We start from the raw sequence: 72,089 nt of genomic DNA, 5'->3' as shown, positions 1-72,089 counted from the left end.
AGGGCTTCTTGGCAGAAAAATATGGGAACTACTGTAGCAGATCAACTACAAAGACAAACCAGTTTATTGGTTCAGGCTTCAGAAGAAACACTAGATGAAACTAAAATTTGCTGTAAGAAAAATGTGATAAATCTAGTATTACTTAAAAGCTTCTAAAGCAATGGCAAATAATGATAATAATAAGTTGCATACCTCTTCCACGTGCACAACTTCTGCCCTGGGACTTCAAAGAAAGCTCTTCGAGTCCAGAGGGAGATGCACAGCTCTGCTGAGGAGATATTTATGGGGCTGTTATGGTGCCTAGGATGTTCCTATTATACTCACCATTCAGACCTCCAGATTTCCAGAAACACAGAAAACAAAAGACTTGAGGCATTTTAAGAGGGGGAGTGCTTTTTCTTACAACACAAATGATGAGAGACTATTACTGTTGTTGTCTTGTACCTTCAGGTTTTCAGAGGAGTCGGTGATTTCTAACATTACAAGAAAGAAAGAAGGCTGGAGTGGAAGTAACTACCACTGACATCCACCAGGCTGATAGACCACAGATGCAGCTATGGCTCCAGATATAGGTGGGTGATGTGGGGAAGCTGTGCATGTAAGGCGAACTTTTTCACTCTGTGACAATTTCAAGACCAAAAGCTATTTTGAAATTATCTTGTTGCAGGTTGCTTCATTTCTCCACACTTTCACACAACTAATAATAATAGGATGGTTCTTCATAGTTTTTTTTTAATTAATTTATTTATTTTGAGAGAGAGAGAGAGAGAGAGAGAGAGAAAGTGTAGGTGTGAGGAGGGGGGAGCAGAGAAAGAGAGGGAGAGAGAGAATCCCAAGCAGGCACTGCACTATTCCCACAGAGCCCAATGAGGGGCTAAATCTCACAAACTGTGAGATCACAACCCGAGCTGAAATCAAGAGTCGGACGCTTAACAGACTGAGCCACCCAGGTGTCCCTTTAGTTCTTTTCGATGACTATCTAAGTCTTAGATTCTCAAACTGTAATGACCGTGTAAGTCAGCTAGCATTCTTGGTAACATGTAGATTCTGATTCAGTAAGTCTGGGGTGGATCAGACCTCCTGCAGCTCTAACAAGCTCCCAAGTGATGTCAATACTATTGGTCTGAGAAGTACACTTTGAGTTGTGACAGTTTAAGACATCTCAAGTTACACACTACTCTATTTCGGTAGCCAGTCTGCCCTAGGTAAGCATGCCTAGTTTATATCACCAAACTTAAAAATCTGCCTTAAAGTAGATTTAGATCTACTGAGTCTGAAGACACCAAATCATTTGTGGAAGAATTCGACTACCTTTACTTCCCCTGGCCCACTTAACCTAGAGCCTGCTTTGGATTCTGTGTCTCCTTCCCTCTCTGCCCCTCCCCTGCTTACACGCTCTCTCTCTCAAAAATAAATAAACACTAAAAAAATTATTTTGTAATAAATAAATAAACTTAAAAAAATATATGGCTGTAAGATGTGTCTATATATGCATGTGTTTGTTCATTTCACGCTCTTGTGTTACATAATTATCCTTTTGTTTATTTAGTATTTTATTTTTTTAAGTTCTTATATAAATTTCAGTTAGTTAATATACAGTGTAATATTAGTTTCAGATGTACAAAATAGTGATTCAACATGTCCCTACAACACTGAGTGCTCATCACACAAAGTGCACCCCTTAATCCCCATCACCTATTTAAACTTTCGCCCAATCCACATCCCCTAGTATTTTATTTTATAGCAGTCCAAGACATTAAGTCATTTCAATTCAACATAAGCCAAAAAGCATTGGACATTTCTTATAAAATAGTGTTGCTATTATCATACATAACAAAAATTATCCTTAGCATCATCCAAAACTCAGGAAATAATTAAAATTTCCATGATTATCTCAAAAATGTCTGTGACAGGTGATTGTTTAATCCAAAGTCTATACATAATTTTGTTGTTATAAATATCAAGTATCTTTTAATACTCTTTCTTCTTAATGTGAAGAAATCATGTCAATTGTCTAGTATTCTACATTGCAGTATTTTTTTAATCTATCAGATTTAGAATAAGGGCACCTATCCACTTATCTTAAGAGAAATCCTTTGAAGCACACAGAACTTGTACTAGCCCATTCTTATTGATAGAAAAACAGGGTTACAAAGACTTTGACTGATGTGCCTAAGAAGACCTGAAACAGAATCTTCATCTCTTAATTTCTCATCTAGTAATTTTTCTACTAAACATTTTTGATTGTTTTTGTGTTAAAGGGTATGGTGGGATGTTGTAAATATATGTGGTTTCAAAAAGTCAGCTTACCTGTTTCATTTTGCAAATAATTTGTTAACAGACTTGACTATAAGTTCCAAGAGGACAAGGTCAGGTCTGTCTTATTCACCATAGTATTCCTAGGGCGTGGCTGAGCCAGGCACAGTTTAATGCCCAAAGACTGTAGAATAAAAGAATGAATGGATGAACATGTGTTGTGTTTTACCAAAGCGTGACAATGCCTTAAGTTTGAATAGTGCCTCACCCTTTATAAATCTCTTGTTTTTTAGTCTCTCATTTGATCATGAAACAACCACATAAGATCAATACTGCAGTCCCTATTTAACATGTAAAGAAATGAGATGGAAAGCATTACTCAAGCATGCATCAGGCATAAATAAAAGTGAGGCTAGATTCCAGGGTGTTTTCATTCCATCAGCTCTTTACACAACTTTTTAAAAAGTTTATTTATTTTTAGTAATCTCTACACCCAATGTGTGGCTCAACCTCACAACCCTAAGATGAAGAGTCACATGCTCTTCTGACTAAACCAGCCAGGTGCCCCTCTTCAGGCAATTTCACCCTCTCAGATAAGGCAGACATGTGTGATACTTTACAACTGGCAAAGCCTCTTAGTTCCCTTGGTCTCTTCAGCAACCATCAAAGGTAGGAGTGATTGTCTCAGATTTATAGATGAGGAAACTAAACCCAAGCCACATGATTACCAAAAGAAAACTCTAACTTGATCCCCAGATTTTCTGACTTCAAATACAGTTTGGTTTCTACAACACAACCAGTTATATTCCTTCCCTGCCCGTCCCCTGCCTTATTCCTCTGTCAGACACAAATCCTTCATCCTTCCCTCCTCCCCAAGTGCCTTTCTATTCATACTTCTTTGAATAGCCCTGGTGTCTTATGGACATGTGATACGTTATATCTGCCTCCCATTGACCTCACACTGACCAATTTCCTATCATTGCCCTATTCCCTCCCTTGATGCAGAAGCAGTGTTTTCTCCTTAATATCCCTAATTCTATCTCCTCTTACTAGATGATACTGACTGATTATGCATCTAACGGGTCAGTATTTTGGATGCCTCTTATTTCTAACAAGAATCTAGAACTGAATGAACCAGAGTTTTGCTACCATCTGGCATTAAGAATTATGCGTCTAAGATGAGAAGCTTTTGAAAGGCTGATATAAAATAATTTATATTTCCCAAACCAAATAGGAAAAAAAAAACACCCCTCAGCATTAGCAAATGGTTGGAGAAGGAGCAGACGCTTAGATGTTAACAGGATGGTGAAAATCTGGCCGTTTGGAGAATACATTCATCACTTTGGGCATATACTCACACACACACATACCCACTCCTTTTATTTTTCTTTACAATAGAACAAACTATTCACCAGCCATTTAAAACTTTTTTCCCTGGGTTTTACTTTTAAGAGATTCTTTTTAAAGGGGTTGGATACTTGTGCTTCTCCAATCTGATCTTGAACTCAGGTCTCAGTGATACGAGAATATAAGATTTGGGGTACCTACCCCCACTACGCCTTTGGAAAATTACTTTGAAACATTTGGAAGGCTTGCATTGGGAGGAGGTTTGAGGGGTGGGAGCAGTTTTATTATGCACGTTCGTTTATGGGTTGTGGCCAGATATTTTCAATGTGCTATTATTCTAGTTTTATGGAGTTCTTGGACCCTGTGGATATAAACATCTGGGAGTAAATGGTTGAGTGAGAGCTATATGCTATTCTGCGTGGGAAGAAATACATTTGTGTTGCATTTAAAATTTAATGAATTATTCACAAGGGAAGTGATAACTTAATAAGTAGACTATACATAAGTGAAATAAGAGAGACTTTTTTTGAAAAGCCTTCCTACTGGCTGTATACAAATGTTTTATTTGCATTTTATCTACATGCACATGATCAAATTGTACAGATTCTTGTCTTCATGACCGGCTGTGTCTATCTAGCACTGGAGCGTTGGTGAAGGAGACTGATATGGGAATGAAGGAAAGATTCTGCCACTAAGTCTCTGCCACTAGGTTTGGGCTGAGAGAAGACATGAAATTGGATTTCATGGTATTCACTTTATGTGGGGAGAAAATCAATAGGTCTATGACGCATTTCTGTTTTGAAAGTCCTTTTCATCCTATTCTTTCTCAGACATTAGTACTATAATCAAAGACCTCTAAAAATGTTCTTTTAGCATTAAGTCCTTTTCGTTCTCTACCCATACTTTCTCCATTTCCTTCTCTATCTTCTTTCCTTCTTTTTCCACACTCTCTGTGGGAAAGTGACACATCTCAGCATGTAGGGACCCCAAGGACAGTGTCCCGTGACACTGCTGAGCTCCACATATTCCACCAGTGTGAGTTCCAGCTCTGACAGCCTGTCTCATTTCTGTGACAATTCTGAGTTGAATATGGGCAATGATCCCTTTTCTGCAGGTGGGACAATTCCTCTGGTCACAACATTACCAGCTTCCCGAGGACCAGTATTCTTTGTGTTTGTACTTTCCTTGGGACAGGCTTTTTAGGAGCCCGTGAGGATGGGGCTGGAAGAAAGAGTTCTCTCTCTCGGGACTGCAGCTCTACCAGGGAGCTATCATCATCTAATAGATCCCAGGACAACAGCAGCTCAGATACTTATGGGAGAATTGAGACTGGGTTATAACCAGCTTTGGTATTTCTCTTTACATTAAAATTGATCCAAGTGGAGGAAAGCAAGGGATAGAAAAGGAAAACAAACAAACAAAAACAAAAAATGCAGGAGCAAAGGGGAGAAAGAAAAGGATGTTGAGAACATGTGTGCGTGTTCAAAACCCTAATGGGATTGGGTGAGAGCCATTGAATACCTGGTCCACTGCAGTTGTAAAGTCTGCTTTCACCATCAGGAGTGGGGTTTGGCATCTGGAAGTGATTTTGTTCTGTGATTACCTTTGGACTACAATGCTTGTTGGTTCTTTACTAACAAGCAAGCACAAACCCAGAGCAAGCCTTTCATGCTAACAAGCAAACAAGCCATCAGGCTGCAGATTTCAAAACCAGAGGCAGGAGGCGGATATGAAGTGGGTCGAAATTCTGTGGCTTCTCAGGGAAAAAAAAAAAGTTGAGAGAGAAAGGGGGAAAAAGTGCCTTTGTCCTCCTTAGCCCCTTCTCAAAACACATGGAAAAATCAACAATTATTTCATAGATCATATGTCCACTCATATATTTTAAACTTTTGGAATGCAACTAACACTGCCTGAGGCAAGCAGTAAAAGACACTCAACTCTGCTCCACTACGGAATATAACATTGGTGAGCAAAGTGTCTGTGGGTCACCTTCCCTCTGAAACACTTGTGGCCTCCAGCCCCAGGGAGAGGATCTGAGACCATATTCTCCTTCCCTACACAGATGCCCTCAGAGCACACCCATTCAAAACACGGGCAAAGACTGAAGAGGTGAAATGTGAAAGATCAACTTCACTTCTCCCAATCTCTAACATTTCATTCCCCACCAACTTCTGTAATAACCTGTTCTGAGATGACTTATTTTGATGGAAGCCAACTACCCACATCAGTTCTCCAAAGATTATGATTATAATTTCCAAACATTGCCGTAAAAAAACTGTCCATGAGTTTTTAGCATTGACCAGTTTCTATGGATCCTAAGGGGAAATAAGCCAGGCTGTAGGAGCAGGTTTGAAAGAAAATACATTAGATTTTCATTAATGGAACAATAATGGTAATGATAAGCACCAAAATGTCTTTAGTACTTGTAATGTGCCAGGCACAGTGCTAGATCTTTATATATGTAACCTTCTTAATTTAATCCCACCCAAAACTCAGTGGCATGAATAATTCTATTATTACCCCCAGTTTATGGAGGAAGATGAGGAAATGGAGTGTTAGGGAAGGTGTTTGCCCAAAATCACACAGCCAATGAAAGGTAGAACCAGAACTCAAACCCAAGGACCACAGGAGAATGTTGGGAAAATATGCTGGATTTATGGTTTAGGCTCACTCTCCTCAGCAAACCACAGTATAAGTCAACTTTCCTCAGAAGCAGCATATGGTGTTCGCTCATGGTGCATGTGTGTAACTTACATCAGTATTCAACTTTTGTATGAAGGTGGTTGATAGGGGACAATTATGTGTATGCCTCAGCTTATTAAGTGAGCCAGAGTTACGTCCAGAGGGATATGACCATTGCATCACTGTCCTGAATTTCAAGCCTGGATTAAAACTTCCAAGGATTTCCACCTCCTAGCATTCAAGCCCTATGGATTGCCTTCTCCTTGAGTGTGGGATGGACCTAGTGACTTACTTCTAATAAATAAACTAAGGCATAAGTGATGGGATGTCACTACTGAGATTAGGTTGCAAAAAGACTCACTCTCACCAGGGTGCTCTGAAGGAAGCCAGCTGCCATGTTGTGAGCTGCCCTTTGGAGAGACACACTTGGCAAAGAAGTGATGTTTATGGCCAACAGCCAGCAAGGACTTGAGGCCTGCCAACAGCCAGGAAAATCCGCTTGGAAGTGGATCCTCCCCCAGTCAAGCCTTGAGATGACAGCAGCCTTATGAGAGACCTAAAATTGGGGGCGCCCAGCTAAGCTGTGCCCAGATTCCTGACAATCAGAGATGAAGATAAACACTGTTCATTGTTTCAGATCACTAAGTTTTAGCATAGATTTTGTACACAGAATCGATAAGTACTATGCTTACTAAGGGTGAAGAGAGGAGAGCATGGCTTGTCCTCTATGAGAAACTGTCGGGGGCGCTTACAGAAAGCCTGGTTCAAAGAGTGGGGGAAAATGTTTTCTTCAGGCTGTTTCTTGTCACTGGAATGCCAGCCTAGTTGAAGCCAGGTTGCAGTGCCAGGAGCAGTCCACTCTATCCTTGCTTACCAGTGCATTTCTCTGCTCTTTCCCAGTCTGCTTGTTATGTTGTGATTGATTATGTTGATTGGCCCAGAGGAAAGTCAAAGTGAATTTGTTTAAGTTTATTTATTTATTTTGAGAGAGACAGAGAGAGAAAGGAAATGAGAATGAGTGGGGGAGGGGCAGAGAGAGAGAGAGAGAGAGAGAGAATCCCAAGCAAGCTCCATGCTGTTATCACAGAGCCTGACTCAGGGCTTGATCTCACAAACCACGAGATCATGACCTGAGCTAAAATCAGGAGTCAGATGCTTAACCGACTGAGCCACCCATGCACCCCAAAAGTGAATTTAAACTAGGTTTGTGCCTCTTGAAAAAAGAACCAAGACTACGGCAGAGGCATTCATTTAGCAAATAGTGAAAAGCAAAAGAGGCCTTCATCCTGCCCCATCTTGTCCTCAGGTGGTTCACCTGTCTGGTGGTGGACACAGCCCATAATATGTGAATGGGAGTCATCCATAGGGAAGGCTGGCAGCCACCTGACTGCATGACACAGTTACCTCAAAACAACAATGCAGTCTGCCAACCAAAGAATATTGAAATTATTAAAATATTTTTTAATATTTATCTATTTTATTTTATTTATTTATTTATTTATTTATTTATTTATTTTAATCTTAAGTGTACTCTTTAATCCCCATCACCTATTTAAACCATCCTCCCTCCCCACTTCCCCTCTGATAACCCTCACTTTGTTCTCTGTAGTTAGGAGTCTGTTTCTTGGTTTGTCTCTTTTTTTTCCTTTGCTCATTTGTTTTGTTTCTTCAATTCCACATGAGTGAAATTGTATGATGTTTGTCTTTCTCTGACTTATTTTGCTTAGCATTATACTAACTCCATTCATTGCAAGTTGCAAGATTTCATTCTTTTTATGGCTGAATAGTATTCCAGTGTATGTATTATATATATATATATATTACATCTTTATCCATTTATTTGTCAATGGACACTTGGGCTGCTTTGATAGTTTGGCTATTGTAAATAATGCTGCAGTAAATGTAGGGGTGCATATATCTTTTAGAATTAATGTTTTCATATTCTTTGGGTTAATATCCAGTGGAATTACTGGATCATGTGGTAATTCCATTTTTAATTTTTTGAGGAACCTCCATACTGTTTTTCAAACTGCACTGGTTTTCATTCCCACCGAACAGCGTACAAGCGTTCCTTTTTCTCCACATCCTCACCAACACCTGTTGTTTCTCATGCTGTTGAGTTTAGCCATCCTGACAGGTGTGAGGTGATATCTCATTGTAGTTTTGATTTGTATTCCCCGATGATGAGTGACATTGAGCATCTTTTTGTGTGTCTGTTGGCCATCTGGATGTCTTCTTTGGAGAATGTCTATTTGTGAAGGAATTAAAATCTTTATTCGGTCTCTCAAGGTAACATCCAAATGGGGAGTCGATTCTTACCGTATAGCAGAACATCTTTAAAATCACCTCTCTCAGTTTCAGCTGCTCTCCAAATCCTCCTCACTGCTCCTCCTAATTGCCTCTCAAATCCAATTAAGGATACTTTCAAGTGTAACATTATACTCTGCTGTCCCTTCCCCCTCTTTCCTGTTCCTTTTCAATGCACCTCATCTCACCCAGGTGTCACACACTGGCAGGCATGGACCACACCAGCCTGTAGGTTATTTGTTCTTTGATCCCACAATAATCAAGACATTTTGTACAGAAATCCCAATCTGGGGTTTGACTTGAAGAGTGGTTAGGTCAGGCCACAGGGGGCTGTATTCCAGCAACAGTTGGCTAGGCAGAGCTGAGTTCAAGACTTCACCTCCCTTTGCTTTTGTTTTTGCTTTTGCTTTATAGGCCCCAACTCTGCTGCTTCTGCACAGTCCCTTCCACCACTGCATCCCACCCTGCCCCTGCAAGTGTCCCACCTGATGACTGCTGTTCTAACTTCACACCTAGCTCCCCACACTGATCCCGAGAGGCAAAAGAAAAGAGCCTGCCAAGTGGACAACACCAAGACTGTCTTTAGGGAGGGAAAGAGGCAGAGAACCCACACAGTATAAAATTGTTTGTCGCTGTTACATGTACACTTGCACATTTTCATAAATGCCATGAAGGAAAAGTATAGATTCTTGTTCTGTTTCTGCAAACATCATGACTGTGGTGGCAAAGCCTCTGTCCTTAACCAACAGGCTACACAGCCTTAGTGGATGGTGTTCTGGTGGCCTGGGCTGAGGACAGAGGCTGAAGGACACTTAGGGTCTTCCGTGTCCAGGCCAACACTCTATGGGGCCCTGAGAGCTGCCCCAGGAGCCTGGAAGAGAGCTGTCCGAGAATATTTGCTCTGTGGAGTGTCATGGCTCTGCTCTGTTTTTAGAAGGAAACCAGGAATGAGCTGATGGGTTTGCTCTGGCAGCAAGATGGGGAGCTTGCTTAGGAAAGGAAGACTAAGGTTTATTATGATTGGGTAAAGCCCTTAATTGCCACTTTGGATGGAGCTTAGTTTTAAAATTCATATTCTGCAGCCAAAGGCCCCCTCCTTACACAGAAGTACTGCAGCTAATTAGTGGCTGGGCATCTTGTAAGAAATGGCTATTTACTTTATTTTTAGTAAAAGCGTCTTGGAATTTTCCTGACTACTGACTTCTTTCAGTCCCCTTGGCCGCCAGAGGATGTTAACAGGAATGAAACGAGTTGAACTTTACTCATGGCCAGTTAGCCTTTTTCAGGGACCTGTTTCTTCTCTTTGGGGGAAAAAGCATGGCTTCTGGCCACAAATCTTCTGGCAGGTTTCACAAACTCTTCCAGTCTACCCTACCTCGTGGCCCAGCTGCTGTGGCAAGAGCCAAATCCCAATAGTGGGCTCCTGGTTCTACTTCAGAAATGGTGAACCTCGGAGCTTTCCCTCCTAGAGAACAGATGCCGAGAAGGGCATGAAGAGATATAATTGCTCTGTTAAGAGGGGCTGGGAGTATGGGAAAGGCTCTCAGGTATGTCGCTGCTGATTGGATATCTTCTCTTTGTGCCTCCAGATTTACTCCCTACCCTCTTCCACCCTGCTCTGGACCCCCAGAACCTCACCTGTGTGGACCACATCAACATCCTTCCTGGCCCTCTGGTTTCCCTTTTGGTTCAGCCAAGGTGGAACACCAGAAGGAGACTGATGTGTATGTGGTAAGTTATTATTCCCTGGCCACCGTCCCATGGGGTTGCAGGTCTTGTCAGGAGATTGTCTTCATACAGCTTTCTCCATTTAGATTCTAGAGGTCACATTATCCCCTCTTCCCTTCAGACTTGGGGCAGTTATGGAGCCCCATTATGATTAGCTCTGCAGTGGTATCCTAATTTGAGTCCACCATCTGTTTCTTGCAATAACCTTGACCAATACAGCTATCCTTTCTTGACCAGATCTTCAAGAATAAGCAAGCTGCCTTTCCTCTGGAGTAGGGAGGGGATCAGCCAGGATTGAGACCTAGTTTGCTGTTTGCAGAGACATGCCTGAGGGAAGGTACGGACCCTTCCTGTTCATCGGTGAAGCTGAGTAGGCCCAGATTCCTTTGCTGTAGCAGGACACACCTTCTGTGGACTCAGATGAGAGCCAGTCGGGGACTGGACAGATTTGTATGCAAAGGATCCTTCCATGGTCTGAGCCCTAAGGCCTGTGCTAGTCCCTCTGGGTGAAGAGGATTTAGATATTACCCCAGGAAAGAGCTGCAGGCACATGTCCTTGTTGAATCTTCTCTGTGCTCTTCTGTCTTCGTTAAGCAAGGGTGAAAATGTACATTTGTGTAGTCATTTTCCTCTTACTGGATTCTCAGCAGGGCTGCCATGTGCTCCCCAGTAAATCTTCAAAAAGCAAATATCACCTATATGTGGCCTTCCTCCAGAAGTTGCCTCTCCACAATGGATAGGAAAGTTAGAAGGTAAAAGAGGGTAAAGTCTCAGACTTACACAAGGCCCTTTTCATCTTCTATCCTCTTCAATATCTTCCTGTCACTTGTCTAGTCTCTGGCAAGTTATGAGGCAACAGCAAAACATATGGATTCTCTAAGAACTGACCTGTGTGAGGGCGCCTGGGTGGCTCAGTCGGTTAAGTGTCTGACTTCTGCTCAAGTCATGATCTCATGGTCAGCGGGTTGGAACCCCATGTCAGGCTCTGTGCTGACAGCTCAGAGCCTGGAGCCTGCTTCAGATTCTGTGTCTCCCTTGCTCTCTGCCCCTCCCCACTCATGCTCTGTCTCTCTCTGTCTCTCTCAAAAATAAACATTAACAAAATTAAGAAAAAAAAACCTGACCTGTGTGTTTAACCCATGTTCAATGTAGATTTTTTTCCTGGCCTGAAGGGTTTGGGCTCACTGGAAGGGAGAAGGCTCTGAAGGGTAATATGAGTAGACAGAACCACACTTAGAGAGCAGAGAGAAAGGATTTGCTTTGGCATTACATGCCTTCATCTTTCTTAAAGGACTAGATTTTTATATACTGTCCTCCTCTGATAATATGTAGCCATTGTGCTTGCAAAGCTGTGACACATGGTCCTTATATTAGTTTCCTCCAAGGTTTCTCTCATGTTATACAGTAGTTCTTAGAAGCACAGAACACATACAAACACATGTACACACATACACACATGTGGCCTTTTCAAGATATTTGAACCTCTACTATGTATAGGAAATCCTTGTCTTCTCAGTTCAGCAAAGAGAACATGAAAGGACCCCAAAGAATCATGTACAGAGGACCCGAGATGAGGTTGGAGGTTCAGGACAAAATGAATAGAAACAGATGAGTTTAAAAATACAGGTTTCTCACACTCTCCCAGAAAATAGAAGAGGAAAAAATCCTCTCTAACTCATTTTGTGATACCTAAACTAGACAAGGGCATTACAAGAGCACTACTGAGCAATAATCCTCATAAACATGTATGTCAAATCTTCAAGAAGATATTGTCAAATTGAATCCAGTAATATGTAAAAATGATAATACATCGGGGCTATCAATAAAATGATATTTATTTTAAGAGAGAGAGAATGAGCAAGGCAGAGGGAGAGAGAGAGAATCCCAAGCTGGACACAGGGCTTGAACTCACGAATTATGAGATCGTGACCTGAGCCAAGGTCAGAAACTTAACTGACTGAGCCACCCAGGCACCCCACAAGTGGTGCTTCCTAAAAGAACAGCTTGAATAATTAGATATCCACATGTAGGGGGGAAAAGGAACCTTGAGTCATACACAAAAAATAATTTGAAATGGATCATAGCCCTGAATTTAAGAGCAAAAACTCTAAAGGACTTCATCAAAATTAATAACTTCATTTGAAAGACTCTATTAAGGAAAAAAAGGAAAACCACAAAGCTAGGAGAAAATGTTTTCTAAGACATATGTCTGTCTGATAAAGAACTTGTATTCTAAATACAAGAGCACTTATAAGTCAATAATAAAAAGGCAAACCACCCAAAAAAATGGAAAATAGTTTAATATAAATTTCATCAAAAGGAGATATGACTGGCAAACAAGTGTATGAAAAGGTACTCAACATCATTAGTGTTTAGAGAAATGCAAATTAAAATTATAATAAGATTGACAATAGCAATCGTGCACAAGAATGTGGTACAACTAGAAATCTCATCCCCTGCTGGTGTGAACACGAGTGGGGATAGCCATTTTGAAAAGCAGTTTGGTAGATTTTGTACAGTTAAACGTCCATTCACCATAAATCCAACAATACTATGCCTGGGTATTTTCCTAAAAATGCCTGTAGGCACATGTTTATAACACCTTTATTCATAAAAGCCACAAATCAAATGTTCAACAGCTGAGTTGTTTAAGTAGGTAAACAAATTTTGGTATATCTACAAATGTGAATTCCATCCACAATCGTATTCTACTCAGCAATAAAAAGGAATGAACTAATGGGGTACCTGGGTGGCTCAGTTGATTAGGCATCAGACTTGGACTCAGGTCATGACCTCGCAGTTCATGGGTTCCAGCCCACATCAGGCTCTGTGCTGACAGCTTGGAGCCTGGAGCCTGCTTTGGATTCTGTGTCTCCCTCTCTCTCTGCCCTTCCCCTGCTCATGCTCTGTCTCTCTCTTTCTCTCTCTCTCAAGAATAAATACACATTAAAAAAAATTTTTTTAGAAGAATGAACTGTTGATAGTTGCAACAACATAGGTAAGTTCTAAAAGCATCATGCTAAATCAAACAAGGCAGACACAAAAGAATATGTACTGTATGATTTCATTTATATGATATTCTAGAAAAGGCAATGCTATGTATTTGCTAGGGATTGGTGGGGTCAAGAAGAAGAGATTCCCTGCAAAAGAGCAGGAGGAAAACTTTTTAGGGCAATAGAAGTATTCTGCATCTTGCATGATAGTTGCTCTGGCACTATACACATTGATCAAAACTCATCCAACTCTATACTTTAAAAGGGTAACTTTTATTATATATAAATTACTCCTTAATAAACCTAACTTTTAAAAAACACTAAAATACAGGTTTCTCCTTGTTACTCAACTAAAATTTTGCCAAATTGGCCTGTCTTACAAATTAATGAAAAAAACTTCCAGTTCCTTTCACTTTCTTCAGCTCTGTGTTGGGATTCCAGTAAAATATTTTTTTAGGTCTTGTCTGCTTTCTTGTTCCACTTCTTTCTCCAGCTCTAGTCTAAGCTGTAGCTTATGTCTCTTTCAAAGAGAAGGAAAGATGGTGGAGTTCTGCTCATTCACTTAGCTAGGCAGAACAATAACCTGTTAAATGGCTGAGAGATCCCACCCTCCCTCATGTTCCCATCTCTTAGAGAAATGAACCCCTGGGGTTTCACTGGTACATGTCATTATCTCAGCTCAAACCCATAGAGTGATGACTCTTTAAAGAGTGAAAGCATAATCTCACAAGGGTGCCTGGGTGGCTCAGTCAGTTAAGCGCCTGACTTCAGCTCGGATCGTGATCTCATTCATAGTTTGTGGGTTCAAGCCCCACATTGGGCTCTGTGCTGACAGTTTGGAGCTTGGAGCCTGCTTCAGGTTCTGTCTCCCTCTCTCTCTGCCCCTCCCCTGCTCATGCTCTCTCTCTCAAGAATAAATAAACATTAAAGAAAGGGATAAAGCAAGCAAGCAAGCATAATCTCACAGAGTGGGTAAACTGGCACAGATAAAAGAAAAGGGGCTTTGGAGAATTCCAGTTTTGGGTCTCTCACCTATTAATGTTACCTTTGAGTAATGCTTCAAACCTCCGGAGCCTTGTTTTTCTTTTTTGTGAAACAGGGAAATAATACCTGCCTTAAGAGGTGGCCTTAAAAATTAAATGGGACCTACATTAATAGGTCAAGAATCTAGCACATAGAATCTCTTGACCAACAATTATTTTTGTTGTTGTTGTTACTGTCATCACCATGATTAATTATTGAATTAAGCTTGATAAAAAACGTGTTCTAAGAAGTGAAATGAAATGTATGGGTAGGCAAGGAAGAGGTAGAACTAGAGTTGAGATGGCGATTTTATTTTATTTATAACCAAGCCCTCTTCTAGGAAGAATTTAAGGCAAGTTATAAAACATATCCAAATAAAACGATTAAAAATATACAATTTAAGGAGACTATGACAAGGAAACTGGCAGAAAAATACCAAGAAATGTATGTCCAAACATCTTAATAGTTACTATGGGTAAGTCACAAATTTGGCATTGACCTTTTTTGATAATTCACTGTAAAAAAGAAATACACTAAGCTTCAAGATTCACACTTTCCACCAGCTACCAATAAGCTAGGTCATGAGGAGAAGTACCTATTTTCCTTACACTCAAGAGATGTCCTAGAGTGGAAGCACCAGTTATGGAGTAGATGGTTTCTCAACCACAGCCCCCTCCCCCAATAAATTCAAAAGTGAGTCTTTTATAAAATACCTCAGCGTAGGCCAAAGTGCAGATCCACACTTCAATGAAAAGCATGAAACTCACATGGTCTAGTATAATCCTAAGGTAAATTTTAAAAATACTTAGAGAATTGTCTGCCTGTCTTTTTAAGCCAACTCCTACAAATGCATCTTGAAACTTTTGACAAGTGCTGCAGAGCAGGGAGCTCAAAATTGTAACATCTAGCAAGAATCTGAGGGTGAATATTGTGAATTGTTATTTAAAGAAAAAGGTAATCACTAGCTAAAAGTAAAGATCCTTTGAAAATTAAGGAGTCTACCCAAAATTGTGGGAATGGAGACAAATTATGAGCAGGGTCAAAAACACTCCTAAGAAACAGTCCTGGGGCCTGCTCTGACACACAGGCATTGGGATCCAAGGTTCTAAGCTATAGCATAAGGCCATAATGATTTTTGCCTGGAAATTTTTCAAAGCAGATGTTAGCAATCACCCACCATGGGCACTGAAAAAAATCTCAATAAAATACACATAGCATTTCTAATTTTAAGCACTGTAGGTTCTGGTCAAACACTTCAAGATGAATTAGTTGCAAATCATATTCTCAGATAGTGAAATGATTTGACCAGTGGTAGAGAATTGTTGGATATAAGCCACACGAAACACAAAGCACATCTGCCAAGGATAATGAATTTGGTTTAGAGAAGTTGATCTTTCTTTCTGGTAACATTTAGATAACAGGGTCCAAAATTTTTTTTTTAAGACTGCTTCTAATATATGCTAGAAAAATCTCTGGAAGGAGCTGCTCTGGGTCATCTTGAGAGCTGCTCAATCCAAGAGGGCTACCTGGAGGAGTGAGGAGACCCCAACAGAGAAGCAGACTTAGAAACGGGGAGCTGAAAGGAAGGTTGTAAGGCAGCTTCAGCCAGAGATATCACCCAAGTCAAGATGTCCAGTGTTGATAGGTCTCCAAAAACTCAAGAAGCTCTATGCAAGAGAAAGAATTAGCATTTGGAATCTGCCACACTCAGAGGGTACTAATGTCTCATTGCAACTATACCAATTGAAATGGATGCTGTTGTATGTTCCTCAGATCCTCCTTTTAGGACCAAGACATTCATTTCCCAGCTCACAGTTGAGTCCTCCCCCAGGAATTGCTCTTGGAAGAAGATTATGTCCTCTGCCTGGAGGCAGCCTGAACCCAACTTCCTTTATTTATTTATTTTTTTAATGTTTGTTTATTTTTGAGAGTGGGGGAGGTTCAGAGAGAGACAGAGAGATGGAGGATCCAAAGTGGGCTCTGTGCTGACAGCAGAGAGGTCGATGTGGGGCTCAAACTCACAAACCACGAGATCATGACCTGAGCCAAAGTCAGATGCTTAATTGACTTAGCCACCCAGGTGCCCCAACCCAACTTCCTTGACAAGCAATGCCTGGACCCTGTGGTATACCTGAAGACCATCGCAGCTTCTGAACTCCCTGTGGGATTGCTGAGACCTCTGTGGCAACTACGTTGCAGTTTACCCGCTCTCTCTGCACAGGGACACAAAATTTGACACTGAATTTTGAAGGGTCTCTTGACCCCCTGAAGGTGAACTAAAGGTTAGGAACCTCTGTCTTACAGGATAGGATGACAAAGTCCCGTGATACAATGGCCCTAACCAATTCTACCAGCAAGTGGAAATTACTGGCAGAGTAGAAGTTACGTAAACCTCGAGAGAAGATGATCATGTTAGGGGTGTTTTTGTATATATTTACATATATATGAATTTTATCTCAATGATATATTTTATATAATATATATTTATATATATGAATTGTATCTCAAGAATATATTTTATATAATATATAAAATACAAATATACAAAATATTTGTACAAAAATACAAATATAAATGTTTATGTTTTATATATCATTGAGATAAATTCATATATATTATGAATATATTATAAATCCATACATATTATGAATGCATTATGTAGTCATATTTGTGAATATTATATATTTATATTTTATATATCATTGAGATAAAATTAATATATGTTAGACTGTATACATATATATCTTTGAGATAAAATAACATAAGTTATATAACATAACATAAAAACAACCATTTTAAAGTGTACAATTCAGTGGCAGTTAGTCATGATATTGTACAACCATCACCTTTATCTAGTGACACAAAATTTTCATTACCCCAAAAGTAAACTCTGTATCCATTAAGTAGCCATTCCCTATTCCTTCTTTCTCCTCCCTTGGTAACTACTTACTCTGTTTTCTGTCTTTAAAGATACATCTAATCTGGATATTTCCTATAAATGGAATCACACTCGCCTAGTTTATTTCGCATAGCATGTTTTTGAGGTTCATCTACACTGTATCATGTATCAGTATTTCATTCCTTTTTTTGTCTGAATAATTCTCTGTTATATGGATATACCACATTTGTTTATCCATTCATCAGTTGATGGACATTTGGGTTCCTTCCACCTCTTGGCTACTGTGAATAGTAATGCTATGAACATTTGGGTACAACTATTTGTTTTGAATACCTGTTTTAATTTCTTTGGGGTATACATCTAGTAGTGGAATTGCTGGATCATTTAGTGATTCTTTGTTTAACTTTTTGAGGAATCACTGAACTGTTTTTTCACAGTGACTGCACCATTTTACATCCTAACAGCAATGAACAAGTTTTCCAATTTCTCCACATCTTCACCAACATTGGTTATTTTCTATTTTTATTATGGTATCTCAGTGGGTTTTTATGTGAATTTTCCTAATAACAAGTGATATTGAGCACATTTGCATGTAGTTTTTGGCCATTTGTATATTGGGAAGGTTGTCTATTCATGTCCTCTGTCCAATTTTTTTAACATAAACTCCATGCCCAAGATGGGGCTTGAACTCATGTCTTCAAAACCAAGAGTCACAAGAGTCACATGTTCTACCAACTGAGCCAGCCAGGTGCCCCTCCTCTGCCCATTTTTAAATTTGGTTGTTTGTCTTTTTGTTGTTGAACCAGAGGAATTCTTTATATATTCTGGATACTAGGCCTTTATCAGATATATAGTTTACAAATATTTTCCTCCCATGCTGTGTGTTGTCTTTTCACTGTCTTGATAGTGTCTTTTGATGCACAAAATTTTGACAAGGTTCAGTTTATCTTTTTCTTTACTTTTTTTTTTTTTGCTTCTGCTTATAGTGTCATATCTAACAACCCATTACTAAATCCAAGGTCATGAAGATTTACCCTTATATTTTCTTCTAAGAGCTTTATAGTTTTAAGTCTTATATTTAGGTCTTTGATTCATTTTGAGTTAGTTTTTTTGTATATGATGTGAAGTAAGGATCTAACATCATTCTTTTGCATGTGGATAGTCAGTTCTCCCAACACCATTTGTTGAAGAGACAACAAATGAAAATATATATACATACATATATATATATATATATGTATGTATATATATATATATTTATGAATTTTTTTTTCTTTTAGAGAGAGAATCTTAAGCAGGCCCCACAGTCAGCATAGAGCCCGATACAGGGCTAAATCCCATAAACCTGGAATCATGCCCTGAGTCAAAATCAAGAGTCAGATGCTCAAGAGACTGAGCCACCCAGGCACCCCTACATTTTATCAGTTTGTGATGCCCCAATATTTCAGTAATTTGTTTTCATGGTGCTCCTAGACCAAAAAGAAATTGTTAGTAGTTTTATGTGTTATAAGTAGATAAGGTCAAACAGCTTAAGAAGTATTTATGCTCTAAAAACTTGGTGGCCATTTGGAAAAATATTACATATTAATTAAAAGAAAAGATAATATTTTCGTTTCATTCTTAAATAACCAACAATTGCTAAATGTGTGTACTTGTTTGGCACTGCACAATTTCTCAAACTCTGGATTTAGAAACGACATTGCCATTCTCATTTCCGGGTCTATACTGTTGATGACGTCAGCAATAAAAATATAATGTGATCTAACGTTGAAATTATAAATAATCTGGAGCTAGTAGTTCATATCATATCTGGTAGAGGTTGGGTATCCTTGTGTTTTCCTCAGAAGTTTAAAATAATCTGCAATGAGCTTGTGTGTTTGCTATAGGGTTCAGGTGACCCCACTACACAGTTTGGGAACCTAGATATGTGGAAAATAGATTTGAAAGCACAAGGCAAAACAGACATAGTCCCACTGCAGGAAACTCCAGGAGAGAAGGTCAGTTAAGAATGCTGAGGAGGCGCCTGACTGGCTCATTTGGTGGAGTGTCCAACTCTTGATCTCGGGGCCATGGGTTTGAACCCTGCGTTGGGTGTAAAGATTATTGAATGAATGAATGAATGAATGAACGAACAAACAAACAAACTAAAAAAAGTATGCTGAGAACTCTGACAAATGGAATTTTACACAATCCTATGTGGAAAGATAAAGGGACGTTCACAAAGAACACAAAGGGAAGTTCAAAGTTTTCCCTAATAAGCCCAGACTTAAAAACAGTATGTATTGGGGCGCCTGGTGGCTGTCGGTTGAGCGTCCGACTTCAGCTCAGGTCATGATCTCACGGTCTGTGAGTTCGAGCCCCGCGTTGGGCTCTGTGCCGACAGCTCAGAGCCTGGAGCCTGTTCAGATTCTGTGTCTCCCTCTCTCTCTGACCCTCCCCCGTTCATGCTCTGTCTCTCTGTGTCTCAAAAAACTAAATAAACATTAAAAAACAACAACAGTGGTATGTATAGATGATGGAAATGTCAGGGCAGGCAGGAAGGGAGACATAATATTAAGTATAAACATAAGAGGGTAGCACAGACATGTAATGGCAGAGCTAGAAAAGTTGATGACCCAAGTGAGGCAAGACTGGGGAAAAAGTACTAAAGACAGGTAAAAGAGAATTTAAATTTTAGAGTAAGGAAATTGTTTTTGGAGCAAGAAAGATCAAGGCAGGAGTGGACCAAATATTTAGGCTGTTGTCATAATGTAATGTTGTTGTTGAGGTCTAATGAGATCAGAGAAAAATATGAACTCTGATTGCTTCTGTCTCTCTCAGCAAGGCAAACAATATTCACACTGAAACGATTCAACTTATAGTCATAGGAAAGCCTGGGCCAGTCAGGAGAGCCTGGATATGCTGCAAAACAACTCTAAAAAAGTCAGTGGCTTAAATAACAAAGGTTTGGTTTTCATTCATGTAAAGTCCTTTATAGATTCAATCAGTTTTTTAGGCAGCTATCCTTTGTATGTTGCCTCAATATTCCAGCTTACTTTGGTCTGGTGACCCTGTGACATTAACACATGGAAGTATGAGGGGCACGGAGGGGATGAGGGCAACGGAGAATCTCACACCCTCTTAAATGTTTCCACACAGAAGTGATCATCTTAATTTCCTCTCACATTTCATTTGCCAAAGCAAGTCACAGAGTTACTTGCTTATAGGGAATGGAAGGGGCAACACTCCTGAACACATGGAAGGAGAGGGCTTGAAAGAGCAGTGAGCAGCATTAATGCCCATCATAAGCTGTCTCTACCTCCCTTCTCAATTCTGCTACAAACCTACATTTACCAACACTTGGAATACTTTTTTAGGTCATATACAGTGAACACATACAGTAAACAACAGGTTCTAATTCACCCCTTTACTTTTGAGTGGCAGAGACTATTCTGGAGCCTCTGTTGTTTGTTTACTCCTCCACTCAGTCCTCCCTAGTCATTGTGGTCTAGGCGGGGAGAATGAAGGATGCCCCCTATACCACACCAGGGGGAAGAGGGAAGGACTCTGGAGTAGGGAAGGGATTAGGAGAGCTTAAAAGCAGAACATATGGCCAGCAGTAGAGAACAGGTTCTTGGAGACTGTATTATTTACTATTCTCTGCTCTCCGGGGATTTAAGGGTGTTGTGCCATGGCTAAACAATGGAAACTGCCAATTTGCTAGGTTTCCCAGTAGCTACTTGATGGATAAGCAGAAAAGCCAAAATTGTGGGCAGTCCCTTTAGAGTTACAACAAACACTAATAATCCTTTAAGATTAAGCACTGGAAGATCTTTTTAGAACTATGAACTAGTGAAGAACATTTGAAGCTCTGAAAATCTCTCTCCAATGCTTTATCCACTCCCTGATAAACTAGTGCCTAAAAAGCCTTGTGTAGTCCTCACTGTGTCTGACTTCATATCCTGCAGGATCCTGGACCCTGGAGTGGATTAGACTTTGAACGAGGCTATAGATCAAGTAAGGAGGCGGTCTTGAGTCTCCTTTTAGCAGTAACCCTGAAGGCCATTGAATATCCTCTAGGTATCCTAGAACTGGTCTCATGGAGTATTTGAGGTTACAATAGGCCACTCCCAACACTTTAATTTCTGGCATAAATTTGGAAATATGTCACTGCTGTTCTATCAACAACAGCAGTCCTGCTCAGGGTAAAAAGTCCCAATGGAACTGGAATGCTCTTGCCTTAAATGGAGATTTTGCCAGTGTTAAGAAAGATGCAAACCAGCAAAAGGCATCGTATCCACTTTTCCCTATGCTGTCTTCTATGTACAACCTACCAGTTAATAGACTAGAGGGATCAAAGTCTGGCCCTAGTTCTGAGCAAATTCAGAGCTGAGTTATAATTCCCAATCAAGGTGGAAAATGTGGCTTCTCTGCTGACTCAGCTGGTGAACTTCTACCCAGGGGCCCCATGTTTCTTTGGCAGCTCCACAGTAGTTCTTGTGTTGTCAGTGCAGTGGAGGTTTGGTGCACACATTTCCTGGATGTGGTACAAGTAAAGAGCCTGGGATTATTTTTATAAGCGTTGGTTCCATAAATTAGAACAGATAATCCTTCCTGGTGCCACTGCACAACTTACTCAGAGAAGACACAGAGCAGAAAACCCTTTAGAAAAATTAGCTTCTTGGAGGGGGGAGCCAAGATGGCAGAACAGCATGGAAGTTTTTTCTGTGTCTTGCATCCATGAAATACAGCCAGATCAACATTAAACCATCCTATATACCTGGTAAACTGATTGGAGGATTAACACAACAATCTGCACAATCTGAACCACAGAATTCAGCAGGTACGTGGCACGGAGAAGTGAACTTGGGGCGAGAGAAGCCGGTGGCAGGCAGGGAGCCGCTTTTGCAGGCAGAGAGAGGACTGAGATGTTGGGGGGGCAGGGGGAGAATATGGGAAAAGCGCCCCTCCCCAAAAGCAGCTGGAGAGAAAGTGGAAAATTGGAAACAGCCGTAGGGACTGAACTGAAAAGGGAGAAAGGAGAAAGGAGAAAGGAGAGGGTTTAAATTCCATTAAGACTGTAAACAAGGGGAGCGCAAAGGCTGCAACTCCGCAGCTCGATACCTGGAGGTGCTCTGGTGGGAAGGGCGAATCCCCAGGAACAGAGTGGGGTCCGGGACGTTCTCGAGCCACATGGGGAAAAGTGGTTCCACTGCTGTAAGGACATTTGGTAGAGACTGTTGAAGCCACCTGGTCCCGGCAGACCCCAGAAAACGGCCACATTTGCTGGTGCTGGAACAAAGTCATTAAGGGTGAAGCCTGGTGCCACATGTGTTTTCTGATTTTCCATAATCCCTGAAACGCTGCTGCTACACTATCTCGCAAACTTTTTCTGGGGCTTGCTGGCACCTGGCTGCAGTCTCGGGGCACCAGCAGCAGCAGGGTCCAGCAAGTGTTCCTGGGTGCAGCCGACATTCGGCCATTGCTCATTGTGTCACTGTTCAGTGAGACCCTCCCGCAGAGGGGTGGACCGGGTCAAAGCCGCAGTCCTTCGGAAGTAAGGGGCCGGGGGAAACAGCCGCATCTGAGACAAAACTCAGAAGAGAGGTATTGCCTGGGGCCTGGTCACGGACAGTGAAGAAGCAGTGGACGATATCTGAAGACAGAGGACAGGTGCGCAATTGCTAATCTGGGAGAGCAGACTGGGTAGCTGGCTGCTGCCATTTTGCCCTGCCATTTTCCCCGCTCCCGCGCATGCGCACATGCATTGACAAGCACCGCAACACTCCACCCCAGTAGGCTAGCAGCGCCATCTAGTGGAGAGCGGAGCTGTTACACTGAGCCCCGCCCAAATGGGCCAACTTCGCTCTTCAAGAACACAAGTCTCACCGCCTACTTCGTTTATGGACTATAAAGCACTACATATTCTGACTTCTAGGGGAAAATGAAGTAATTTCAGTCCTATTTCAAACTGTTAGCAGGTCCATCTATTCAATTTTCTTTCTTTTTTTCTCTTTTTCACTTCTTTTCTTTTTCTTGATTACAGAAACAGAAAAATTCATTTTTATTTTCAATTTTTATTAAAAATATTTTTTTTATTCTTTACTGTATTTTTTACTTTTGTGTAAAGTTTTTCAAATTCTATCTTACTTCCATCATTTTATTTTAGTCTACTTCAGTGTATTCACCTTTTCAAATTTTCAAACGATTTCCTTTTTCTTTTCTTTTTTGTTTTTGTCATTTCTTTTCTTTCTTGAATGCAGAAAGAGAAAAACTTCATATTTACCTTCAATTTCTATTATAAATATTTTGCTTTAATTTTTTTACTATATTTTTTGCTTTTATGTAAATTTTTTCAAATTCTATTTTACTTCCATCATTTTATTTTAGTCTACCACAGTGTATTCACTTTTTCAAATTTTCAAGCGATTTCTTTTTTCTTTCTTTTTTTCCTTTTCTTTTCTTGAATACAGAAAGAGAAAAATTTCATTTTTATTTTTAATTCTTTTTTTTTTTTTAATGTTTACTTATTTTTGAGGCAGAGAGAGACAGAACATGAACGGGGAAGGGGCAGAGAGAGAGGGAGACACAGAATCGGAAGCAGGCTCCAGGCTCTGAGCCATCAGCTCAGAGCCCGACGCGGGGCTCGAACTCACGGACCGCGAGATCGTGACCTGAGCCGAGGTCGGACGCTCAACCGACTGAGCCACCCAGGCGCCCCTTTAATTCTTATTAAATATATTTTTCTTTGATTTTTTCTATGACATTCTTTACTTTTGTGTAACTTTTTTCAAATTCTATTTTACTCCCATAATCTCATTTTAGTCTACTTCTGTGTATTCTTTTTTTCAAATTCTCAAACAATTTCCCTCCCCCCCTGCTTTTTTCTCTCATCAGTCAAACCACTTTCAACACCCAGACCAAAACACAACTAGAATCTAGCGTCATTAATTCGATTTTTCTGTGTGTATTTTTAATTTTTTAATTTTAATATATTTTTTAATTTTAATTTTTTTAATTTTAATTTTTCTACCTCTTTAGTTCATTTTCTCCCTTCAAAATGACAAAATGAAGGAATTCACCCCAAAAGAAAGAGCACGAAGAAACAACAGCCAGGGATTTAACCAACACAGATACAAGCAAGATGTCTGAACCAGAATTTAGAATCATGATAATAAGAATACTAGCTGGAGCCGAAAGTAGATTAGAATCCCTTTCATCCCTTTCTGCAGAGATAAAAAAAAGTAAAAAATAGAATGAAATTAAAAATGCTATAACTGAGCTACAATCATGGATGGATGCAGCAACGGCAAGGATGGATGAGGCAGAACAGAGAATCAGCGATATAGAGGACAAACTTTAGAGAATAATGAAGCAGAAAAAAAGATGAAGATGAAGGCTAAAGAGCACGATTTAAGAATTAGAGAAATCAGTGACTTATTAAAAAGGAACAACATCAGAATCATAGGGTTCCAGAAGAGGAAGAGAGAGAAATAGGGGTAGAAGGGTTATGTGAGCAAATCATAGCAGAAAACTTTCCTAACCTGGGGAAAGACACAAATCAAAATCCAGGAGGCATAGAGGACCCCCATTAGATTCAACAAAAAACTACCATCACCAAGACATATAGTCAAATGCACAAAATACTCAGGCAAGGAGAGAATCATGAAAGCAGCAAGGGAAAAAAAGTCTGTAACCTACAAGGGAAGAAAGGTCAGGTTTGCAGCAGACCTATACACAGAAACTTGGCAGGCCAGAAAGGAGTGGTGGGATATATTCAGTGTGCTGAATCAGAAAAATATGCAGCCAAGAATTCTTCATCCAGCAAGGCTGTCTTTCAAAATAGAAGGAGAGATAAAAAGTTTCCCAAACAAACAAAAATTAAAGGAGTTTGTGACCACTAAGCCAGCCCTGCAAGAAATTTTAAGGGGGACTCTCTGAGGGGAGGAAAGATGGGGAAAAAAAAAAAAAAAAAAAAAAATATATATATATATATATATATATATTAAAAGCAACAAAGACTAGAAAGGACCAAAGAACACCACCAGAAACTCCAACTCTACAAGCATCATAATGGCAATAAATTCATATCTTTCAGTACTCACTCTAAATGTCAATGGACTCCATGCTCCAGTCAAAAGACATAGGGTAACAGAACGGATAAGAAAACAAGATCAATCTGTATGCTGTTTACAAGAGACCCACTTTAGACCTAAAGACACCTTCAGATTGAAAGTAAGGGGATGGAAAACCATCTATCATGATAATGGTCAACGAAAGAAAGCTGGAGTATCCATACTTATATCAGACAATCTAGACTTTAAAATAAAGACTGTATCAAGAGATTCAGAAGGGCATTATATCATAATCAAGGGGTCTATCCACCAAGAAGACCTAACAATTGTAAACATTTATGTGCCAAATGTGAGAGCACCCAACTATATAAATCAATTAATCACAAACATAAGGAAACTCATCAATAGTAATACCATAATAGGAGGAGACTTCAACACTCCACTCACAGCAACGGACAGATCATCTAATCAAAAAATCAACAAGGAAACAATGGCTTTGAATGACACACTGGACCAGATGGACTTAATAGATAGATTCAGAACATTTCATCCAAAAGCAGCAGAATATACATTCTTCTCCAGTGCACATGGAACTTTCTCCAGAATAGACCATATACTGGACACAAATCAGCCCTAAGTAAGTACAAAAAGATCGAGATCATACCATGCATATTTTCAGACCACAGCGCTATGAAACTCGAAATCAACCACAAGAAAAAGTTTGGAAAGGTAACAAATACTTGGAGACTGAAAAACATCCTACTAAAGAATGAATAGGCTAACCAAGCAGTTAAAGAGGAAATTAAAAAGTATATGGAAGCCAATGAAAATGATTACACCACAACCCAAAACCTCTGGGACACAGCAAAGGCAGTCATAAGAGAAAAGTATATAGCAATCCACGCCTTCCTAAAGAAGGAAGAAAGATCTCAGATACACAACCTAACCTTATGCCTTAAGGAGCTGGAAAAAGAACAGCAAATATAACCCAAACCCAGCAGAAGACAGGAAATAACAAAGATTAAAGCAGAAATTAATGTTATCGAAACCAAAAAAACAGTAGAACAGATCAATGAAACCAGAAACTGGTTCTTTGAAAGAATTAACAAAATTGATAAACCTCTAGCCAGTTTGATCAAAAAAGAAAAAGGAAAGGACCCAAATAAATAAAATCCAGAATGAAAGAGGAGAGATCACAACCAACACAGCAGAAATACAAACAATAATAAGAGAATATTATGAGCAAGTATATGCCAATAAAATGGGCAACCTGGAAGAAATGGACAAATTCCTGGAAACATATACACTACCAAAACTGAAACAGGAAGAAATAGAAAATTTGAACAGACCCATAACCAGTAAGGAAATCGAATTAGTAATCAAAAATCTGCCAAAACACAACAGTCCAGGGCCAGATGGCTTTCCAGGGGAATTCTACCAAACATTTAAGGAAGAGTTAACACGTATTCTCTTGAAGCTGTTCCAAAAAACAGAAATGGAAGGAAAACTTCCAAACTCTTTCTAGGAAGCCAGCATTACCTTGATTCCAAAACCAGACAGAGACCTCACTAAAAAGGAGAACTATAGACCAATTTCCCTGAAGAACATGGATGCAAAGACCCTCAACAAGATATTAGCCAACCGGATCCAACAATACATTGAAAAAATTACTCACCGCGACCAAGTGGGATTTATACCTGGGATGCAGGGCTGGTTCAATATCCACAAAACAATTCACATGACTCATCACATCAATAAAAGAAAGGACAAGAACCATATGATCCTCTAAATAGATGCAGAGAAAGCACTTGACAAAATATAGCATCCTTTCTTCATAAAAACCCTCAGGAAAGTAGGGATAGAAGGAGCATACCTCGAAATCATAAAAGCCATATATGAACGACCCAACGCTAATATCATCCTGAATGGGGAAAAACTGAGAGCTTTCTTCCTAAGGTCAGGAACAAGACAGGGATGTCCACTCTCACCACTGTTATGCAACATAGTATTGGAAGTCTTGGCCTCTGCAATCAGACAACAAAAAGAAATAAAAGGCATCCAAATCGGCCAGGAGGAGGTCAAACTTTCACTCTTCACGGATGACATGATACTCTATATGGAAAACCCAAAAGATTCCACCAAAAAACCTGCTAGAATTGATTCATGAATTCAGCAAAGTTGCAGAATATAATATCAACACAGATTGGTTGCATTCCTATACACCAAAAATGAAGCGACAAAAAGAGAAATCAAGGAATCGATCCCATTTACAGTTGCACCAAAACCATAAAATCTTACTAATAAATCTACCCAAAGAGGTGAAAAATCTATACACTGAAAACTATAGAAAGCTTATGAAAGAAATTGAAGAAGACACAAAAAAATGGGGAAAGTTTCCATGTTCCTGTATAGGAAGAACAAATATTGTTAAAATGTTGATATTACCCAAAGCAATCTACATACTCAATGCAATCCCTATCAAAATAATGCCAGCATTCATCACAGAGCTAGAACAAATAATCCTAAAACTTGTATGGAACCAGAAAAGACCCTGAATAGCCAAAGCAACCTTGAAAAAGAAAACCAAAACAGGAGGCATCACAATCCCAGACTTCAAGCTGTACTACAAGGCTGTAATCATCAAGACAGTATGGTACTGGCACAAGAACAGACACTCAGATCAATGGAACAGAATAGAGTCCAGAATGGGACAGAATGGATCCAGAAATGGACCCACAAACATATGGCCAACTAATCTTTGACAAAGCAGGAAAGAATATCCAATGGAATAAAGACAGTCTTTCCAGAAAGTGGTGCTGGGAAACTGGACAGCGACATGCACAAGAATGAACCTGGACCAGTTTCTTACACCATACACAAAAATAAACTCGAAATGAATGAAAGACCTCAGTGTACGACAGGAAGCCATCAAAATCCTCGAGGAGAAAGCAGGCAAAAACTTTCTCCTTGACCGCAGAAACTTTTTACTCAACACGTCTCTGGAGGCAAGGGAAACAAAAGCAAAAATGAACTACTGGGACCTCATCAAAATAAAAAGCTTCTGCACAGCGAAGGAAACCATCAGCAAAACTAAAAGGCAACCGATGGAATGGGAGATGATATTTGCAAATGACATATCAGATAAAGGGTTAGTATCCAAAATCTATAAAGAACTTATCAAACCCAACACCCAGAAAACAAATAATTCAGTGAAGAAATGGGCAAAAGACATGAATAGACACTTCTCCAAAGAAGACATCCAGATGGCCAACCGACACATGAAAAAATGCTCACTCATCATCACAAAAATACAAATCAAAACCACAATGAGCTACCACCTTACACCTGTCAGAATGGCTAACATGAACAACTCAGGCAGCAACAGATGTTGGCGAGGATGCGGAGAAAGAGGATCTCTTGCATTGTTGGTGGGAATACAAGCTGGTGCAGCCACTCTGGAAAACAGTATGGAGGTTCCTCCAAAACCTACGACCCAGCAATTTCACTACTAGGCATTTATCCACGGGATACAGGTGTGCTATTTCGAAGGGACACATGCACCCCCATGTTTATAGCAGCACTATTAACAATAGCCAAAGTATGGAAAGAGCCCAAATGTCCATCGATGGATGAATGGATGAAGAAGATGTGGTATATATATGTATACAATGACGTATTACTTGGCAATCAAAAAGAATGAAATCTTGCCATTGCAACTATGTGGATGGAACTGGAAGATATTATGCTAAGTGAAATTAGTCAGTCAGTCAAAGACAAAAATCATGTGACATCACTCATATGAGGACTTAAAAGAGATGAACATAAGGGAAGGGGAAAAAATAATATAAAAACAGGGAGAGGGACAAAACAGAAGAGACTCATAAATATGAAGAACAAACTGAGGGTTACAGGAGGGTTGTGGGAGGGGGGATGGGCTAAATGGGTAAGGGGCACTAAGGAATCTACTCCTGAAATCATTGTTGCACTATACGCTAACTAATTTGTATATAAATTTTAAAAAATAAAAAATTAAACAACTTAAAAAAAATTAGCTTCTTCCAAATAAATGATGTGGGCTTAACTTCCAACAGCCAAAAACCATAAACAGGAAGAGTTGGGAGAGAATTCTAGAATAAATGGTTGAATTGAACTGAATTGTACCAGAAGATGTGTAAGATCAAGAATGGAAAGAAAGAGTAATATGTTGCAGAAAAAATGTGCCTGAGACTGCAGGCATCTGCCAGGCTAGAGTCTCAAGCAAGCCAGCTTCTCATTTGGAGGACTTTGTATTAAATTCTTGCAGATTTCAAGCAGAGCCCTAGAGGGCAGCAAAGACGTGGTGTCTTTGATGAAGAAGGTCACATTAAGCAATACAGGTATCAATTTTCTTTTTCTTTTTCTTTTTCTTTTCTTTCTTTCTTTCTTTCTTTCTTTCTTTCTGCATATAGTGCCAATTTTTGTTTTGACTGATGTTTGGGTTAAAATAGTCTAGTTTATTATAGAAATGCAAAATTTTAGGGCTTAGAAGTCTTGTAGTGTTGTCAAGTTAGTTCAGTCCTCTGCTTTACATATAAGAAATGGCCCCGAGGGGCTAGTGATTTTAGTAAGGTCATTTGGTTAGATAGTGTCATTTAAGACCCCATCCCACCCCCTCACATTCACACAAGGACATACACACTTATTCGAGGTTCTAGAAAATTTTTTTCTATCCTGAAATCATCTGGGTATTATGGAGGCTTGAGTTCACACACTTAACTCATATCCTATGGGGGAATAAAAGGAGTGATTGGAATTCTTAAGTCTGAAGCTGGTGGTTTTTAAGTGCTGTAATTAAACTTGGACAGAGAGATTTCTCCAGAGTCAGATCAATTTAAATTTCCTCAGCCAATACTTCCAGGCTTTGGACTCTAGGTGGCAACATAGGACCTTTCGTTTGCTTTCGAGCAGCATCAGCAATCTGGACTGATCTTTCAGGAGGAAACCTGTTTATTTGGGTTCTTCTTGACCCTGGTGGACTAACAGCACTTTCTCTTAGCTAAACTAATGATCAGAACCTGGATGCTCACTTCTTAGAATTATTTTCACTATAATCCTCTGACAATAACTATTATTTAACAGGTCATACTCTGTTATGTCATATATTTGGCAGGGTCACATCTACAGAGAAGTGCATTTTTATTGATTTTTAAACTTCACAGCTTTCGTACAGCTGCTGCCCCTCTTCACTGAGTCACCCCTACCTCCTCCCCACTCTCCCCAGCCCACTCACAGTGTACAATTCTACCTACCCCCTTACTTTACCCTTGCACACTCCCCCCCCAATATTTTATTTCAGTGGAATCAGCTTTAAATGGGCATAAAGGACAATTCTGAACAAAAATAGGACTCAGAGGATGGTCTGGTAAGTTGGGAAGGGAGAGGGTGACACTTCATGTATCTGATTTCTGAATCCATAGTATTTCTAGAGTGGGGTTTCTGAAGAAATATTCTAAAAATCACGTGGGATATTTGGACCATACTTGGACCTACTGGGTCCCAGTCCCTGGGGGTGGGTCTGGGAATCTGTTAAGCTCCTAAAACTAGACAGCTGCAGATTTTCTTTTGATCGGATGGTAGTGCCATTTCAATCCCATCACAGCCTCTGGTATTCTGGCCTGGTGTCTGATTTCTACTACTGAACTCGGATCCTTCAAGTTCATGAATAAAGACAGCCATCCATCTCCCAGTGCCTGCTTGTTCCTCCTTTTTCCCTAACAGTGACCTGACCCCATAGCACCTAAGTACACATGACTGGAAGGGTGATATGGAATGGAAAGAACTTGAACTTTGGAGTCATAGAGAACCATGATCAAATCTTATCTAGTGATTTAGCTTGCAGGGGCTTCAGTTTCATCAGTTAACTACAATCACACCATTGAGAGTTGACTATATTATTATTATTATTATTATTATTATCATTATTTGTCCCTTTTCCCTATTTAAAAATTTTAAAATATGATTTTACATTACATGATAGACAAATATATTCTCATTACAGAAACTCAAATCATATAGATGAGGTTAAAGTCCCCCTTTACCTTTTTAACCCAAAGTCCGTGCCAGGTAGGATTGTGCTGAATACTGTTTTGAAATGTGCTCTGATGTCAGATTTTAGGAATCTTTCCATACTAGTACATTTAAATCCATTTCATTCTTTTGAACTGCTGTAGAACACAGTCTTTTTTCCAGAACTACAGATTCTCAAGAAATTGTACATACAGCTTTATATACTGTTTTTTTCATTTCATATATGTGAATATTTCCCCATTTTGCTATAAATTCTGATGCTATACATCAGAAAACATGATTTTAATTATTTCATAGTTATCCAGCATATAAATATACTAAAATTAATTTAATAATTTATTTAATAATTCTGACTGTTGGATATTTAGGTTGCTTTCAATGTTTGATTATTGTTCCTTTTAAATAATTAATTCAGTGCCCCCTTACACTGCCCATTTCCATGGCTCCCTTATTTAGGGAATATAGATACATATATTATAACCAAGTAATTAAAGTCTTTGTAAAGTGTGTGATGGGGTCAAGGTCAATTTGTAGTTTCTGCCTTTACCTTAGGCACAAATTACTCTATGAGAGAGAATGGGTGTTACCTTCTAACTTCTTAAACTTTTGTTGAAACTCCACTCTCCTCAGCCAAATAACTGAAGCAAAATGAAGGTATCTTTCCAGAACTGTTTACTTTGAGCAGGTGAGCATTTTCACAATTAGAAGGGAAGTTTGCAATCAGTTTCTTTAATGGAAAAAGGCACTCTTATAGAATTAATCCATGCCTGGCTCAGAGGAAGTAAGACTCTCTGAAATTGATTGGATTAAAGGGCTCCTTAAAATCAGAAATACTTGGGTACTCATCTGCTCTGCTGGGTGATTGACAGAGGTCTTCAAGCCATCATTCTTCATGGGAGGTACTTGGTGTTGAATTGTTGTGATTTCAGAGCCTCCTGGATTAGGATCAATTAAACCCATAAATAGAAATGAGTTGCCATTATTATCCATAAAATGATACCCCAACATGTTCACCTGGCCCACTCCTGCGTCATGCAGGAGTTATAAACAGACTTGTAGCACTTGGATGGGCACAGCTAAATGCAAATGCTGGGAGTAATAGTCATGGAAAGAATGTGCTGGGTTTTAAGTGAAACATGAACTTGACTATTTTGCTCCTTTAAAAATACAAAGGGAGCAGGAGACATAGCCTCTACCCTTGAGGACATGTTAATCAAATATTACTATACTACCAACAACATTAAAAGCTCCAAACTAGAAGGCTTTATAAGGGAAATAAAATGCAACAGTGACTAATGGCAGTTGCAGATTTAAAACAACACTGAGAAGGAAATGAATAACATTACTCCACAAAAGTAGTCTGGATATTCCAAATATTCAGTGTTTCTCCTAGAATTACAATGCTCTTTGACTCAGAAAAATTTAGATAATTTGGGGTTCAATTTATGTTGTACAATTTTCATTATTTAACATCTGCTATCTTTGGGAATGTGATTAGAAGGATGGTCCAATAGCTGAGAGGAAGCTGATCTCTCTCTCTCTTTCTGTTTCTTTGTCTCTCTCTCTCCCTTCCCCTCTGCCCCTTGACAGATTCATCCGGTCCAAGGAGAAAGAAAATTAGGACTCTGGATGTATACAGCACCATCTGTCATATGTGGCATCTGTGATTTCTTAACACCTTCCATAACGCTGGGAACAGGGACCGCGGTCTCCATTTTACTGAGAGAAAGTAAGGCAGGAAAGAGTGAGTGAATGGTTTACTGGCCACCCAGCAGGACTGCAGCATAGCCAGGATTAGGGCACAGGGTTTCTGAATTCCAGAGTACTCCTCTTTGCTCTTTACCACTCTTATATTTTGGACCAAATGCTTGCACGCTTGCTTCCTGGTTAAAATAATTTATTTCACTTGCTTCTACCAGAAGCAAAAAGTTACCCTTTGGCCATCCCCTGGATGGAACTTTGTTTTCGAGCACTCACTTCTAACTCCACAGGGCGATAAGCCACTGGGTCTCCAGGGAATTTGTGCTGGGAACCCAAGGGTGAAAGGTCATCCCCCCTCACCAACTCCTGTTCTTCCTTTGGTGAGTTGTCAGGCAGCCTCTCAACCATTGATCAATCAACCCCGACCACAGCCTGACTTCCATTCGGCTATCACAAATTCTGACAAAACAGGCATCTTCCTCCCCTACGCAGCTGGCCTCTCTCATCACCTCCGAGTTTTCTCTACCATTCTGTCCCTATCTTATCTTTCTCCTTTCAACTCCTTAAGTCTCGAAGCTGTATTGACTCTAACCTCAGGAATTAGTCACCACCCTTTGCTGACCTGTAGAAGTTTCCATGAATTCGCACTCAGCACCTCATCTAGTGTGGTCAGATCACCTTTAAATGTGGGGGTTTGTGCATATGAAATAAATAGTGGATGAATCAATAAATAAAGACCAGAGGCTTCGTTAGAGCTGGGAAGAAATGTGGAGGTCATCTGATTCAACCAATTCATTTTTACAAATGAAGAAACTTAAAAAGAGGTTAAGTGACTCTCTTGGGTTACACAATTACTAACATAAATAGTATTAACCAGATCTTCTGACACCCAAACTGCTTTTTCCCCCATGAAACCATCCAGCTTATACTTACTATAACTCTTATTCTATATTTGTCTAATTCCATTCATTTTTTTTAATGTTAGAGATAATGGCATTTTTTTATTTAAGAATTTACCTATTATCTCTCAGCTTTATTCATTTTTGATAATAATGTATTACATCCCATACAGTATTTTAAAAACTTAAAGTTATTTCCTAAATATCAAGGTAATACATGCTTAATGTGTAAAACTCAGAAGTAGTCTATAAAGAAAAAATTATTACCCAGTTTCGCCAATAAGACGTAATTATTGTTAATGTTTTAATATATTTCCTTCTAGTTTTCATACACTTTTCATACACTTTCCATACATCATGCTGTTGGTAGAGTTTTATATTCTAGAGTGTTTGTTTGCTTAACATATCATAAGCCTTTACTGTGTCATTACAAATTCTTTGTACATGTGATATAAATAGCTACTTATAATCCTATCATTTTATGGTAACACTGTCATCTTAACCATACCCCTAACTCTGGGTGCTTAGGTTACTTTCAACTTTCCATTTTTTAAAAAAAAATTTTTAGGGGCGCCTGGGTGGCGCAGTCGGTTAAGCGTCCGACTTCAGCCAGGTCACGATCTCGCGGTCGGTGAGTTCGAGCCCCGCGTCAGGCTCTGGGCTGATGGCTCGGAGCCTGGAGCCTGTTTCCGATTCTGTGTCTCCCTCTCTCTCTGCCCCTCCCCCGTTCATGCTCTGTCTCTCTCTGTCCCAAAAATTAAAAAAAAAAAAAAAAAAAAAACGTTGAAAAAAAATTAAAAAAAAAATTTTTTTAATGTTTATTTTATTTATTTTTGAGAGACAGAGAAAGACAGCATGAGCGGGAGAGGGCAGAGAGAGAGAGAGGGAGACCCAGAATATGAAGCAGGCTCCGGGCTCCGAGCTGTCAGCACAGAGCCAAACGCAGCCTGACGCGGGGCTCGAACCCACGACCTGCGAGCTCATGACCTGAGCCGAAGTCGGACACTCAACCGACTGAGCCACCCAGGCGCCCCTCAACTTTCCATTTTTTAAGGCGATGCTTCAATGACACTTATGCATACGTATTTCTGATCTTGGAAAAAAATCCTGGAAGTAAGTGAGTCAAAAGCTATGTATATTTTTAAGGTTGCTACCAATTGCTATCCAGGTAGATGGTGCCAACTGACACACCTACCAACAGGCTTCAGAGTTCCCCTTTTAAGTATTTTTTCCAAAAATAGTATCTCATTTTTATCATCAATTCAGGTTTGACTGGCCCATGGTTTAAAATAACTGCTGAACACCAGTTCAAAATCAAAATTGCAAACCAGACTCACAGTCCCCTCTGCAACTGTGTTTCCTTAGATTGTTCAGGATCCATTTGGGCTAGCCCCAGCCTCACGATGTCACTGCAAAGGAAAGGTGGCAGCTCTTTTTATTTGCTTTCTGACTGTGTATATTTTACTGTGCTAAATGTAGTTGAAAGCAATAGAGAGTGGACCATATGCTAGAAACCAGAGGTACAAGAGTTTCTAGCCTCAAATCGGTCTCAGTATAGACCAGGAGATACACCTCCCAAAGCCAGGAGGAAGGACAGAGGGATTGCTGCTGCTGTATTGGATGTCTGCACAAGGTGTGTGGATGCCCAGACCAGGCACACAGATGTCAGCCCCTGGAGGCAAGGGCAGCTTTTAAGGAGAAACAGCACTCAACCTTTATCTTCAGGGGCGGGGAGTGTGTCAGACAGAAGACCTGAGATGACAACAGTCTACGCAGATGGAATGTACTGAAGCAAACTGCACTGTGGCAAACACTGTAGAGGTCAGCCTCTGATCTCCAGCCCCTTTAGACACTTGTCATGTTGGGACGGTTACTTAACTTCTCTGTAGTTCAGATTCGTCAACTATAAAAATATCACTAAAATAAACAACTTCAGAGGACTGTGAGGAATAATGGAGAAAACTCAGGCAAAGTGCTTAGAAAACATCTTGGTACATTGTAAGAGCTCCCAAGATGTCAGATACCATTGTCGTCATCATCATCACTGAAGCAGTGAGTTCCTACGAGGAAGTGGTGGCAGATGTGGGATTGGCAGGAGAAGGGTCAGTGCACGAAGGCCTTCTATAACATTCTGAGAAGGCTATACCTTACCCTGATATCCATCATTCCCTTTGAGATGTTTGCAGTTTTGGAGTTAACTGTCTCCAGGCAGGAGGATGAACCGATAATCTCCTCAGATTCCTTGCAGCTCTGAGACAGGATTCCCACCTGAGAGCAAACAAAGTCAGTTTTTATTCTAAGCACACAATCTTACAGAACACAACTGCTTCCATTTAGCTTTGTGCCAATAACCAAAGGAAGATATCTTCCCTGCACTGGTTAACAGTCACCTAGTGGGAATAATTCTTTTTTTTTAAAAAATTTTTTTAACGCTTAATCATTTTTGAGAGATGGAGAGAGACAGAGCATAAGCAGGGGAAGAGGCAGAGAGAGAGGGAGACACAGGATCTGAAGCAGGCTCCAGGCTCTGAGCTGTCAGCACAGAGCCCTACATGGGGCTCAAACCCACGAACCGCAAGATCATGACCTGAGCTGAAGTCGGACACTTAACTGACTGAGCCACCCAGGTGCCCCAGGAATAATTCTTTTAATAATATCAAACTATTTAGTGACAGAATAAATTCCTAGGGATGGGAGAAGTGTATAAAGGACTCCCAGCCAAAAGAAAAAGATCTCGGGTATTATCACCTCTTGTGGGGCTTGATTTTACTGGAAGGAAATGTGAAACAGGAAGGACTGATTTTGTCCAGTGAACAGAGACTCTCTGCTCCCTTTCCCTCTTTTCCCTTGTAGCTTAAAACACTGCAGCCTGGAGGGCAGTTGGACCACAGCAGCCCTTGCCTCCCATGTTGGGTTCATTTCTTTTTCTTTTTCTTTTTCTTTTTTTTTTTAATTTTTAAGTTTATTTATTTTGAGAGAGAGAGAGCGAGAGCACAAGCAGGGGAGGGGCAGAGAGAGAGGAAGAAAGAGAGTCCTAAGTGGGCTCCAGCATGGAGGGCTCAATCTCATGAGCCATGAGATCATGACCTAAGCCTAAATCCAGAGTCCGATGCTTAACTGACTGGGCCACTCAGGCGCCCCAAGCTGGGTTCATTTTTGACTACCTGGTTGGTACATGAAGTCATCCCAGCTACTGCTCCCCTGTCCCCTCACTCCTGTCTCTCTGCCTCAATCTGCCTGTCCCCAACTTCACACAACTCAGCTCCACTCAGCTTCTATGAAGGCAAATATGTCTCTAGAGATGCATTGTTTTCTCCATGGACAGACCGGCTGGAAGAAAGGAAATAACTGTCCCTCTGAGTGTGTACAGTTGTCCTGGCACAAATATTATAGTGCTCTTTTCCCTCTCCAAAGTGTCCTGTTTGGAGAGCAAGTTATATGCAAACTCTACAGTCACATGTGTATTAAACATTTATCCTATCAAGGCCAGGGACTGGGTCATTTTTTACTAGGCAATCTCCAGCACATGCCACAAATCTCCTGTACTCTCTGTAATTTAACCTTGGATAATAGTCCTGCTTCCCATAAAGGCTCTGGGACCTGAACATCGGTTTTTACATCTGTAAAGTGGAGATAATAATACTTACCTTCTAGAACTGCAAAGAAAACAAAGGGACTACTGATTTTATATTCTGGGAAGTGTAAAACATTATATAGATGTCATGTTCCAGAACTTAACATGGCAATTGTCACATGGTAAGCATTCCATAGATGCTTGTTGGTTGAATGAATAGATGAATAAACTAGTAATGATGAATTAACAACCTTTAGTGGGGAAACAATTGATTCTCCTAAAATTGGAGCACTATACTTAGCAACCAAAACTGATTTGAAATCTTACCTTACAGCCAATCTATAGATAATATGGCAAAATGAACCTCTCCCGTAGGCTTGCTGCGAGGACTAGAAAGAAAGTAATTGAGAAATATTAGGGCAAGTGGCAAATGAAGCTGAAACACAACTAAAGGTGACATAAGGAGACAGGTCCCTATAAGTTGGCCCTTACTGTCACTTCAGGGCTGGCAGGTGACAAGAGAGGGGCAGGATGTACCCTACCTGGTTTTCTGGTAAAGCTCAAAACCTCTAGACAGTACTGAGCCAGGATGGTGATTCAAGTTGGATTTCTTGATTCTTGTTTAACTTGGGAGCATAACAAGGGAAGTGCATTGCTCATACCAGTGTGGAAACACCACTGTCGGGTGCACTTTTATGACCTGACCGGTCCCTCACTAATAGGTACCATAAAATGCTAATCCGTCTTCTTTTCTGATTGGAAAGGGAAAGTTCTATTAGAAAACAAAGCATTGAACTGAATTTGTTTTCAGCCTGAGTGTTAGAATGTATGATTCTGGAATCACAGAAGTCTGACTTCCACATCAGATTTGATTTTTCAGAGTTAGAGCTAACAAAAAGGAAATCCTGACAAAGAGGTAGGAATCTCAACTAAATACCCCTAAATACCGACTCTGCATATGTCTCCTAACACTGGAACTGGCCCTGGCCCAGTTATTTGGCATTTTGTGGCATTTGAGCCCCACAGAAATTATAAAGGCTGTGGGATTTGTATTGAGTGATAGGATGTTGGATGTATACAAAGCCTCTTCTTTTAGAAGCCAGTTTTTTAACTTTGAAAAATCAGTTTATGGGGCACCTGGGTGGCTCAGTCGGTTAAGCGGCCGACTTCGGCTCAGGTCACGATCTCACAATCCGTGAGTTCGAGCCCCGCGTCGGGCTCTATGCTGACAGCTCAGAGCCTGGAGCTCGTTTCAGATTCTGTGTCTCCCTCTCTCTCTGCCCCTCCCCCATTCATGCTCTGTCTCTCTCTGTCTCAAAAATAAATAAACGTTAAAAAAAATTAAAAAAAAAGAAAAATCAGTTTATCAATGACTGTTTCCCACTTATTTATGCTTATCAGCATGGTCCTCTCTGAATGTCAATGACTGGAGATTGGATGAGGTCTCAGAGCCCTTTGGGCACTGTTGGTACCACAAGGAGAGCAAGAGAAGAAGACCCTTTCCTCAACAAGCTTGCTGTCTAATTGGGCTGACAGGACACATCCGTGAGAAAATAAGTAGTGACATGAAGCAGAAATGACAACCATTCCACTGCTCTGAGAGCCTGAGTGAGAAGTAGAGAAGTGACATGATAAAGCTGGAGAAGCAAAACCCTACCCAAACAAGCTGAGAGAAGGTGCAGTACTTTGGGGCCACGATGGTTGTGAATTCAGGCATGGGTTTTCAGTCCTTTCCTGCTTGATAAATATCATTAGACACCCCTCGTTGTGGGACAGGCCCCTAACGTGCTGCCTCATCTCAGTTCTGACGATATCATTTGTATTTTGGTCCTGCTCACGAAAGTCTGTAACCACCTCCTGTGCCTGTGCTAGAACTCTAAGGGCTTGTTTTCTCACATCTGAATCACTGCGGTACCCTGAGTTCTCCTGCTGATCAGTTCAGGTTTCCAAGTTCTTACCCCAGCCACGTGGGCAATGCATCATCCTAGGAACTGGAAGTCACGTAGGAGAAGTGTGACAAGACTAGCAGAACTGATGCAGCATAGAGAGCATTCCTAGACAGGTCTGCAAGTATGCGACACAGCCAAGGAAGTCACAGCATGCAGCCAAGAACACTGTGATACCCTCCAAAGATATACGGCAACGATACAAACTTTAGAGGCAGGAAAATTTGGATCCAAATCCTGGTTCTGCCATGTAGTAAAATGGGAATGTCATAAAGCATAACTCGTAAAGGTATGAGGTCTGAATGAACTACCTTTTATAAAGTGTTTAGCTCTATGCTTGGCATATTGTAGCTTCTTTTCTGGAAGTGTGGGAAGAATTGCATAAAGGACACACTGACCCCTCAATTCAATGAAAAGCTGCAGAGAGAGATTTAATCCATCCAGGGAGACTCATCCACGATTAGTCTCACAGTAACAGCAATGAGGTCCTTGAAGAGAAGCATTGATATCCAGGAAAGATCATGAACTTTTGCTGGTCAAAAATAGTGGATGCACTATTAACTGGCTCATCTCATTTAGAGAGAGTTCCCATCACATTGCTTTTCACATAATGGAAACTGAATAACTGTTTCTTGAAATTACTGTATCATAATATTATATATTAAATATCACATGAATTCTCAAATTTTCAAATAATACCATATTCTGTCTATAATGTTAAAACCATGCAGAATACAAATTACCCTTGGGGGAAGCATAATCCAGATGTTTCAGGATGCTTTCGTGCTCCGAGACATTACTTTGCATACTAGTTCTCACTAAGTGTAGTAGGTTGCATTTTGTCCTCCTAAAAGATAGGTTTTAACCTCGGTACCTGTGAATGTGGCATTATTTGGAAATCAGGTCTTTGCAGATGTAATTGGTTAAGATGAAGTCATATGGGAGTAGGATAGGACCTAAATCCAATGACTAGTGTCCTTGCAAGAAGAAAAGAAGACACACAGAAAACAGACACAGAGAAAAGAAGTCCATGTGATGACAGAGACAGAGGCTGGGGTGTTGCGGCTGCAAGCCAGGGACACCAGGATTGCTGGCCACCACCAGGTGCTAGGAGGAGACAAGGAAAGATACTTTCCGAGAGCCTTCAGAGGGAGCGTGGCCCTGCTGACATCTTGATTTCAGGACTCTAGCCTCCAGATCTTTAAGAAAATACATTTCTATTGTTTTAAGCCACTGAGGTGATGGCTTATGGCAGCTCCAGAAAATGAATACATCAGGATACACCTGAGTGGAAGTTTTGATGCCCACATTTTATGTCCTCACAAAAGTAGAAGTTATATTTTAATAGGAGAGATGTTCCTTAGTACAGTTAGAAGCACACTCATGTCATAATCCTATACGTTAAAAATTAATGTTATTGAAAATTTATGTGTATATCAAATTGTAGCACCTAAAATCATATGCTAACTACCCTGAAAGTATTCACCATTAAACATTCATGTTCAGTGAAATCAGTGGTGAGGCAATTCATCATCTCTACACAGCAAATTTTCAGGAGTAAAAGTAGCGGAGTAGTGTGACTTCTTTTGTTACTTCTAAGACAGCCATGTTTACTTTAAAACTTTTGTTCTTTTCTTATTAAATTAGCAATTATGTGGACCTGCTAAAAGTAACAAAGTACCATTTTGAACAAAATGCTGTTTTTCCCTGTAAGATAAAAACTTAGTATAAAACTCTAAGCATGAGAAAGTTCAGGTTGCCTTGTATTTACAGTCTTTATCAAGCAAATAATATTCATATTTTGAATTATGCAAATAAGCATTTACATGATAAATTGTAATTGCTCTCAGACAGCTGTTTATAATTGGGTAAATGAGACACACTTTTAAATTGTCTAAATACATACTTACCCATGTTTACATATTTATACACTACACTGTAACTATTCTGAATCAGCTGTTAGCAACTATTGTGTCTTATACAGACCAAGCAAGGGAAGAGAACTTTTCGTAAAAACAGCAAAATCCCTTTTAACTTGCTAGAATGACCAAATCGTTGGCAATCCTTCTCATCTTCTCAAATAAGGGGTGACCTCTCTCAATATACCCCTTGCCCATGGTATTCCACACTGCTTCAAGCAGGGAATGATTTTATATCACTTTGGTTGGGTGAGAAATTAATCCTGATTCCTATTCTTATCTGATTAGATACACCTGTGACAAAGAAACATGTTCCTTCTAATGGAATGGTTTTATACTTCAAAGGTCCAATTATCTTATATTTGCCATTGTATTCTTTTTAAAAAAATTATTTATTTAAATTCATATTGGTTTCAGGAGTAGAACCCAGTGATTCTTCTCTAACACATAACACCCAGTGCTCATCCCAACCAGTGCCCTCCTTAATGCCCGTCACCCATTTAGCTCATCCTCCCACCCCCCTCCCCCCATTGCAACCCTCCGTTCCTTCTCTTATGAGTCTCTTATGGTTTGCCTCTCTCTCTGATTTTATCTTATTTTTCCTTCTCTTCCCCTATGTTCATTTGTTTTGTTTCTTAAATTCTACATATGAGTGAAATCATATGATATTTATCTTTCTCTAACTGACTTATTTCACTTAGCATAATACTCTCTAGTTCCTTCCTTTTACCAATGTATTCGTATGTCAATAAAAAAATATCAACAGGTTTTTTCTTTTGAAAATACAGAAGAAATATAAAGCACCAGCGCCTGTCCTGGAGAGGCAGCTAGAATTAGCATGTCTGAAATGTTCAGAAAGTAATCAAAAGGAAAAGCAGATGGTGTTGACCACAAGAGCTAAGGGAACTTAGAAAACAAAAGAAGAGGTAGGATGCACGGTCTTGGGCAAGGCGGTCTGGGTTCTGAGGACTCTGGGAATAGCTCACCTCTCCTGGTAGAGTGAGGTCTGTCAGGCTGCTGTGAGGCAGGCCTGGATGAGCAATACAGGGCCTGTGGGATTGAACACACAACCCTCTTCCCACCAAATTCACATGCACCCTGCCCCCCTCCTCCACACCTTCCCCCGGAAATCCAAGAGCCTGATGTGAGTGACACAGCCTTGCCATAACCATTCCCTCCTCTCATTGTTCCCAGTAGGCAAAGAATCCTCCTCTGATTCCCACCTTAAAAAAAAAATCTTCAAGCATTTCCCTTTAGTTTCTTAGAGCAGTCAATATTTGCCTTGTTCTGCTTTTCTCTAGGCAAATGCATTTGTTTCTAATTCGTCTGATTCTGTTCTTATACAGTATTTTATATGTGCCAGAGAGAACTTATACAAGATGCTCTGGCTGAATTGAGAGGATTCAAATGCTACTTCAGGGATTCACACACTGGGAAGAATGAATCCGAAAGCATAGCGACTGGGGGAAAAAACACCTTGAAGCGGCTATAGAGTCACCAAGAAATGAAAACATTAGGGCTTGGGAGGCCGAGCCTCTATCCTTCCATTAAGTGCAGTGAGAGCCTCCGCACTGTGAGCAGAGATTTAGAGCCATAACAGCAAATAGGCCTGAGGCCAAAGCTCTGAATCTGGAGGGTCTGGGTTTAATGCAGCGGAGTTTAAGGAAATCTCTTCTGTAGGCAACTTTTTCCTAACTGTTCAGAAAAGAAAAGCTACTTCAGGGACTAGTACTGCAGGGCACAGGGAAGTAGAAAGAGGCCTAGATTAGGAAAATCTGGTCTTGAAGCCAAAGTGTGAGATGCTGGGCAAGTCACCCAAACTCTCTCTGTGCCTCAGTTTCTTCTGTGAATTGGATGAAGTTCAATTCAGCTCTGTGACTAACGACCCTAAACTTATTATAGTACAGCCCTCAGCTGCTCTGTGAATATAAAACTCAGCCTCTCCACCTCCCCAGGATAATTATCATAGCAACAATTGTCATGATAAACACCTATTAACTGTGGGCAAACACCATGCCACGCACTTCCCATAAAATATCTCAATAATCCTCACAACATCCATATGAATGATTATTTCTGTTTTATAGGTGAGGACACTGTGGCTCCAAGAAATTACAAAAGTTGAACCAGGTCACCCAGGTTTTTCAGATAGTGAGACTTTGAACCCAGGTCTGGTTCTGTGTGTCTGCTCCCCCAAAGCTGGTGCATGTGGGATAGAAAAACCAGGTGCTCCTTCTAAACTCTGCTTTATGCTTGATCAGATCAGCCTCAATGCTAGCTGAGTGCTTGTGGTTCATGAGTTACTCATATATTTATGGATTACAATTTTCTCAAAAATTTTGCCCCTTGAGGGACTTGCATGCCACTGATAATAAGACTGGGAGGGTGAGTAGCCTTGTGGTGGCTGGTGGAGGGGGTTTTATATTTGTGTAATTCAGTTGACTCTAGTTAGTATTCAGTCGACTCTAGTTAGTATTCAGTCATCATCTTTGGCAGCCTTCTAAATCTACTAGGAGTGTGGCTACTGGCCACAGAAGCCAGAGTGCAGACCTCCCGCCATGTAGGTTATATTTGGAGGAAGAAAATTGGCTGTGGATACAAATGTGGCATGGAATAGGAATAAGACAATTCCCCCACCACCTTAGCTCCCTCCTGAGCAGGACTCTGGGTGGCTGGCCTGTCCCCGCCCCTTCTCTGGCTCCAGGTCTCTGTCTGTCTCCAGAATTGACTCAGATCACCTTGGGTGGTCGCTCCCATGGCCATTATGCACGTGCAGCTTTCTGCCTATTGACATTAGGGGATGTGCCCCCACCTTCCCTTTGTTTCATCCTCCATTTAAGACACATTTGTTCTCACTGGCTTTTAACTGGTTTTCAATCTATGTTCATTGCTAGGGTGAGTTATCTTCTTTAAAAAATGCAACTTACAACGGGTTTTCTATGCTGTCCAATTAGCATTGTTAAACTGTTTGGAAACAAATACAACTTAGAGCAGATGAAATCACACTCTGCTAGTCACTGAGATGCTGCTAAAAAGCAAATCACAAGAGGATTCCTAGAAATTAGCCTCAGTTCCCAACAAGGACTTTTAAAATGCTGTAGGCCTTCAAATCTTGGTTGGCATCTGAACAAAACCACCCCTTCTCCTCCACAATTCCTGATGTGCTGCTCCAGAGGTGATCAAGACAACTCCCTTCCACTAGCCTTCCTCTTACCAACTTCCAGCTGGTAAACCATAGCTGGATAGAGATAGGCAATCACCAAACTGAAACAGGCACTCACCCAGTTTCTCTTACCTACCTACCTCCCTTCACCCAATTGCTTTGACCTCCACTCATTGGGACACCTTGGATTCACTTAGACACACTAACAGGTTTTCTCCCCTCTGCTGCCTACCCCTTAGGGATGCTCCTCTAACCAGTCGGCTGATGCGAGAATCAAGATCCTACCAGGATTTGAATAATACGGTAACTCTAGGATATGACTTCACTAGGATTTGAATAATAGAAAAATCTCGACAATGGAAAACTGAGTGTGCATCATGAAAAGAGATTCTCTTATACTTTTCCTAATTATTCCATAAAAGAAATGATCAAGATGATAATTCATGAAAATTGGGTGGTTTTTATTTTTCTTATAGAGGAAACTAAAAGGCTAAATTTACTAGAGATGACCTGCTAATCACATTGTCTAGCCTCCTGAATTCTTACATCTGAGCTGTCACAAAGTTCATCATTTAATAATCATTTTAATATGTAAGAAATTGAATGCCTAACTTTAGGCACGCATATTATTTCTTTGATTTTCCCCCTTGAAATTCATTTCACAGCCCAATCCTTTTGCTTAAGAGAAAAAGGTGGTTTTCTTTTTTTTTTTTCTTATCAAGTAGTCAAGACCAAAGTAACTGAAATCCAATGTGTAGCCATCCATTTCTTTTCTCATGCTACCAACCATCCAAACATACACTTAATCCCAGTGCCTAAGAAAAGAACTAAGTTTCAACTATAATCCAAAATAATGTGCACATCCTGATGCCACAGCCATCTAGAAATATATCAGTCTAGTTTTTATAAACCGTCTTGATTTGAGCAGCTGGTAATGAAAATGAGCAATGGACATATGCTGTGTCAGACACAGTCTTTATAGTTGGTTCGTGGACAGAAGGCTGAAAACAGATTTGGTGGAAACTGTAGGGGAGTGACCTGGGACCGGCTATAAATTAAATGAGAACTTGACAAGCAGGTGGAATAAAACAAAAATACACTGCAAGTTTTGTGAAGCACTCTCTTAAATTTCATCAAGTTCCTGTTACTGAGAAAAATGTTATATTTTAAGGATAAGCGAACAACAGTTTAGCATAGATCTTGCTAAATAAAATAAACTTATTCGGTGGGAGAAATTTTTTTCTGTCACTTAATTAAAGGTCAAAACCAATTTAAAAATACAAACATATATTAAAGATGAATCTCTCATCTTGGGGATACTCAAACTATCATTTAAGAAGTCACCTAAAAAAATACAGCTTTATCATACATAATTGTGTTAAATACATAGCATACATATGTTAGTATCAGAATTTATTTAGATAAAGTCATTTCTTAGTTGTTTCCCAACTTGAATAAGTCTACTTTATGGGTTTTAAGACTCAGAGCAAGGCAAATAGAACAATAAATGTCTCAAGAAATTCTAAACACCCTTCTTCATATACTGTTGTTGAGATAAAACTAAACTTAAAATGCCTAGTGTTGAGCTTTGTCATTTATATATTTGTCTGATGGCTCCAGAGGTAGTTTCCATGGTAAGCTCCCTGTGCACAAGAAGCAGGGTGACTGGAATGTCTCTTTCCAATGAAGAACTTTTCACTGACAGTGATAAAGGCCAAAAACCTCCTTCACACAAATGATTGAAAAACAGAACACGAAGGACATTTTTATTTTGTTTTGTTTCTTTTGTGTGGTATGTGACTTCAGTGCAAATACCCATTTAATCAAGAATACAAAGACAGCCACCTTTGCTGGCTAAGGGATTTTCAGAGACTGCGGTAAATGTATAGCTTTTTTTACTTGTGTGTGTGTGTGTGTGTGTGTGTGTGCGTGTGTAAATTCTTGCAGGTTGTCATTTCATGCTCTTGTTATACACTTTTGTTTTCTCTTGAGAAAAAGAGTTTTTCCGAAGAAACATTTAAAAGTAAACTAAATAGAATCTAGAAAAATTTGAATGCTTTAGGTGAAGTTTACTTATTTTTTATCTTTTAATTTTCTTACTGAAAATATGATTGATATATAACATTGTATTCGCTTTTAGGCATACAACATAATGATTTGATAATTGTGTATACTGCAAAATGATTATCAGAATCAGTTTAGTCAATGTCCATCACCACACATAGGTACAGACATTTTTTCTTGTGATGGGAACTTTTAAGATCTACTCTCTTAGCATATTATATTATATGTTAACTAACTAGAATTTAAATAAAAATTTGAAACAAAAAAAAAATCTGCTCCCTTAGCAACTATTAAGTATATCGGACACTATTGTTCATGATAGTCACCACGCTGTGCATTACATCCCCGGGACTTATTTATCTTATAAATGGAAGCTATTGTAATTAATTTTTAGAAATGTAAATACTTTGGGGAAGCATACAGAAGCCACTGTTGACTGGAAATTTCTGGTTCATGCATTTTTTTTCTGAGTCAATGAGATCAAATTGAACCTGTCGCTCTAAGACAGCACAGATTTTTCTCTTTCACCTCTTATTATTTTCTAACACCTTCTATTACAACAGACTTTCTTTCTCCTTTTTACATCCTCTTCATTCCCCCACCAATTTCTTCTATTCTGGGGACATCACTGTCTATCTTCCTTCAAGTCTCTCCTTAAGCTTTGCTTCTCCTAGGTAATCCATCCTGACTCAGGATGCAACAACAAATGTGAGTATACACTGCAACATTCTCAAATGTATAAGATGTAAAGTGATATTTTGTTACTACTGCTGTCATCATCACTCTAAGAAAATGGAATATCTGATTCTTTAGACCTATCAGACTGTGGTCCTTGTCTTCAACAGATATTAACAAATACTTCTCTAGACTAATAACTGGTTTAGTGTGTAAGTTGCTGTCAAATAAGGCAGAAATAATATCTCGCTTTAATAATATAACCCTTTTAAATCTCAAAGTAAAGGTATATAAAAAAAGAGGCCTCGTTATAATGCTTGGGTACTTTAAGGAAAAATAACTAATTTGAAATGAAGTGCTGTTGTTTATAAGCAGGTACTGTAGGCAGGCCTATGTGAGGTACAGGGGCAAGTACCATAAAGTACGTTCCTAGGGTCAGTCTACCCTGTCAGTGTCTGTATGTGACACTAAATGTGACTCAGGGCCTGGATCTTTATTGTGTAAACATCAATAAGGATACTGTGCTATATAAGCTATATATTAGTCAAGCAAAGGAGTATAAAGCGACATCTTAAAAAAAAAAAAGATCAGACAAAGATGAGAAGTTCGGCTCTGAACAAATCAGATTCGTCACCCTCCCCAAGGTGTGTTATTATTTCTATTCTGACAACTTACATTCCATGCTGTCACAGCTACCCTAATTATACCATCGTTAAGTATGGAAAAGACCAGATACACCTAAGAAACTAGTTTAGATTTTTTTTTAAGTTATTTGCTGGCTCTTTAGGAAACACTAGATATTTAATTAAATACCTTTACTTTTTAATTCACTAAACCATGTAATTTCCTATATTTTTTCATTTTATACCTAAACAACTAGATAAACATAGTAGGAGAGAAAAACTTTTCTCCTAGAGATCAACAACAACAAAAATCCATACAAAACCAATATTTTAAGGAACTTAAGATGGGATCTTTCAACTCTTGTCATTTAACATTAAGCAATAAAATCCGAAGCCCATTTCAAAGATGCACTAAATCCCCAGCCTGAAAGTAATTGCCGTTCCTTGTCCCATATGTATATATCATCAATACAACTAAGAATGAGTTGCAGTGAGGCCTGGACCACCACCTAGCAATTGATTATTAGCCATCAAAAGGGAAATGTTTACTTATTCATGGCAACTAGTTTTCAGAAGGAAAGGCAAAGCCCTCTGATTTTAAATGCTGCTTTTTCTTTCTATCCTAAGTCTGATCAAGATCATTCACTTCTTCCTGGAGGCATCAAAAGCCCATTTTTATTTCTCCTTTTGCTAGTTTTTAACCAGAATACTGATAAAAAGGGGAGAGCAGTTGCTATGAGGCAAAGAAAAATGTCCTGGCAGTTGAGGGCCCTCCATCTATCAAGGGGAATTTGCAATGTTGCCTCTCTTCAATACTGTATAGATTTGCAGGATTTTGTGAAACACTTAACCAAAATGGAAGGATTTAAAAACGGAATGCAAGATATAGATGCAATCATTTTTAAAAATCAAGATACTTTAGTTTTATTTCAGAATTTTCTAGTCTTAAATTCTTAAGCACGCAGCAGTGATGATCATCTTGGATAATACTTTTGAAAGGGCGATTAGTGCAGACTGCTTAAATATATTCACCGTAGCACAGATGCCTAACGATTAAAAACTCTTACTAGGATTGAGATGCACTACATCCAGTTACAGGGAAACAAATACTTATCTAATTAAATAATAATATTCACAAGCTATGTTGAGTTGCAAAATAAGTTCAAATGTCCAGAACACCAAACAATATTTTAAAATCTAGAAAGGTTATTCAGTTAGATGTTTACTTGTGAAACTAAGAATCTCTTATGAATTGAAGGCAATTTATATAAAGATTTCTAGTGTGTGTAAAACTTAATATCTTGCCTAGTTTTTCCAACTGACCCAATATCAAAATAATTTTCTCCTCCTGTGTCTTTGAGTTCATCTGATATGAAGAGGCAATAAAGAAAGTGCTTTCACTAATAATTCTGGCTGTTTACCTCCTTTCCCCCATTACTTCAGAAGGCACAGTTTACATGGAGCAGCCTCCTGGAGTCCCCAGGCTCTGGCTGTTGGAGATAATTTAGATAAAGTGCCAGAGCCCAGTTGAGAGGATGATTGGAGTAGGCTGCAGAGGCACTTATGGAGGAGGGAGGAAACCACAATGACACAGGGAAGTTGCAATGCTTTCTAGATCCAGGAGGTACAGAGTTTTCCCAGGATATTCAGAACACAGACTAGGACACAGGAACACTGTTGCCAGGTCAGGGAAGGTAAGGTTAGAAGTAATATTTGGAGCTAATCCCAGAGCTAGATCCTTCTCAGAGCACCACTGCTAGTTGGGATTGGTTGGGGGGGGGGGGACAGTATCTCCTCTTCGGGAGCCAAATACTAAGAGTAAAAGCAAATATTTGATGCTGAAGAGCTCTTAAGAATTGAAGAGTGCCATTTACTTATTTCTACGAGTCAGTGTGGGCTTAGGATGTTAAATAGATTAAAAGGCTAAGAGAGGTCAGTCACTCCAGGAAAGACTCTTCTTTTGCATCTCCTGACTTGGTTCTCTTTCCAAAATTGTTATCTACCTCATCCCCACCCTTGTGGAAGGTCCTCTGGAAATTTGGAAGATGGCACATCCTCTCCTAGAACATTCTGGAGAATGTGGAGTCAGAGTCCTGGGGATGAATACCAGAACTGGAGGGAGGGGAGAGACCGAAGTTGCTGGTTAATACAACAAAGATGGTTTTAGAAAAATTCCAGAGGTGTGTAATAATAAAACTGGTAGAGTCCTTAAAGTTACCCTATCTATTCTCTTCTGTTTCAGAAAAGAGGGGAAAAAATTAAAAGAGGTTCAGTGTGATGAGGCGATTAGAGCTAGTTAGGGGCCAGGATGGGCTGCCAACTGACCCTGAGGCTAGAGTTCCTTCTCCCTGATACAGCCATGAAGTTCAGACCCCAGAATAGGAGTCTATCCTAATGCTTTCCCAGGACAGTCTGTCAGTGCCCTCTTTCCACCTGTCTCAGGAAATGGGCTAGCAGAGGTTGCCAGGAATCAGGCTCTGGGTGGAGAGAAGCCAGGAAGCCCAGGCCAGTCTGTGACCTGCTCAATCTCTGGGCCGCTGGGGCTTAGGTGCTGGGGAGTGGTGGGCACCGAGTTTCCGGCTTCTGCCGCCCCCTGTCTACTCTTGGCTCCCTCTGCCGCCCATCTCAAAGAGCACGGCCAAGTCATTCCAATTTAATCTTATTTAAAAAGACATAACTAATAAACCTATTGCCGGGGCGGCAGAGAGACGGCCAGCAGAGTCGATCGTGCTCCCAATCCCATTGAACCCCATTGAAAACCATGACAACACAGGACAAGCTCCGATTTATCCCGGCGTGCTAAAGAGCTTTGTGAGCAGGCGTCAATCACGCATTATTTCGGACTGAACAAATGCAAAATCTTGACTGGAACAAATGCTTCCAACAGGTCCGGGGCGTCGAGCTCCATTTCCCCTTTGTCCGCGGCCTAGCAGTTGGCCTGTATTGGGGTTGCCTCCGCCCGACCACCCAGCGCGTTGGACAGCCCGGGGCGCCTTGGGCACGCTTGACAGGGAGGCTGATGGGGAGGGTGCACCGGGTCAGCGAGCCTGGGCCACTGCACAGGAGCCAGGTCCGAGTTAAGCTCAGGTGGAGCTAGGATATCGGGTGCAGCCACCCAAGCGCCGCGCCCCTCACTAAAATTTAGCAACCAAACATCCAAACCACTGTTTCGGGGAAAAGAAGCCTCTAAAAGTGTCCTCACTGAGCCCTAGACCGAAGCGGGGCCATGCGGGAGCCTTGGGCCAACAAAATGCGTCTACACCGGCAGGCTCCCAGCGCCTTCTAGCTTGATCATTTGCTTGGGTAGGTCTGTGGTAACTAGATCTCAGAGAAACCCCGAGCAGCGTGTCCTTTCTGCCCACAAGCCCAGTCCTAATTCTCCCGATCCGTCCTTCATCGGACCAGGCCGGCCAGCTACCTTGGAGAGGAAAGCCCAGGTCGGAAGTCTGCCCTGGGGCAGAGGCCACCGTCCCCGGTACTGGGCCTGACGTTGGGGCCGAACAGCAGAGGCTCACAAGTGGCACCTGGGGGTCTGGAGACGCCAAGGAGGCCTCATAGCCTTCGTGGGCCTCCCCGTGAAACCCCGCTGCCCGGGGTTCCTAGAGCGGGCCTGGACTGGGCTCTGAGGAGCGCAGCCACTGGGCCTGGGCCCACGACCGGTAGCGGCCGTCGGGCCGGGCCAAGGAGGGTGGCACTTGGGACCAGAACAGCTTGATCGGATTCCGCCTCCGTTCTGCGGGTCTGGGGAAATCCGCGCGGAGCCGGAGCTCCTGCCAGCCCTTCCCCAGCACACCTTGAGGTGGGGAACGTTTGGGGTGTGGTTCCTAGAGGCCTTCAAAATCCTCAACCCAGGTGCAGACCGTACCAGGCCACTCGTTCTGTGCCCGCCTGAAATTTCTCGCCTCTGAATCCTTAGAGGGACCCAAACCAAAAAGAGAGCGCGCCCTGGTTTAACGCCGCCTTGTAAATCACTTCCCGGATAATTGCGGGAAACGAACACTCTAGCAAACAAGCTCGAGGAATAAAGCAAACAGGGAATAAATTCCTGGGTACTCATAAACCCACCCATGCCTCCCCCACCCTAGCCGTTGCTCCTGCGGGGCCAGGCCCCGTGTCAGCCAGAAGGAGGAGGAAGCCAGGGCTGGGACAGGCGGGTGGTGACCACCGCTCGCCACCCAAGATGTTATTCATTGGTAACAATCCCCATTATCTGTCCCCACTTTGGGCTAATCAGACAGAATCGCTAATGCCGAGAGCTGCTTCCTGCCGCCTCTGGGAGGTAATGGGGCGCCAAGGGGCGGGGGATGGGGCGGGGCGGGGGGCGGAGGTGGCACCTTCCGGGCTCGCGGGGTCTTTGGTCCAGCACTCATTCAGGTACTTAACACCCTGGAGACCCGGACCTCGGCTTTCAAAGCATCCCGGGTGGGAAGAGCTGTTTATATAAACAGGGATTCGGCTGTAAGCGCGCTAATATCCCAGCAGCCAGCGCATGGCGTGCACCTCTGGCGCCCACCCGTAGCAGCTACGTCCCGGCCGCCCCTAGTTTCCCAGCCTGCCCCGCCCCCCGCCTCCTTCCCCTCCTTGGCCATGGCCACCTCTGGACGCCTGAGCTTCACCGTGCGCAGCCTTCTGGATTTACCCGAACAGGACGCGCAGCACCTGCGGAGGCACGAGCCGGAGCTATGCGCTCCCCAACCCGGCCCCTGCGCCACCTGGTTGGAATCCGAGCGCGGCCACTACCCCTGTGAGTAAGCGGAGGACCACCGCGGGAGTGGGGAGAGGGGAGCAGAACCACGCTCCCGGCCCATGCGCCACTGGGAAGTCGAAACCAGTCTTGGAACCGGAGGCTCTGTCCTCCTCCAACCCCTATTCCATTCGTGCTCTAGTCAGCACATTTTGGGAGCAGATCCTTGCGCCTGACACTAACGCCCAAGATTTGGATTTCTGTTTCTAGAGGTCACAATATTTAAGAAACCGCCCTTAAATGTCTAAGAACACGGCTACGTTCTCCAGGCCTCGGTCTGAGATGAGCAGCACTGGAGAACTTAGCTTTACAAGGTTCTGCAAACCTCAGTAAACTGTCGTGCAGTAGACCCGGCGGTGGCCTGGGTTGGTGCTCCAGCTTGCGGTAAATTCGTCCACTAGCGCAGCTACCGGTATGAACTTGTTTTAAGAGGTCCCTGAGGTGAGTTCCTTAGGGGGCGCGGTCTCAGGTTGTGGAATAAATGAGGTCACTGAATTCGGAGAGGTGGGTGTCCAGATGTGGGCCCAGGGAAGAAATGGTCTCACCCCTAAAGCCGCTGGCGAGTGGGGGCGCCCTCCGGCCAGTGGCTCGGCGCGCGCGAGAAGCAGCCGGCGTGCGGAGGGGCCGGCGCCTCATCAGGCCGTGTCTCCTTTGCCGCCCCTAGCCTCGGACGAGAGCAGCCCAGAGACCAGCCCGCCCGACTCGTCGCAGCGGCCGTCCGCTCGGCCGGTGTCTCCTGGCTCAGACGCTGAAAAGAGAAAGAAGCGTCGGGTGCTGTTCTCCAAGGCGCAAACGCTGGAGTTGGAGCGGCGCTTCCGGCAGCAGCGCTACCTGTCGGCGCCAGAGCGCGAGCAGCTGGCGCGCCTGCTTCGCCTCACGCCCACACAGGTCAAAATCTGGTTCCAGAACCATCGCTACAAGCTGAAGCGCGCGCGCGCACCGGGCGCGCCGGGGGCGGCGGAGTCGCCTGACCTGGCAGCAGCTGCAGAGCTGCGCGCCGCACCCGGCCTGCTGCGCCGCGTGGTGGTCCCCGTGCTGGTGCGCGACGGTCAGCCGTGTGGCGGCAGCGGCGAGATGGGCACGGCCTCCGCCCAGGACAAGAGCGGCGCGTCCCCAGCCGCTGCCTGCCCTCTACCGGGCTACGCCGCCTTCGGGCCCTGCTCGGCTCTTGGCCTCTTCCCCGCCTACCAGCACTTAGCGCCCCCAGCCCTGGTCTCCTGGAACTGGTGAGACCGTTGCGGGGGGGCGGGCACTTGGGGCTACCCCGGACTTTGGAGTGGCTCTGCGGCCAAAGCGGGGCTGGAGGCCGAGATCCGCAAAGTACGCGCCCCACCCAGGGCCCATCTCTCTGCAGGTTCCACGTCCTACAGTGCAGGGGTCCCCTGCCCCGCCCTCCCCAGCCAATGCGCGGGGAACTTTCGCCAAGATTTCCCCCTCGCCTCTTGCCTCGACCGCCAGCCCCAGAGCTAGATTTTATTGCTTAAACCTTATTTGTATATTTTTAAATAGATATTTGTATGGGAAGCAACTTATTTTGAAAGAAATAGAATATTTTTCCTCTTTGTGGTTCGAGAGTGAAATGTGTGTGGTTGGGTCCCTTGAGCGCTGGCCGGGAACATAAGTGGAAGCTATGCTTCCAGACCCGAGTGCAGGGCGCCAGTACATTCCCCCTGTCCCAGGTTGGGTGGGAGGGCAGCTGCCAACGTCGACACAACTTTAGGAAGATCATTAGGGAGAAGGGTGGAAGGAGAGTGGAGGGGGGGGGGGGGAGGAGCAGAGGAAACAGCTGGGATCCCTGTCAGTGGGAGGTTGCTCTGGGCCCGAAGTGACTTGGAGGCCCCTCTGGGCTCCCGAAGCTGCTGGCGTTTCGGACACCAAAAGCCCAACCCGGTTGGTTGGCCACGATAGGGCATACTGAGCTTCTCCATAAGGATTCTCTGGAGACGCGCCATCTGGGCTGGGGGCAGAGTGTACTGCTTTGGAGCAGCGCCGGCCTGGTTGCAAGATGTCCCTTTCTGGAGTGCGGCATCCCAAGACAGGGGCCCGAAGAGCACCCGAGCACCCGGAGACTTTATACACCCCAACTAAGCCTGCGAATGCCTCGCTTGGCATCTGTGACTTCCTGCCTCTTCTTAGCTCCACACCTGGCAGGAGTGGAATGGGGAGGAGGTGGGGCAATGAGGAAATCAAAGGGTGTGGGGAATGACCCTCCTCAGGGCTGCCAGTTGAGGGAAGATCGCTTTGGAGAGCCCTGGTGGGCCAACGTAGATGTGTGATCTGCTGGTGAGTCTCGCTTCACCCGCACTCCCAATGCACACTAGGCTAGGAGATCTAGTGTTCCACCCTTCGGGTTTGCAACTGCCCTTCACCTCGGTATCCGGTATCCGGAGCGGAGCGGCAGGGCCTCCCGTGCAAGTGGTTACTCTCAGGAAAGTGACGACCTGTCTCCCTGGCGCCCACTGCCGGGAGATGCGGTTGAGGAGAGCAGGTTCAGGCAGCAGATCCAGGGAAGGGAGCAAGGGCTCAATGAGGCCTGTGAGGAGTAGGCATTGGGCCCGTCCGAGACCCTGGTTCCCCGCCCCCCGCCCCCAGGAGGAGGTAGGGTGACTGAGGCAGCGGTATCACCTGGGATTTTGGGGGGTGGGGAGAGAGTGAGAGAGGACTGAGGGGGAAGGGAGTGGGGTGTTTGGGTCTCAGCTGCTGGCCACCTTGCCTTCCATATGGATGCGGTTATCTCCGAAGAATCTCGATCCTTAAACCTCCTTTTGTCTTGGGAACTGAAAAGGGCATTGTCAGGCCTGAAAAGGACCTAGACAAAATCCGCACTGTTTCGATTCAGGACTCTGTTTAATCAGTCCCTGGTGACAATGTCGTGGGTGTTAGAGAGGACAATAGTATCTTTTTAAACCTTTTTAAACCTTGTGGCCTTCAGGAAGACAAAGGGCTTGAATTTTATGGGCTTACAACTTCAATTAGAACAGTGCCAGTGTGCATGGGAGATTATCAAATTTGTATCATAAAACCTCTTTCTAATAAATGATTGCTGGGGAGGGAGCCTGGACATTGTAAGACATATATTGGAAACCACCCTGGGGGCTTCCCAGTTAGCTCTGGCAGAGCAGATGGGAAAGAAAAGGAGGAAAGGATTTCTGAAGACGGCCTGGGTTGGGACTTGCCTTGTGGTCAGCTGGCTGAGTGCTTGGCTCTTCCATGCCCTTCCTCCAGAAAGGGATGTTTTCTCCAAGAATAGAGGTAAAGATTTGTAGCTTTGTTTTCTGCTATTGGTGATAGCAAAAACCTGAATATTCTTCGAGAGAAAGTGCAAAATTATCACCATTTGCCTTTTCTTTTCCTGGAGTTCCAGAGAAAGTAGGTCTTGGGGTGTGCAAAGTGGAGAGAGCCTGTTAAACATGAGATCTATACTGAGGGATCTGAATTATGGAGAGACCCTCTTCCCAGGAGGCTCTTTGGAAGAGCATGTCCTCAGCCAAATTCATCCAGAGGTCTAACCACTAAGAAAGAACTGCTTCCTAGTGAGGTGGTCAAAGCCGTAGCCAGATGCCCACCAGCTAGCCAACTGGTGTCCTGGGCAGGAGGAGGACAGAAATTTCATGTGACCTTAGCATCAGGAGCCTTCGTGTATAAACTCTTACCTGCTTCCTCTTGCTCCTTTTCCTTGAGGCCCTTTCCTTTAGAGAGGAAAAGCTGTAGGGGAGTTTAAAATGTATTCCTATCACTACTGACCCATTTTAGAGATTCAGGCTGTCACGTGTCTTCTGTTCACACCTGAGATAAGCTGAGAAAGGTAAATGTCAATTTTTTGTGTGACCTAAAAGATCAGTTCTTCCAAGCTCTGATGAGAGAAGCTAAACCCAAGGCCTCTCTACAAGCAGCTGTGAGAACAGTTTTGATCTTCCTCCCTAGATGAGAGTGTTTCAAACCTGTCGTCCATCACCAACATCACAAGGCAGATTCACACTCTGTGTTGAAACTTACTGTCTTCCAAGCATTGTTCTAGGCACTTTCACCGTTGATCTCACAGAAACCTTATGTATTGTATATATAATACCCCCATTTTACAGATAGAAACTGAGGCTCAATGGTTGGGGGTAAGTGACTTGTCTAAAGCAGTTGTAAACTTCCTAAAATGTTACCATCATCCTTAGTTTAATTCCCATTTAGCCACCATGCAAACTGCCTTTAAGGAGGACAATTGTGATCTTGATGTGACAATATATAAAGTACCCAACTATCTCAAACTAGTCTTTTTTTTTTAATGTTTATTTATTTATTTGTGAAAGAGAGAGTGTGGGCAGGGGAGGGGCAGAGAGAAAGGGAGACAGAATCCCAAGGAGGCTCTGCTCAGACTCAGGACTCTAACTCAAGAACGGTGAAATCATGACCTGAAGCTGAAATCAAGAGTCAGATACTTAACCAACCGAGCCACCCAGGCGCCCTCATCATAAATTAGTCTTATGGATACCACGGGCTGTGCACAGAAGCTGTTGACATGACATCACGGTAGTTGCTAATGTTATTGATGTTTCCCGGACACCAGGCAATATTTTAAGTTCTTTTACTCAGTAAACTCATTCAGTTTTCACAACAACCCCATGAGATGGTACTGCTATTCCTACTTTACAGATGAGGAAACTAAAGGCCAAAAAGGTTATAAGTAACCTGTCCAGGGTTACACAACTAGTGAGTGACAAGAGAGGGTCTGAACGAGAGCATTCTAGTTTCAGATCCCACATGTTTCACTACGTGGCAGACCCATTTCCCATTCTTTATATTTTATTTCTCCCAGTGGGTAGTCCTCATTACCTTACAGATGCTTCTCTAAGAGACGTGTTCTTCAGCATCTTTCCGTGTCTGTTTTTGCCTTCCTCCCTCCCTCTCTCCTCATCTGCCAAACCTCCGGCTTTTGCACACAGCCTCTGTGTTTCCCCTGTGTTCGTTTGTATGCATTCTCGCCCAGCTGTCAGTGAAACACAGCTCTTGTTGCAGGTCACAATATTTTCCTGTGACTATCATTCCACCATTCTTCTTCCAGAAAAACATCTGCTGCTGCTGCTGCTGCTTCCTTGAAACCAATTGTCCACTCAGGGTTTGGCAGAGTCACTGCTGACTCTGATAAGCTCCTCTAAGCTCTCCCAACCCCCAGGCCAAGACCCCTTTGCAGCTTTATGACTTTGGCTTTGCTAGCCCTTTCCCCAATCATCTTTCTCCCTTCTGGGTCTCCAGTGTTATCTTTATTATTAAATATCATCCTCTTCACATTTTCTCTCTTTTCTTCCACTGTAAACACTTTTCATCTCACTTAAGTGTCTTGTGGGTGGAGATTGCAATTTTCACTTCAATTTTCTTTTCTCATTGTTCAGAGGATCTTACATCTTAGCAAGTCTCTTATCTGACCAATTTAGCACTTTAGAATCTTAGATAATGTGCTACTGATGGGTAGAAGGAAGTTGTTTGAGCCTGGGTTAACCTATACCTTCCTTTCTAACAATGGTGTTTAGATGTTTGTTATTCTCTCGCCTCTTACACACACAATTAACTTGTCTCTTACACACACACACACACACACACACACACACACACACACACTTTACTACTTTAAAGCATTTTAGACTTAGGAATAAAATGTTCAGGCAAGATAATTATTGGCTTAGCATGGTTAAATAGTTTGTTAACCATGTTTATCTGTTCTGCATGTTTCAGTTAACCAGCCTAAGCAGGTTATCTGTGAACAGGAACAATAGTCAGAGGACTTTTTGAAATGCTGAGAAAGTACTCTCCCTCCCTCAGGGCATGATCATTTCTATGGATGTGATTGCATTGTTTACTCTTCAAAATCTGCATGAGAAATTTTATTGTTCTAGGTCACTCATCATTTTCCCAAATCACGATGTAGAAAAGGATTTACTAAATGGTTCCTTAATTATTTTTAGAATTCCAATTCTGCATCTGTTAACTCACCTTTAATCCCGCACTCCAGATTAATAACTAAAGGTATATGACATTCCCCTTTCTTCTTTGTACCCACCATTCATGCTCAATAACAAAACAAACAGCATTCTCTTCAATGCTGATCCATAGAGTGGTGATTTAACCAGGAAGAATCAATTAGACTATTAAATAGTCACACATGTACCCCCCAATTTCAAAAACACAGGGATTCTTATTTTTTCTAACCATGTCCAGTGGAAAATTTTTATTGTTTTTCCAGAAAGGTAACATCGTATTTAGAGGTAAAAGCACATTTTCTTTTCAATACCCTGCCCTATGGACCAATAAAAATCTCTAGGTCTTATTGAGGTCATGTAATTTCAAAAGATCCTGTAGTTTCAATATAGCTTCTGTGAGTAGTGTTATGGGAAGAACATTTGAGGGGACCTTGGTCATGCTTAATTTCCTTCTGCATTCTGACTGGGTGGTCTTTTATGAGTCAACAGGTTTTCAAATGGGTTTCCTAGCTAAAAGCTCTGAATTGGATGGTCCCTTTTCTCTCCTTCCAATACCAACTGCCCCCCACCCATTCCTTCTTTCCTAGGGGCTGGATAGCATACTTGGCAGAATTTACTAGGAGGGTAATGGAGGCTGTTTGCAAATTAAACTGGAGACAAAAGTGCGAAATAATCCATTAAAAGGGTCTTTGAATCTCTCACCTGAGATGTCTGTTACACCTTCCTCCTCCAGCTTTTTTGAAGGATAATGTGTTTAGCAATCAGCTCTTCCTCCTAAGGAAGTTATCGGCTTACATTTATATTATATCTTGGGAGGCAAATTCTCAACTAGAGGCAACCTGAATCGTCATATGTCAGGGTCAGAATCTGTCAGAAAAGCATTAGTGCAATGACAAGAGCTTTTTTTTTTACAATAAAATTGAAATACAGAGCAAGAAACACAGCATATCAGGAAATGACAAAAGAAACCTGGTGTGGGGAGTAAAGAAGTAACTGCCTTGCTGGGAAACTCTTTTTACTGCCTAATCACACTGATGGACTCAGTCAATGGTGCTCCTGATTCACTACAGGAAATGCTACATTTTTGAACCAAAATGTAGAGATAGGGTAGGATTTTCTTATTTTCTATATTTGTAGATGAAACATTATCTTAAGGTAATCATTTTATCCATTTTGGTATATGGGGGCCAGAGGGGACTAACTGAATAAAATAGAGCTCCCAGAATTTTGTTGTCCTGGAAACATGACAAGAATGTTCTCTTTCTTCACCTAACTTGTCACTGATTGAGAGGAACGTGAACATGCCCTCAAATACGTTAGGTATGCCGACCAACTGAACAACCTAATTCCACGACTGTCCTGCTAACCTTAAAATTTTAAGTTTGTCAATATTTTATACATGCATGTGATACATATGTAAGTGGAGATGAAGCAGATGTGGGGAATGTTCAGTTCTTTTAATGAGAAAGAAAAACTCTAATTTATAACCTCACTTGTCAGACCTACTTAGGATGAATACTGGTTTTCTCACTCCAGAACTAACGTATTTTCTTTGTAAGATAATATGAAAAATACAGAAATGTATAAATAAGCTATGATTTTAAATGTAGCTATTTTCATATGACACTTGAGTTCTTGTTAATACAATAGTGTAATGAGTAGGAGACTCAAGTAAGCTATTAAAAGTACAGGGGGGAAAATCTCATTTGTGTCACCGCAGATTATAACCACAAAGAGAAATGATAGAGATGATATATGTTTGGAAAGAAAAATTCCCCTTTATCCTTCAGTTCCTTCTTCTCTGCAGCCTCAGATTGTTCCCCCTATCAAGAGTCATGCATTGGGAATCACAGCCATTTCTGCCATTAGCAAGGTAAAAACCAGACTATGAAGCAGGACAAAAGGACTTGGACAGAAGAATCTGGCTGTTTGTTTCAAACTTGGCATGAGTTCAGACAGGGCAATAAGGTTTCCAGGGAAGCTGTAATTCACCAGCTTCCAGTCAGTCAAAGGCTTCAGAAAGCTCACTACCCAAAACCCATGTCTGTGAAGCCTTAGAAGGCAAAGGAATGATTTATTCTAAATTGATGTTAGAATGTTTAGTTGCCTTCAGGCCCTCTGAAAAGGCACCTTTGCAGACTATTTAACATGAGCTTTCTCCCATCATTGCCACTATGTGATGCCTCCACCAGCTAATCTGTAGACAGCAGAGGGAGGCTAAGAAACTTGTCTAAGCATAGGAATATAAGTGTGGGGATTTGGGATCCAAAGAAGGTTGATTACTCTAACTTCCTAGCAGCTAATACCTCCATAGTTCTGCACAAATGTGGTAATAGATCATCATTGCATGTAAGAAAGACCAGGGCCAAAATACTTACCCCCAAGATCCAAATTAATTCTCTTTAAGTTGACCCTTAATCCTATGAACATAGCTATCTATGGTCACTTTAACAAGGTTCTACCATCCCATAACCCCATGACTCTTCAGGACTTCCCTTCATTCTATTTCTAGGGGGTCTTCAGCAAGACTGCCTCACCTGCCACAACTCTCACACGCTAAAGCTTGGAATCTGCAGACCATCTCAAAGTCTACTGTGCTTCATCATCCAGCCATCATATTCCTGCCTTGGAACTTGGTTTTAGCCTGTGTTTTGCTGAGAAATGCCCTACACTACAAGTCTAGCTCTTTTTCTTTCTGCACATGGCTCCAATTGTAGAACTCCTACCTTGTCTACAAATTTTTCCCACACTAGTTGGGATACAAGTAAAGAATTCACCTAGGTCCATACTATCTAAAGCTGCAACTAAACTCAGAATTCCTTTACTCAGAAGGCAGTATGAAAGAGTGCAAAGAATGTGGACTTGGGAATTGATTGAGCTTTGATTTGGAAAGAAACAATTGAATGTTGGCTGTCATACTAACTGTGTGAAATTACTACTAGCTTTGTTCCCTTCAATCTTCATCTAGAGATAACACCATGTATCACATATGGTTAATATGAGTATTGAATGCATGGATAGTGTATGATAGTTGGCACTGAATAAATGTAGTCCTTACTCCGTTCTGCAGAATGCACTTAAGGCTTTTACATACATCCAGTGTAATGTTCGGTTTGTTTAGTTTATCATAGATGTCAGCTTGGACTAAGTTTTATGAACATATAACCCCAACACCTCAGTAGCTTAATTACAAACTATTGTTTCTTATTTATGTTACATGTCCCTACAGCTCTTCACTGTTTTGTTTTCATTCAGACTTAGGCAAAAGGAATAATCCCCCATATAGGACATTTCAGAGGAGAAAGAGAACATGGCAGAATCATACAATGGCTGTTAAAGCTTCTGATGGAAAAGGGCATATATCATCTCTCACATTTAAATAACTAAAGCAGTCACATGGTCAGGCTTAATATCAACAGGGAGAGAGGGACAATGGATATTTTTTAATAGTGAAACAATCTACCACATTTGTGATTCACACATGTCTAATTTATGACCAAACATTATATATGCTTACAATTATTGTCATTATTCCTTTACATTTCCAGAAGAAGAAATATCACAGTGTGACATTTCATACTATAAAATATATGCTATACATACTATATGTTCTTTGCTATAGACTCCAGAAGAGGAGCTAGGTATTTTCCTGTTTGTTTGAAAACCCCAAACCGTAGGCTCTCGGTGACCTTCGGGAGAGTGGTCAACACCCAACTTTACAGTCAAGTAGGAGGGCACCAGAATGCACCATGAGCAATGAACATCAGGACTGAGAAAGGACACTGTGTTTACCTGCTCAATTTGAGGGCTATTTCCATGGAGGCCACTCTTCTATGACTAATCTGTAGGTGATAAAAACCATTGCGAGGACTAATTGCATTCTCATTTACTTTATTCCTTATTATTCTAGAAAGTCTGGTTATAAAATAATATGGGTATTAGAGCAATAGAAGGACAAGCAACAGTAATTTGGAATGCCAGGAAATAAATTCATTGATCCAGCTTCCAGCTAAATCCACAGCATAGCCTTGTATATTACCTGACAGATAATCACACAACCACACAAAACCTGCTTTTAATTTAGGACCAAGATTTATTCAATCAGCTCTCAACTGATAAATACTTGTATAATTGTATTATATAATACAATTTTTACTGTTACATGCTGAAATGAACATTCTTATAGATATGGTGCATCTGTATCAATATTTGCTAAGGATAAGTTCCTAAATATGGATTGCTGACTCAAGTGGTATGTACATCTTTAAGGCTTCTGATTCCAATCCATTGGTTCTCCCACCCTTCAGTATCCCCCAATCCTTTGATGCCCTCATTTTCCTCCTTACCCAACTCAAATTCCTCAACAAGCGTTATCATTTGAACATATCCTCAACCTTCTGACCCCTCTCACTTCATTGTACTCAAGGCAAAATCTGTAACTCCTGTAGAATCCAACTTTCTATCTACTCTGCACCTGTGGTCATCACAATATGGCCAGAGAAAAACACAGAATCATATCGACTGGTCTCACTTTAAATTTATGGCCAATCAAAAAGAATGAAATCTTGCCATTTGAAGCAATGTGGATGGAACTAGAGTGTATTATGCTAAGAGAAATAAGTCAGGCAGAGAAATACATGATTTCACTCATGTGGAATTTAAGAAACACAACAGATGAACATAGGGGAAGGGAAGGAAAATAAGATAAAAAAGAGAGAGGCAGGCAAACCATAAGAGACTCTTAAATACAGAGAACAAACTGAGGGTTGATGGAGGTGTGTTGGGTGAGGGGATGGGCTAAATGGGTGATGGGCATTAAAGAGGTCGCTTGTTAAGATGAGCACTGGGTGTTGTATGGAAGTGATGAATCACTGGGTTCTACTCCTGAAACCACTGTATGTTAACTTGAAATTTAAAAAATTAATTTAAAACAAAACAAAACAAAAATAATAAATTTATGGCCACCAACTTCAAATGAGTCCTTAATGTTTCCAGGCCATCATGCTAGATATCTCTAGACCAGTCATCCTCCCATTATCCTCCTTGCCTGTTTCATACTATTTTGTTTCTCATCAACTTCCCACCTCTCCCCCGCTTCCCCTGCTCCCCAGTCTTAAACTCAGGTTCCTATTTCACCAAAACTGAAGTAACCAGAAGGGAGAGAATCCATAGAGTTCTACCACCACAACACTGTCTTAACTGCTCTTATATTCTGTCTTCCCAACTGTTACCATAGATGAATGGTCTACCTCAAGGATATTACTCCAGCAATTTGCTCTCTTGCTTCTACATTATCATTTTCTCTCTACTGCATCATTCCCATCAGCATACAAACATACTGCTGTCTCTCCATTTTAAAAATAAAAGTATTTTCTCTTGACCCTTCCCTTGCCAACAAGTATCCCCTTTTAGCAAAACTCTTTAAGTACTTGTCTGTATTCACAGTTGTCAATTATTCTCCTTCCATTCTCTCTTGTTATTATCTTCATTGAGGTATAATTTACATACAATAAAATTCACCAATTTGTTGGGTTTTGAAAAATGTAAACATCATATAACAACCACCACAATAAGTTATAGAACATTTCCATCATCTGCAAAATGTTTCCACACACCTTTTATCCTGCCTTTTTTTTAATGATTCCATTTTATCTCCACTATTGGTTTACGAATTATACTTGTTTTGGTTTTTTCAATTAATGGTTGTTCTAGGGAGTCCAGTATACATCTTTAATATATCACAGTTTACTTTTGAAAAATATTATACCATATCACATATAATTTAAGAACCTTACAATGGTATATTTCCAAATTCCCCTCTTCCTTTGTGCTGTTGTTCTCATATACTTTGCTTCTATGTATGCCTGTAATACATTGTTGGTAGATTTGCTTTAAATAATTATATTTTAAAGAATTTTTTTAATAAGAAAACACTTCTGTATTTATGCACATATTTACCATTTCTGGCATTCTTCTTTCTCTGTGTACATCCAAGAATCCTTTATTATATCTTTCTGCATAGGGCTACTGGCAATAAACAATCTTAGCTTTTGTTGGCCTTAAATTTTTTTTTCAAACAGAAGATCTCACATAGTTATTACTGAACCAATCTAACAGTAAAGAAGCATAGAAACACAGAGAAAAATCATTTTCCCAATAAAATACATCTGACTGTTCAGATAGTTGTGATGTTTTCAGCTTGATATGATAAGACACTACTGACTATAATACAGATACAATATGTATGCCATCTCATGTGCTATTCCTCAGAGACCCAGCTTGGTTCTTCTCCAGTGTTTCCTCTTGGAGTTGTACCTGATTTTGTTACCAGTTTTCATCCAAATCCATCCAAATTAGGGAATGGGATGATTCTGCTTTTGTTTCTTGGCCAAGAATTGCTTGATCCTGAAAGTCTTGTGAGAAAACTGCTGAGGAACATAGTGAACTGCATTCATCACAGTGGTAGAGTCAGGAAGTAAGAGCAGTCTTAGAATGTTTTTATTTTGCTTTTATTTTTGAAAAATATTTTCACTGGGCATAGGATTCTGGATTGACGTGATTTTGTTTCTTATAGCACTTCAAAGATACTGTGCTATTGTCTTCTGGTGTGAAGTCGGCTGTCGTTCTTGTCTTGTTTCCCTGGGCTGCTTTAAAGATTTTTCCTGTTATCACTGGATTTCAACAATTGATCATGATATACCTTAAAGCAGTTTAATTTATGTTTATTCTGTTTGGGGTTTCTTGATCTTTTTATGTCTATGGGTTTGTCACTTTCAAGAAATTTGGATTTTTTTCTGGTCATTATTTCTTCAGTTATATTTTATGTCCTCTTCTCTTCCCCAAGTCTCCTCTTCACTGGGACTCCAATTATACATATATTAGACACTTTTATTAGCCCCACAATTCATTGAGGTTGTGGGGTTTTTTCCCTCTGTGCTTCAAGTTTACTTTCTTTTACAGTGTCTTAAAATTCACTTATCTTTCCAGTACTGTATTTTTTTTATTTCTAGAAATTATATTTGGTTTTTAAAAAAATATATATATCTTGCATATCTCTCCTAATTAAGTTTACATTTCTCTTGACATCCTTGATCATGTTTATAAGATTTATATTACTTGTTTTAAGGTCCTTGTTTATGAATTCCATGATCCCTGTCATTTTGGTTCTGTTTCTATTGATTGTTTTTTAATCTGATTGTACATCAAATTTTACTGATTCTTTGAAGGGCTGGTACTTTTTAAAAAGTTTACTTATTTATTTTGAGAGAGAGAGAGAGAGCAGCGGAGGGGCAAAGAGAGGGAGAGAGAACCACAAGCGGGCTCTGCACTAGAAGTGCAACAGGTCTCAATTCCTCAAACTGTGAGATCATGACCTGAGCTGAAATCCAGAGTCAGACACTTAACTGACTGAGCCACCAGGTGCCTCTGAAGGCCTGGTAATTTTTAATTGGATGAAGAGTTGTGAATTTTGCTTTACTTATTACTGTACTGTATTGTATTCCATTAAAGATTGTTGAATTTTTTCTGGCATCCAATTAAGGTACTTGTGGATAATTTTGATCCTTTTGATAAAGGTTTGATTTTAAGCTTTCTTAGAGTGGGTCCAGAACAGGCTTTATTCTGGACTAATTTAGTTCTATCACTAAGCCAAGACCCTTCTGAGGACTCCAACCAATGTATTATGGGATCTCCTCATTTTGATTGGTGGGAACATGAATGCCTTCCAACACTATGCAATCTCCAGAAATTGTTCTGGCTCTTTTCCCTGGCCTTGGGGAGTTTCTCTCATTTAAGTGCAGATCAATATTAGCCAAAGACTCTAGAGGGTTCCTGTGGATATCTTCAGGGATTTTCTCTGTAAAGCACCTCCTTTTCAGTATGTTGCCTTAAAAATCCTAGCTATCTTGATATCCCTGAATTTTGATCTTAATCTCTTCAATTCAGTCGGACTGTTAGGCTCTTTGGGCTCCCCCTCCCTAGAGTATGACCTGAAAACTGGCTGGAAACAATAAGCTGGGAGATCATAAAGCTCATCTCATCTCCCTTCTCTCAGTGACCAGAGTCCTGTGCTATCTTTTGTCCAATGTCTGAAAACCATTGTTTCATCTATTTTATCATGCATTTAGTTATTTGTAGTTGAAGGGTAATTCCTATTGCTGCTAATTCTTTCATAGTCAAAGGATATACTCTCCTTTAAACTTATTCTAATCAGCATTTGCTCCAGCATTCTGCTGACACTCTTTGCATCAAGGCCACTAATGATCTCCAAATTGTTAAATCTCATACTACCTATATGTAAGATGCACAAGGGCACCTGGGTGGCTCAGTCGGTTAAGCATCTGACATCAGCTCAGGTCATGATGTCCTGGTCTGTGAGTTTGAGCCCGCGTTGGGCTTTGTGCTGACAGCTCAAAGCCTGGAGCCTGTTTCTGATTCTGTGTCTACCACTCTCTCTGCCCCTCCCCCACTCATGCTCTGTCTCTCTCACTCTCAAAAATGAATAAATGTTAAAAAAAAATTTAAGATGCACAAAAGACCACTAAGTCCCCTCCAGAACTGATAAAACTATGATAGATGATGTAAGTAGGGTGGCATGTCAAGAGCACTGAATAAAACTATAGCACTTTAGGTCTAAGGAAAACTAGTCATGGATTCTCAAGACTTTCTTAGACAGCATGAAGCTCATCTAGGTGAAATACAACTTGTTTTAAAACATACCCAGGATTTGATTTTTATTCAGGAATGGTGAAGACAACAGAACAGGAGACAATTGCCATTGAAAGGGTGGTTTGGTACTCACTGTTTGAAGAGGAGAGAGACATTCCACACCACACAGGGCAACGTGGGGAAGCACAGGGTCAGATAGGAGGCAGAAGGAGTGAGGGGAAATATGGGCAAAAGCCTTTATTTATGGTTTGTGTGGGAAGGAATGAGTAAGGCAGGGTAAACAGCTGATCAGGCATAGGGCTGCATAGTTTGAATTGTTTCAGTGGGCCCTAGTCTATAGGGGTGGTCCCTAGGTGTCCAGTACCTAGCCCTGGGGTAGCTAGGGCAAAGGAATATTGCCTCCTGGAATATAAAAGTGAGAAAGATGGGGTGGTTTTTGAGTACAGTCTCTGGATTTGTTAGTTTGCATACAATAGGTATGCATATGAAAGGCAAGTTGCTATCTCTAGGAATTAGCTAAACCTGGGAAGGGCAGTCCCTCCCCTGTCCACAAGGACCCAACATGTCAAAACATCATAAAATACATATCATAAGAAACATTAATACACAACAATAACAAATTGATCCACCCTACAAAGACTTATCTTCTTCAGGGAATGAGAGAGGGAAGACATAATGATTTCTCGAGACCCTGGTTCAGTCATAGGCCCAGAGGCAGGGCACCAGATTCATTGCAGTATAGGGGCCACTGTCTTCTCTCAGCTGGGTTATTGCAGTCTCCTCCTTGCTTCTATTTTTACTTTTCTTCTCGCTATACTCGCTATACTTTACTTTTCTTCACGCTATACTCCACTGATGTTTAATTGATACATGTCTGATCACATTGCTTATCTGCTTAACACCCTATAGTGGCTACTCGCTACATAGAATCACTCTCAAACTTCCTTACATGGAATATAATTTAGTCTCATTTTTTGCCATAAACCACTCTTCCCCCTCAATGCCCTACACTCACCAAATCTCCCCTCTCCACACATGGTATAGTCATTTATACTGAACCTCCCCTAGTTCCTTAAAGACATCATACTCTTTTGGGGCACCTGGGTGGCTCAGTCAGTTGAGTGTCTGACTTTGACCTAGGTCATGATCTCACAGTTCCCAAGCTTAAGCCCTGTGCCGGGCTCTGTGTTGACAGCTCAGAGCCTGGAGCCTGTTTCAGATTCTGTGTCTTCTTCTCTGTCTCTCTCTCTGCCCCTCCCCAACTCATGCTCTGTCTCTATCTCTCAAAAATAATAAATAACCATTAAAACATTTTTTAAAAAAAGACATCAAACTCTTTCTAGTTCTTCATGAGTATTCCCTCTTCAAAGGATCTTTCAGACCTTGATTCAACCATATCCTCCTCAGAGAGGTTTTTCCTGACTGTCCCCCAATCCAACTCAGCTTCAGGGGACCTCCTCAATCTTTGCACAGCACTCACTGCTTCCCCACCATGGCACAGTCTAACAACATTTCTATAATCGCCTATTTACTTCTCCCATCTTCCTTGAAGACAGGCACCACGTAAATTGTTCACCTCTGTATTATCAGCACCTAGTACAGTGGTTGGCACATGAGTCTTTTGAGAAATGTATGTACAATGTGTCTGAATGCACAAAGCAGCAGTGTTCTAAGACCAGGCCTAGGTAAACTGGGTTTGAGTGTCCCCAGGGGGGCCTCAGCAGAGACATTGGTTTGAGAAGTGCATCAGGCTTCTAACATTGTTTCCACTGGGATGACTGGGGTTGGGCCTGGGTTGGAGAATTCATAAACCTTCATTCCTGGTCCTGAATTAGAATGAAACCAATCTCCAGGGGAACAAGCAAGAGGAGATATAGCATTTTCTTGGGAAATCTCTTCTCAGTAAGTTTACTTTGGGCCCTTTAGTTTTTAATGCCCAAACAAGTTGATATGCTTATCAGTAATAGTGCTGTGATTTTATACTGGTTTAAAATGAGGGGTGCCTGTGTGGCTGAGTTGGTTGAGCGACTGACTCTTGATTTTGGCTCAGGTCATGATCTCACGGTTCATGGGTTTGAGCCCCGACTCGGGCTCCAGGCTGACAGTGTGGAGCTTGCTTGGAATTCTGTCTCTCTTCTTTCTCTGCCCCTCCTGCACTCTCTCTCAAAATAAATAAATAAACTTAAAAAAAAAAAGATGTAAAATGAAGACAGGGATGACTACACTTGACAAAAGAAGATGAGCTATAAGAAATCCAGTGTTAAGAAACAATAAAAATTCTAACACTTTATAAATTTTGGGATATCTCTCTTTAATTTCAACATTAGATAAAGGTGATGAATATTACATCTCCATTTTTCTGAAGCCGTATTTCCCAGAAAAAGATAATTAAATTTATGAAAGATTTGAGAGTGAAATTTCCAAGGCTAAGGGAAACTTCCTATGGGAAGAGAAGTTACTCAAACACCTACAAAGGAAGAAGAGATGGGGAGGAGGGTGTGGAGGTGGTAAGTAGCTATAGTCAGTTTTGACTGAGGTCTGGACAAGAGGAACTGGCCTCAAATTGTAGCAAGATGTGTTAGGTTAGGCCAGAAGGGAAAGTGTGGAATAAAGACCCAAATCACTCTCTCTCTCTGTTAACACACACACACACACACACACACACACACACACACACACACACTAGCAGATTGATTTATACCTAGTTTGTTTAAAAGCAGCTCTGATTCAGAAGAGAAGAGCGTATGTCAGACCATTTTCCAAGGCACCTTCAAATATTAAATATCAGACTTTTTTTCTCCCTCTAGCAGTTCCTTTTGCAAAAGAAAGGGACCCTCTACAGCTGGACTGCTCGTTTGAACATATGTCAGCATTGTTTTTTCCACTTTAAGAGATGCTTTCAGAAACTGAAAAAAGAGTGAAAATAACTGATAACATCAACACCAATATCAGAAAAGCAACCATGCTGTTCTGTGGGTACTCTGTACAATATGTTAGTAATAGATGGTGGGAATTGGGGAATAGGAAGGACCTAGGGTTTTTCTTTGTTATTATGTATTGTGAGCCAGGCTTTAGGAAAGATATATCTTACTGTAAATGTTTGCTGTTGAATCCACCAGCACCAACCAGAGCTAAGACTAATGGATTTCAAGATAAAGGCAGATTTAAGTGAATGTAATTTAAGCAAGAAATTACTAAAATTGAGAGCATTAGACTAGGGAAGCTCAGACAAGGATTTGTGCATTTTAGATAGTTGGCTTAGAAAACCAATTGGTAATGTCCTTTTCAAATCTAAGATTCCTGATGCAGGTGTGTGTGTGTGTGTGTGTGTGTGTGTGTGTGTGTATAGGGTACACTGTGTGTAAAATGCCAGCTGCAGCTACTTCCTACTCTGAGAATTCCCCTTCACCATGCTGTGGCTTTCCATTCCACAAACTCTCCACCAACACGGCATCTGTAGCAACAAGAAGGGTTTTACGGCCTTTCCTGACCTTTTTGTTGCTGATGTTGTTAGAATGGGGAGGGGTGGGGAGAGGAGGGGAAAAGAGAAGTGTCCCAGCTGGGAGCACCCTCTGAGGAGGGAGCAAAGATCTCACCTAGAAAGTTCCACAATTCTCTGATTTGTGCCTCTATGATGTATGAAGCACTTTAGCTGCCGATTGTCAGAATTGTACTATTTAACTATCTTTTGCCATTTTTTTCTTATGGTCTACCCTGTGCCTGCAGTTTTATTTTCAATGGTTATCCTAAGTTTTTCTGGACACTCCCTGAACCTTTTAGACCTGAATTTCTCTTTCTGGGCCTTGGCCTGTACCGCAATACTAATTTTCATGATTGGTTTCCTTTCTAGGCAAAATTGAGGTTTTGGATAAATGTATCCCCAAATGACAAATTGTATGGTTGTCATATATTTGTCTATCTGTAAGTCCTGTCATTAAAAACAAACAAACAAACAACTAAAGCCATGAGTATTGTGCAAAAAGAAAAGCGTTAACAAGTTGTTTACAAGCAAAGTGATAGCCAGTTGTATTTTCTGGCAGCAGAAAGGAAGGTGCATTGATTTTGGAATGAGGAAACTTGGGTTCAGATAGAGGGTCTGCTTTTCACTGACTTCAGGCTCTTAACAGCTCTGTAAAATTGAGAGTTAAATGTGGCTGGATATGGAAAGGCCCACAGAAAGTCACCACCAATAAAGGGCAGGAGAATTTGCACTGAATAATTAGGAATTGGGGCAAAATTATGGTTTCAAAAATGCCTATACATTTTCTCTGTGCCTCCCAACACCCAACCAAATACTAAATATTAAAAATACAACACTAAATCTTGAAATACTAAATCTTAAATAAAGAAAAAGAAAGGAAAAATCCCAGGAATGTATGTGAATCTGACGTTGCTTTATTTAGGGCCTTTAGAATAGGTGATACTTTCTATAAAATAAATTTTTTCTAGAGCTGAAATGCAAAAAGACTGAATCATTTTTACGAAAAATCCAACTCGTCTTGGAAAGCACTTCATCCCCTCAGACAAGGCTCCCATCTCACCCCTCTGAATCCTCCCATCCACTGTGTGCTTCAACCCCTAGAGGGCAGCATGCCCTCAAAGAAACTCACGCAGGGCCCAATTAGAAGCCATTTAAATGGCCAATTACTTTCCTGAATTGTTTAACAACCTTAAAAAAAAGACCTAAAAAAAACCTCATTAATAACACTAAAGAATGAAAGAGAGTATTAGCAATTTCTAATGACTACCATAGAAGTATGTTTTATTGATGCCATGACATAAAATTAAGAGAA

The 72,089-nt window shown here is 41.2% G+C and overlaps 1 protein-coding gene and 1 pseudogene across 1 annotated transcript; one reads left to right on the top strand and one right to left on the bottom strand.

Moving 5' to 3' along the window:
- Positions 1 to 52,506: 52,506 nt before the first annotated feature.
- NKX2-8 (NK2 homeobox 8) lies at positions 52,507 to 53,893 on the top strand. The gene is made up of 2 exons (XM_047861103.1): positions 52,507 to 52,663; positions 53,328 to 53,893. The coding sequence occupies exons 1-2, from the start codon at positions 52,507 to 52,509 to the stop codon at positions 53,891 to 53,893; spliced, it is 723 nt and encodes a 240-aa protein (XP_047717059.1).
- Positions 53,894 to 64,199: 10,306 nt separating this feature from the next.
- Positions 64,200 to 68,461, bottom strand: LOC125167223 (60S ribosomal protein L39-like; annotated as a pseudogene).
- Positions 68,462 to 72,089: the final 3,628 nt, after the last annotated feature.

The sequence above is a fragment of the Prionailurus viverrinus genome, chromosome B3, assembly GCF_022837055.1.
Source record: "Prionailurus viverrinus isolate Anna chromosome B3, UM_Priviv_1.0, whole genome shotgun sequence".
Classification (NCBI taxonomy): Eukaryota; Metazoa; Chordata; class Mammalia; order Carnivora; family Felidae; genus Prionailurus; species Prionailurus viverrinus.
Note: the sequence above shows the minus strand (reverse complement) of the source record. Positions and strands in the feature narration are given on the sequence as shown.

Bases quoted from the DNA above. Each gene is read 5' to 3' on its own strand.
- NKX2-8 (XM_047861103.1), top strand. From the start codon at position 52,507: ATGGCCACCTCTGGACGCCTGAGCTTCACCGTGCGCAGCCTTCTGGAT. The intron at 52,664-53,327 runs GTGAGTAAGCGG...TGCCGCCCCTAG, and splicing joins CGAGCGCGGCCACTACCCCT to CCTCGGACGAGAGCAGCCCA.